Source organism: Wyeomyia smithii, chromosome 1 (assembly GCF_029784165.1).
Source record: "Wyeomyia smithii strain HCP4-BCI-WySm-NY-G18 chromosome 1, ASM2978416v1, whole genome shotgun sequence".
In the NCBI taxonomy this organism is placed as follows: Eukaryota; Metazoa; Arthropoda; class Insecta; order Diptera; family Culicidae; genus Wyeomyia; species Wyeomyia smithii.
The window spans coordinates 627,458-699,546 of NC_073694.1; the positions used below are offsets into that span (position 1 = coordinate 627,458).

Sequence of the window (72,089 nt, forward strand, 5' to 3'; positions counted from 1 at the left end):
TTTGCAACGTGTTAAGCGATTTACCTCCTAGTTTGGGCCTCATGTAAAGGACCAGTGGACCCGTTAATCCGTCTGGGTAAAGCCTGGGACGAGGATTGATTAAAGCAGGGACAGACGGAGACTGAACAGGAAGGACAGGGTCGGGTGGGTTCGGAGACGGGGGATCGGGGGCTAAGGGATCCACATCCATTGCGCTCAAACTAGCGCAACAGTACAGTGGCAAAGAAACACGTACCTCTTCTTCTTTGTTGTCTTCAATAGAACAATCACCGAGTCTTTCGGTGCTGGAACGGGCAGCTGCGCAGCGACACCACTAAAGCACAATAGCTGGATGACCTTCACTGCGGATTATCAACTTATCTTTACACCGCACTTCGCACTCTTTGAAACGCGACCGGGTAAGCAATGCCTTTTTCGATTTTTTCTACACAATATCGGTTTTATAGCGAGACAACCACTTAATGCGTCCGTTATTGCCGAGCGTTCGGGACGGAATGTGAAAGACTGCTTTATGAATTTGTTTAAATTTTATTAAAATCCCAGGGAACGGTCCCGGACGGTCAATTCTTTGTATTCAAAGGATATCGAACAGATGAAAGCACGTAAGTTCAACGGAGCGCGGAGAGGATTGTGATATGACCTGGACAAATGCTTCATTTTTAGTAACATTCTAATTTAGCTGTAATTCTCACTAGAAGATATATAATCTTAGCAATTGCCTATTGTTTATTCGCGGCTAATAAAACCTTCAGCACAGACATTCCCTTCCACACTGTCGTTCCTGAAGTACACTAGTCGAGAGAAAATTACAAAAAAAAAGTTTGCTGGAACTGTAACAATAGATAACACACACACGCGCGCGCGCTCACCGTTCTTATAATATACAAAATTTACCCTAAACTTCAATTCTCCTTAACAGTACAACCTCGCTCTGTCTCCCTTTCACCTTTCGAGTCGAGCAAGAAGCTGTGTTACGTATTTGGTTACGCTTGCGTTCTAATTATATGTAAAAAAATATACCTACCAAACTACGCTCGAACAATAGAGTAACAACTAATTCCTGCAACTGCTGCTACCTTGCGCGGCGATGCACCTTTTGTTTTTTTTGGTTTAAATTGTTTAGGTACTTTGAGCCTAAGATGGGAAGGGGGACAAATTCATTTAGCTATCACAACAAGCTTTCATCGCTTGATCGTCCTCTTTGACGCGCGTATTGGTTCCGAATTCATTTTGTGTGTGTGTGTTTATGAGTGTACGTGTGCATTACAACACTATTTGAGCATGTTTTTTCTTTCTAAACTTTGGCTTGGGGGCACTGAAGAGAATGCTATTCACCGTTCTTGCAGTGGAATGTCAGCCGGAGCAGCAGGTGGAGGAGCGTTTCCCATTGTTCGGCCCAAATGTCGCTGCAGTGGGGGAATGGAGAACAGAATGAAACCGCTGAGGGCGATCGTCACCCCGGCTAGGATGAAACCTGGATTGTAGGACAGCGTGATGTCGTAGAGCCATCCTGAAAAAAAGTCAAGGGTTGAAATGTGGTCCGAAGAGTGAGAATTCCTCCAGTGCGTACTTACCAGCAAGGGGTGGACCAAGGAAGGAAGCAATACCCTGGAACATGAGCAGCAAACCGAACGCATTTGTTAGCTTGTCCAGCCCCAGCAGATCGACCAGAATGACCGAAGTGAGACCCACGTAGGCACCGATTGTGAAACCGTAGATGGCCGAATAGGTCGCGAGGCTGTAGAAGTCAAGGCACAGCACGGAGAAGGCAGTTGCTGTAAAATGGTGGAAACAGTTAAAAAAAAATGATTCAGTTAATGTTCAGGATTACTCACCAAGACCGCAAATGGTTAGGGACATGTTGTACACCAGCAGTCGATTAACCCAGGGTTTATCGGATAGATACCCAAGTATGATACGTCCAACGGTGTTGGCGATTCCGATAATTCCCAACAGGTAACTCGCCTGTTTGGTGTCAATATTCAGTGAGTTGGCCTGAGCCGCTAGGTAAACGTACGGAACGTTAAAGCCAACGCTCGTAAGGAAGTTCGACACGGTGAATATAATGAAAATAGGATCCTTCAGGATGGAGAAGTTCATCATTTCCTGCAGCGTATCGGCGGTTTCCCGCGAACAGGGAATACATCCACAGCAGACGACGGATTCGTCTTCCTTAGCTCGATTGCCACCGGCGACTGAACCGTAAGTACCTCTAGGTAAGCTAGCTAGTGAAGCATGGCGCGAAGATGCGGCAAGATTGTGTACGGATCCAGTATAGAGGGCATCTTTTCGGTACATGGTACCACTTTCGGCTCGTTTCAACGCCACCTGGTCGTACGTCGCTGGTTGCGAGACCAAAGGTTGACTCAGTACTCCTTCGTCTTGGCTTAGTTTGCGGTTTAGGCTGTTGCCACTCTTCGAGTGACCATTCTGGATGAGGGTAAACGAAAGGTTTGAGGTTAAATTTACATATTAAGGGCGGGCGGACAACAATGCAATAATGATACCTGCTCAGGAGAAGAGGGGATGTGGATGATTCGCGGCTGGCGCGCTGCATCGGATGAAAGTTTAGGAGCAAATGTGATGAATACTGGCAGTTGTTGCTACTTACGGTGTTGGACGCAATTTTCGGCGAACTTCCGAAGCTCTGCGAGCGGACCATGGACTGTTCCTCCTCTTCGATGGTGTTGTTTAGTTTGGTAATAGATTCTAAAATCGATATGAGTTAAAATCCTGCTTATTGTGAAAAAATGCTTCATACCTGCTTTGGAATGTTGCAGTTCAGCCTTGTTGCCCGCTTCAACAGGTTGCTCGGTCGCTTTCAGTGGTCGGAACATGGCTCCGAAAATCGTAGTCCCTAGAACAATAACCGCCATCACCAGCAGAGCATTCTGCCAGCCCAGATTCGCCACCAGCATTTCGGTGACCGGTGCGAAGATAAACGTTCCGAGCCCGGAGCCACAAACCGCAATTCCTGTGGCCAGCGATCTCAGTCTTTCGAAGTACATCGTCACACTGACGATGGCCGGCAGGTAGATCAGACCGAGGCCCAGCCCGGTTCCGAGGCCGATCGTGATGAACAGTGTGAAGACGGATTTGGCGTAGACGCTAACGGCCAGACAGGCCGAAGCCAGCACCGAACCGGCAATCGTTACCGCCCGGCAGCCGTAACGGTTGACGAGGGCGGATGAAACCGGACCTGGAACGGGAACGAACTAATCAGACTCTCTAATGCGGATGGTTTTTCTATCTAACAAAAGAAAAATTCAAGCACTTGCTTGAGAAAAAGAGTGCAGAACAAGAGCACTTTTGCTCAGGTCTTTTCTGTGCTAAAATAAAAGTTTTATATTGTGTCAGTTTCACTGTAAACAATGCATTCCTCTCGTCACGGGTGGCCTTGATTTTTACTGGCAGCCTTTGGCTGCCAAGCTCCTGTCGATAACACCCGTAGCAGTAACAGTGGGGTAGGTAGGCGCACAGGTAGATAACAAAGTGTGCCTTGGCCTAGGTCGGAGCTGTTGCTGCTCTTGCTTGCTTTTTGTCTTGTATTATTTGTACACTTACCGGAGCACAGGGTGACGCCAACTAGAATCGAAGCAATCCATGCCGTGTATCCTTTGCCCTCCTTGAAGTAGTCCAGGAACTCGACGTAGAAAATGCCGAAGGAATAGGTCATACCGTCCGCTGTTGGTGTGAGGGAAGGTGGAAAGCGGAAGAAATAGAAAAATAGCGATTATTAATTATTGTTACCTTGCTGTTGGCGATGTTAGTCTCGTGTTTACTTTTGTAAGCGTTGAACAATTTGAGAGCCAAAAATAGTTTCTCAACCTTTTATCCATATTCAATCATTTTCGATTTGAATGAAACTTTGCAGACTGAGGTATTATATATACGCTTCCATTGGCAGCATTCAATAATTCGTCAATTGGGGAGTTGATCATTTTCTTTTTTTTTTGTTTTTTTTTTTTGCATCTAGAAGCATTTCCAGCAATTTTAAAATATGTCAATTTTTGTAAGATTTGGCCTGTCAGAGTATTCAAAGCTGTTACGAAGCTGAAGTACTCGGATCCGGTGAAGTATAAAACATCAGTGTTGAAAATAAAACACTGACATGGGCACCGGTGTTTCGAGAGTCGCCCTGCGTGCCGTCGATTCAACACTTACACTTAGTCGTAACGTTTACATTACAAAAAATGAACATTTTTCGGATGGTCATAAAAAACGTTTCTCTCAAATATCATGATAAAAAAGTGATATGGCTGATAAGATCCCGGCTCACACCAGTGTCTATGATGGGGAGTGCTACCATACGACTCCAAATCCTTTTACATTCTCGTTCTTGTCTGTCTGAATGTATATACGGATGCATTCTATCGCAGTTGGGTCTCTATTGCAATCCACTTGCGTTTCGGAGTTGTACGACCCATAGAGTAGTAAAGGGCAAAAGTACGCACCTTTTTGTTATTGCAACAAAACTATTTCAAAAAACTATCATGAAATTTGGTTTTGTTTCCAAATGGTACATGATCCTTTTGTCTTTAAAACGTAGTGCAAGAGTTTTTCGAATGTTGTTCGCAGCATGAGAATTTTACATTTTGAAAAATTCTGGGCAAAAGTACGCAGTTTAGGGGGCAAAAGTTAGCACTGTATAAACAATGTATTTTTCATTATCCTTAGGGTAGAAGCACCGGCTTTGACCATAGCACCAATTTTGGCCATGATAGAATAAAATTGATAAATGTGAAAAAGTATCTTAAATTACTCCTATTTCGAAATCTCCAATTGAAACTGCTGGTATTTTTCGACAAAATTATTACAAACTATCTACTATATAAAAATGGAATTCCGTAACGCTTGATCTTATTGATATTATTCCCTCCGTCTCTGAGGTGTACAGTAATTATTATCATTTCGAATCGTTCTAAATCACAAATATAAGCGGTGACATGTAGGTTTTTTACATGAAAATGTTTGCTAATGTTCAGGAAAGAGATTTGAGAAAAAATAATAGGTGTCTGATAACTAAAATTTGAGATATTATTCACAAAACTACGTAAAACATGAAAAATTATGACTTTCTCTGTTGAATTTGCCTCTAAATCAAAATTAAAGCGATGACATATGATTCTATTTTAATTAAAATGTTTGTCATGTTCATTAAAGACATTTGAGGAATAGCTATCAGAATCTGATTACTAAAACTTAAGATATTCTTCCACAAAACTACGTAAAACATGCAAAACTATGACTTTTTGTGCTAAATTTGCCTTTAAATCAAAATTCAAAGCGATTACTTATGATTCTTTTTATATTAAAATGTTTGTTAATGTTCAGGAAAGACATTTAAGGAAAAATATTTAGTATCCGATCACTAAACCTTGAGATATTATTCACAAAACTGCGTGAAACATGCAAAATTATGACTTTTTATACTTAATTCGTCTCCAATTCAAAATTCAAAGCGATGACATGTGATTCTTTTTTCACTAAAGTGTTCGTTGATGTATAAGAAAGACATTTGAGGAAAAATAACTGGTATCTGATTACTAAAACTCGAAATATTATTCATAAAACTGAATCATGCAAAATTATGACTTTTTAAGCTGAATTTGCCTCTAAATCAAAACCCGAAGCTGTGATCTGTGATTTTTTCTATAAAAAAATATTCGTTAATGTTAAAGAAAGATATTTGAGGGAAAATTAATAGGTATCTGATTATTTAAAATTTAAATATTTTTCACAAAACTACATGAAAAATGCAAAACCATGATATTTTAGGCTCAATTTGTCTCACAGCTATGATAGGATTTTTTAATTAAAATGTTTGTGTATATTCTGGAATGACTTTTGAGTAAAAATAACACTATGTAAAAAATGCAAAATCATGAATATTGGGCTCAATTTGCCTCTAAATCAAAATTCAAACCTTTGATATGTATTTTTTTTTTCTTTGAAATATTTGTTAATGTTCAGGAACAACATTTGGGAAATAATAATAGGTATCTTATTGCTAAAAGTTGAGATGTCACTTTCAAAACTACGTATGTTTGAAGTATGTTTGAAGATAATTTTGTGCTTACAGAACAACACATTAAAATACTCTTTTTGAATATTTGAATGTATATCATGCATATTGCATGCATGACTTTTTGAGCATAAGCTCAATTCGCCTCTAAATAAAAATTCTAAGCGATGACATGTGATTTTTTTTAAGAAAAATGTTGGTTGCTCCTTCAACATCTGCAAATATATTCTTGCCGAAGAATCCATGTTTTGATTATGTGCGAGTTGAGCAAAAAAAAAGTTACATTTCCGTTGTATTCGTAGTTTTGTGAATGGTAAACACATGACGGGATTCGATTTACCTTTTTACTTTTACCTAAACTAGATCTTGGGACATTTGGCTGGAGGAAAGGCCGCATTCCATTGGTTTATACATCGATGAGGAGGCGACTTATGCAATATTTTTTTTCATTTCTACGTAGTTTTGTGGATTAAAGCATTAACTTCTTCTAAGACGTGTTTCTTTGGACACAAACAAACATTTTCGTTATAAAAATTCACATGTCATCTTTTTAGAAATCATTATAGAGGAGAACTAAGCAAGAATGGTCATGCTCAATTCTTATTACTTCGATTTCTTTCTCTCAAAAGTTACATAAAAAGAGGTTTTACTGTAAACGATTATCGAATATCCGGACATCACTCGAATTTGGTATATTCGGAACTGGGATGACCCCACACAACATTTTACAAAATGGCGACTTCTAATTTCAGAAAAATATCCTGAAGTGGTATTTGGCCAACCATATCAATACTTCCGAAAGTGGAACATCATACGATATTTTGATATCCGAAAAGGCGACTTCCAGTTTCTGTAAAACAGCCCAAAATCACAAAATGCAATCCAATATGAGTATTTCCGTTCTGTGCGTTCTCAGAATATTAAAGTACTTAAAGTGATGATGGGCGTATAAGATGTGAAATATTTTTGAAGTGAGTTGTGCTAATATTGCAATGAATTATAAAAAATGATTCCTAATTTTGAAACCTTTGATCCCGAGCATCGCCGGGAACGTTCAACTAGTAGCAAATAAATACGCATATTTTACTTTTCTGCTGATAAACATATTTAAATGGTAAAGTCACATTATAAAATAAATTCGTGTGACAACTTTTTCACGAATTGGCCAAAATAGGAGCCCAAGAGGCCAATTCAGAAATGCTATGACCAAAATGAGAGCCTAGAGAAGAATTTTGGTTGGAAAATATGTAAACGAAATAACATTATTTAATTATTTAAACTCAATGTTTCGAAAGAAAAAGGACAAATATCTCTGTATTTTCGATGTTTGTGCAACGTAAGAACCGACGATCGCATTACGCGACGCGACGCGAGACCAGACAAACAACACATACAACATATGTATGTATGTTGTAAAAACAATAAGGCGTCATACACAAATTACGTCACGCTAAAAATCTAGATTTCAGACCCCCTCCCCCTATGTAACGATAGGTAACGTCAGATATAACTCCTCCCCCTAAAATTACGTAACGCTGAACATCCTGACCCCCATCCGAAATTTTCAATTTCAAGCAAACATCACAGTTACGTAACTGTCTCTACTACCCACCCCTCCCCCTACGTAACAATAAGTAACGCAGACGCAACTCCCCTTCCCCCCTTCATGCGTTACGTAATTTGTGTACGACGCCTAAGTGTTGTTTGTCTGGTCTCGCGTCGCGTCGCGTAATGTGACAAATACCTCTCATACAAAACATACTGTGGCCAAAACCGGTGCTTCTACCCTAACGAAGTTAATCATACCTTCGCAAATTTTGCACCGATTCTTTTTAGTTGCGTTCAAGCGGTTTCCCAAAACAGTCTTCTTATTCCTGGAAATCCGGTTTTCTGGGGATATGTTCCGAAACTGAGGAATTTTATGAATATTCGAACAGAATTTTACAATTATTTGAACTTCAGTTAGCACTCAACTTCCGAGCCGAACGGATGCGAGCATCAATATCGTTTACGGAATCCTATTGCCGACTATTTATTAATATTTTCAAAATCATTTCGTTTTGTGAGGGAGTGATTTGACGCTAGTTTAGTCTCTCCGCCGTCGCGTGACGATGTCCGCGAAAAAACGCCGCGAAAACACATTTCGCATCGACTATTCAAATGTGCCGAAAAAGCCGTCGTCCGAAGAAGTCCACCGGTTCGTAGGTGAGACACTAGCAATGAAGCGTGAAGAGGTAGTGCGGATCCAATACAGTCGTAACACTGGGATAGCTTTCGTTAAAGCCGCTAGTTTGGAGATAGCGCAGAGAGTTGTAGATGTAAACGACAACAAACACGAGTTGATCGTCGACGAAACTACGTACAAACTACGTCTGAGTATGGAAGATGGAGCAGTTGTAGTGAGACTATTTAACCTTTCCGAAGACGTTACAAATGAGAAAATTGAGGAATTTCTCAGTGAATACGGAGAGATACGCTCGATTCATGAGGAACTATCCGACGAAAATCATTATTTCGCAGGTCTCCCGACCGGTGTTCGTATGGTGCGGATGACCATACAAAAAGGCATCGCATTGTACGTAACCATCGACGGTGAAACGACACTGTTGTCCTACAATGGTCAGCAGCAAACCTGCCGCTACTGCACTGAATAAATGCACAACGGTATCTCGTGTGTACAAAATAAGAAACTCCTAGTACAAAAATTAGAGACCAATAGATCGTGGTATGCTGACGTCATTAAAAGACCCAACCCCCGTGGCTCAAACCCTCGCAATCTGAAGATGCCACCATCGAAGCCTCGGCGTCTGCAGCCTGGAAATAAACAGACACAATCACAATCTCAGGAAACTATCTCAACAAACACAGTGTCGGGCACAAATGACGAACATGCTGTTGTGTTGGACCCTGTAGTTCCCAAATCCGGTGACCTTGTCACTCCAGGGGACGTACAGAAGGAGGGCGATAGAGAATGGACCACAGTAACGGGACAGCGGAAACTGAGGTCGCACTCAAAAGGTGACGGCCACGAGACCGATTCCTCAACATCTAGCAAGCACTCGCGCAATGGCAGCAAAAAAAAGCGCCATGACGACATCCGTCCACACGATAGACCATCAAAACACTAATCTATCATCTTCACCAGTTATAATTTGGCAACAATAAACGTGAACACTATCACGAACACAACTAAACTAGACGCACTTAGAACGTTTATACGAATAATGGATCTTGATATTGTTTTTCTACAGGAGATAGAGAATGACGGCCTTGTGTTGCCTGGCTTCAACGTCATAGCCAACGTTGATCAAGCCAGAAGAGGAACCGCCATAGCACTGAGAGACCATATACAGTTTTCACATGTGGAGCGAAGTCTGGATGGTCGTCTTGTCGCTGTACGGGTGCAGGACACCACACTCTGCTGTATATACGCTCCTTCTGGTACGGCATTTCGTACTCAGAGAGAGCAATTTTTCAATAGTTCGATAGCCTATTATCTTCGTCACCGAACCGAACACGTAATTCTCGCCGGAGATTTCAACTGCGTGTTGCGACCTTGCGATGCAACTGGATACAATATGAGCCCGTCTCTCCAAACTTGGATTAAACTTCGGCCAAGGGACTCTGGCCATACATACATCACTGCACACTCCACATCGAGAATTGACCGAGTATATGTAAGTAATGGGCTAGATGAACAACTTCGAGCAGTGAACACCCACGTATGTTCATTTTCCGATCACATGGCAGTAACGGTGCGAATATGTTTACCTGATCTCGGCCAACCCCAAGGACGCGGGTTTTGGTCCCTCCACCCCCATCTCCTCACAGAAGAAAACCTGGCAGAACTACAGACACGTTGGCAATATTGGACTCGACAAAGAAGATCATATAGATGCTGGATGGACTGGTGGCTTGCAGTCGGTAAACCAAAAATTGCTAGTTTCTTTCGCTGGAAATCATAACAAGCCTACGATGAATTTCACTATGCACAACAATCCCTGTACGGGCAGTTAAGACGAGCGTACGATGCATACTACCAAAATCCTGCTATACTACCTACGATCAACCGATTGAAAGGAAAGATGCTTGCTCTGCAGAGACGGTCCACGCAAGCTTTCGTTAGAATCTACGAGCAAATCGTTGCGGGAGAACCTTTGTCGGTGTTCCAGCTTGGCGAAAGAAAACGGAAAAGAACAACTATAACACGACTGGACGGCGATAATGGTGAGTTCTACAACAACTCGCAAGCGGTTCAAGAGCATGCACATCGATACTTCTCTGAGCTATATTCAGAACAACACGGAGAAAATGCACAACCAGGAGAGTTCCAGTGTGACCAGATCATCCCAGATGGCGATCCATCGAATGAAGCATGTATGAGAGCGATTACAACGGCTGATATATGGGCGGCGGTTAAATCAAGTGCATCCGAAAAATCTCCAGGACCGGATGGAATTCCGAAAGAATTTTATCTCCGAACATTCAACATCATTCACCGAGAGCTCAATCTCATATTGAACGAGGCATTGGAATCTAATTTTCCAACAGAGTTTGTGGCTGGTGTCATCGTTTTAGTGGAGAAGAAGGGGACTGGTAGCACTATTGGTGCATACCGATCCATTTCGCTCCTCAACTATGACTACAAGTTGCTCTCCCGCATATTAAAGACGCGTTTGGAACACATCATGACATCACACCATATACTCTCTAACGCCCAAAAGTGTTCCAACGCACACAGAAACATCTTCCAGGCCACGCTTGCATTAAAGGATCGGATATCTCAACTAAAGACACGTAAACAGGCTGGGAAAGTCGTGTCTTTCGACCTAGACCATGCCTTCGACATTCCTCTTTGCGAATATGCGCTCTCTTGGTATCAACACGCAACTAGTGAACTTGCTTCAACGAGTCGCTGCTCTATCTTCCTCCCGCTTGCTGATAAACGGGCACCTTACACAGTCGATCCCTATACAGCGCTCGGTGCGGCAAGGGGATCCCATATCAATGCATTTATTTGTGTTGTACCTACATCCCCTAGTAGAGGCCCTCGAACGTGCGTGTGGTACAGACCTGATCGGGGCATATGCTGATGATATCAGCGTAATCACCACATCGGCACGCAAGCTGGAAACAATGCGTAACCTTTTTCATAGGTTCGGACGTGTTTCTGGAGCAATTCTTAATTTGCGCAAGACTACATCCATTGATGTAGGATCCTCAATGGAAATCCGATTCATGTAGATTGGATACAAACAGAAAACGAGATTAGAATCCTTGGTGTGATCTACGCCAATTCAATTCGGCTCATGGTAACTCTCAATTGGGACGAATTGATTCGCAAATTCGCGCAACAGGTTTGGCTGCATTCGCTGCGGACTCTTACTCTTCATCAAAAGGTGATTCTTCTCAACACTTTTATTACGGCCAAAATTTGGTACCTGTCATCCATTCTGCCGCTATACTGCGTCCACACTGCTAAAATCACAGCAACTATGGGGACGTTTTTGTGGAGGAGACATCCAGCACGTGTGCCAATACAACAACTGGCCAGGCCACGCGACCGAGGAGGACTGAAGCTACACTTGCCAGCGCTGAAAGCAAAGGCGCTACTGATCAACCGTCATCTCAAGGAGATCGAGTCCATGCCCCATTATAACTCTTTCCTCTCCCACGCAAATCCTAATCCTTGCCCAACTGATCTTCCCTGCCTAAAATTGATCCTGCAAACACACTACCGTTTGCCTCACCACATCCAACAAAATCCATCCTCCGATCAAATCCATCGCTTTTATATTGATCAAACCAACCAACCGAGAGTAGAATTACGTCATCCAACAGTCGATTGGAAAAGGGTTTGGCGCAACATTGGAAGCAAAATGCTGACATCGGTTCAACGTAGTGCTTGGTTTCTTTTAGTCAATGAAAAGCTTGAGCATAGACTGCTATGGCACACAATTCAGCGCGCTGATAATGATCAGTGCCTTCATTGTAATTCAGCATCAGAAACGCTGAAGCACAAATTAAGCGAGTGTCAACGAGTGACTGCAGCATGGTCGCACCTGCAGAATCTTCTGATGACGACTCTAAACAGTAGAAGAAGGCTATCTTTCGAGAACCTGATACATCCGGTATTAAACAACACACCGAGACGACAACAAAAAAAAAAATCATGAGACTCTTCATTGATTATGTCATCTTTGTCATGAGTTGTGACAGTGTAGTAGACGTGGAAGAACTAAGTTTTAACTTGCAAATTGACGCGTAATCGATTGCTTTGTAACTAGTTTTAGACAAAATCAAATCAGAATAAACTAAAATATGTGTTAAAAAAAAAAAAACTTTGAATTCATAAAATTACTTCCACAGGCTTTTTTGACGTTGACTAACGTCTATATCGAAGTTAGGCCCCTGAATTTGAAAATCTAGTAATTCAACCAGGGAAAACCAGAGAAAAGTGGTCAGGTTTTGAGCGCTTATTTTGCAGTCATCTATAATCAGGTTTTCGAGGTTTTGGCATCAATCGATCAGAAATTCTTTTACGGTTAAATTTATGTAACAAAAACAAACTTTTGTTTGAGATACACTATTGAAAAATTGGTAATTAATATCGATTGTCTAAATCATACCGCGCAGCCAATCACTACCTCTCTTCCCAAGCACAGTCGACACAAACGGAAACAATCGATCTGACTTTGATGTCATTGTTGTTGTCACTTTCTGTTTCCGATGTTTAGGCTGCTGCTAGCGGAAAAAACCTTGCAAATATGCATCTTTTTGTTGGTGTTAATTTTACGACAGCGGCCGGCGCCCAATCATTCTGATTCCAAAACCGCACCAGTGACATGCGGACGCTAGGTGATAGCGGCTGAAAGGAGGAAATACAAAATTGTACCGGTCATCTCGTGCCGGTTTCACCCGTAATGCTGGTGGCTTTAGTAGTAAATGGCTACTGCAAAACACTTAAATGGCTGGAATTCTGGACGGACTAACCAGGAAACTATAATCGGCAACTGGCACCTTTTGGTGCCTCGAAATTTTGGTACAGAAGCGGCTAGTTGGATTTTCTGTTTTACCAAATGCTGCTGCTAGCGGAAAAAACCTTGCAAAAATGCATGTTTGTGTTGGTGTTAATATTACGACAGCGGCCGGCGCAGCTTTCAAGAAACATTTGTCTTTACCATTCCATCATCTATGTAGCCCCTCCTTCTTTCTTATTATCTGACGAAGCCTTGGTATAAAACGTATCGTTCGAACATTTCACCCCATCAGTTTCATTATTAAACCGTACCGGATACATACGGACGCTCGGTGTTAGTAGCTAAAAGGAGGAAAAACAAAATATTACCGGTCATCTCGTGCCGGTTTCACCCGTTATGCTGGTGGCTGTTAGTAATAAATGGCTACTGCAAAATACTAAAATGGCTGGAATCCTGGACGGACTAACCAGTAAACGAGAATAATCGGCAACTGGTACCTTTTGGTGCCTCGAAATTTTGTTACAGAAGTTTTGTAAAAGAAGCGTTGCAATTCCCTCTACTATTTGCTTCAATGGAATATTTTTTTTTTTTATAAGAATACGGTAATCAACGTCGTGCGGTCGTGTCTTGAATACCACCCTCCTACTTTAATAGTTTGGGGTGTTTTGGTGATATGCCCCGAAAAAGAACCTTCCGGAATAGATTCTACTAGGGAGAGGCCATAGAAACAATTAAATTAATCAACATCAAATACCATCCGAAATGGGTGTATTTCCGGTTCGTGGAAAACAGTAAAAATCGACTAAATACCGTCCCATATGAGTACCTTTGGAATCGGAATGAGAGATCTGAAAACGACTCCAGACGAACCGGCGGTCACCATCTTGAATTTGAAAATGGCGTCTGAAGTCGTTCTCCGCTCTCAGGGCATCATTTTAATTCCAGAAATACACATATTGAGGGGTACTCGACCATTTTAGGTTGCATCCCAGAAACCGGATGTCGCCATCTTGAAATCAAAAATGGTATTTGGGGCCATTTTATGGTCTCAGGGCAACATCCTGATTCCGGAAATACTTATATTGTTTGATATTTGGCCATAATTTGTTGTTTTTCAGACACCGGAAGTCGCCTTTCTGAATCCAAAATGGTGTCTGGAGTCGATTTCGAGTCCTTGGGCATCATTTCGATTACGGAAATGCACATATTGGGGGGTATTCAACCATTTTGGGTTGTTTTCTGGAAACCGGAAGACGCAATCTTGGAATTCAAAATGGCGTCTAGGCCGTTTCCCGATCTCTGGGCATAATCTCGGTTACAAATATACCTATATTAGATGGTATTTGACCTTTTTTATTGTTTCTATAACCACCGGAAGCTCCAGGTAAATCTGTTCCTGAAGTAACATTTTGAAAGCATATACCCAAGACCATTGAAATGCTCTGTGGAAGTTATTTTATGAGCTTTGAAATAATAATTGTAAGATTCTGTTAAAAAAATCTTTAAACCATAAAATTTTTCAGTTTCGTAGCATGTCCGCGAAAAAGCGGATTTCCGGGAAAAAGAAAATTACCTTCGAAGAAGGTACTTTTCTTATTCGCGGAAATCCGCTTTCTCCTTTCTCTGTATCAAGAGTTATTCTCAGAATTTCGGTACAAAAACATTTCAAACGTTATGAAACACATTTTTTCCTTACGGTTATAGAAACTTTTGCCTCACAAGAAGTTTTCCAACTGGTTTATTTTTTATGCAAACACCGAAATATATTCGGCAAAACAAATACACCAAAAAAACTACAATTGTACAAGGGTTTTTTCAGGTTCTGTTGTTTTCGTGTTTCTGTAGTTTCCGAATAGGTGCATCGTAGTTCCCAAAACTAAGAAAATTGAATCAACAGCTAAATACACATCTTCTTTAATAACTTCACAACATTTAACCGGAACCTAATGTGTTTACATGTGTGATTAACTGACGTTATAATGCAGCAAATTCATATAATGTTGCCAGTTTATTTTGCTTGTATGTTTCATAAAAGCCAGTGCGTACTTTTGCCCTTCACTACTCTATGCCGGTAGACTATTCGAAGTGGACGGCTCCGATAGTGGTAATGCGGAAAGCGAACGGGAGTATAAGAATTTGTGGGGATTATTCTGAATGACCTCCTTCAGCCAATCCAGAAACCTTTGCTCTTCTCACGGGACATCTTTGTAAAGCTTGGTAATTGCAAGATTTTTGGCATAATTGGTATGTTCAAATTTGCCATTAACATTCCACGGGGCATTTATAGGGTCAATCGTTAGCACCCGGAGTGAAAGTTGCGTCAGGAGCATTCCAGCTAGTCCTCGATGCGATGCTGGCAGATTTGCAACACACGAGTGGAAACATCGATGTCATCGTCGACGACGGACGTACCGAGGAAGAACATTGGGAGAATCTGAAGGCACTTCGCTAACGTCTACGAGAGTTTGGATTTACCATTCGTCTGGAGAAGTTCTCACTCGGAGTTAACAATTAAATACCTGGGACATTTGCTGGATCAACATGGGGTTCGGTCGGACCCAGCAAAGGTTGAAGCGATCAGACAAATACCTGCACCTGTCGACGTGTCTGATGTCCGCGTATTTCTAGGAGCCGTCAACTATTACGGCAAATTCCTGCCAAATCTGCCCTACGATTTTTTTTTGACGAGTCGCTGCAGGCGGGCACGAAGTTCGAGTGTTCGACAACTTCAAAGATATCCTGTCGTCGGAGCTGCCCTTAACGCCCTACAACCCAGAGCTAGAAATAATTGTCGCTGCTCGATAAGAGAATTAAAAAATATAAATAAAAAATCGACTCGATTTTCCGGAGAATTCGGTTATTCGGAGTGAAATAAGAGGGCGGCAGCAGCACCTTCTTGGGGAACTTGGTAAGTGAAATGAACTTTACCTCGGAGCTCACTTCCTTCGTGGGGGAAGTAAGAAACGAAGTGTCCTGCCAGTCTTTGACATTCACGGTGAGAAAGCTCTCGTCGTCTAGTTATCACGACCGTCGGAAAAATCGACTTGACCATTTAATTCGACCGCTGCCGCTGTTTCATTGCCTGCAGCTCTGAGACCAGTGGACGGTCCTTCCTGACATCTATGACCATGTTCGCCAGCTACTTTTGCACGATTTCCGTTTCCGCCGCGGCGGCGTACCGTTCTTTGAACGCGCACACTTCTGAACGGAGTAGCTTAGCCATGACGGTAGAGTTCGACTGATAGAGCTGTCAACTGCTGACTCATGGGTTACTATGATTGATGATGTATGGGTAGTTTCTTCAGTGCATGTGAAGGTGAAGCCATAAAAATGCATAGGGTAGTTTGGGGTAGTTTGGACTCCCTAAGGAAAACTCCTGTATTTCGTAACTTGATTTTCCTATCCCATAAACGTAAAGTACTGTAGTAATATTGATCCGTTTTCTATGTTTCTGCACGAAAAAACCTTGATATTGAGGTCAACAGAACAAAAAAATAACGAAACTAAAAATTGTGATTTTCGGACATAAAAAAATCGTTTGGGGTGAATATGGACAGTGTTTGGGGTGGTGTGGGCAGGGTAAAAAATGTGAGTTTTGTAGTATCAATAGTTACTTTAGTAGTATTAGGCATACGGAATGATAACTGGAATTCTTATGCATTGCACAGTGGTTCCACAGTAGGCCAAAAAAAATTCCTTTTCCAAATATTCATACTAGAAACTGAGTATGCGATCGGGTGTCGCGCACGCGCGTTTGTGTGCGTACGTGTGTGTGCGTGCGTGTGTGTTCGTGTGCGTGTGTGTGTGACTGTATGTGTCTGTCTATGTGTGTGTATGTATGTGTATGTGTGATGTAAGTTTCATGAGAATCGGATGATATACCAATTTTTGGCAGCGCTTTGAATGTTGCTGTGTCAGGAAATTTCATTGATTTTTATGTTCGCAAATCACAACTTTAAGCTTAACTTCGATTACCTAATTCCCTCAATTTTGATCTGATTTTGGATCAACGAGTTTCGTTTTGAGGGGAAATTTATGTTATTTTTCAGCACTCATGTGTACCGTACAGTCTCGTGAAACAGTTCGGAATGATCGGATAATCAACATCAATTAACTGTACTTTTAGAATTTTTGGGTCAATAACAATATCGCACGCTTAGCTTGGGGGCTAATAGCGGTCTCGATCAACTATATTATTAAGTTGAGAGAATTCGTTATCGATATTGTTTTTGGCACATTTTGCATGTGTAGGATAAGTACAACGATACACCGTGCCCCAGTGCTGAGTCGAGAAAATTTCCAGCTCGAAAAGATCCTCGACTCGATCGGGAATCGAACCCGATATCACAACCGTGTGGGAGAGCTAATCGAGCGACATCGCTAACCACAGAGCCACGGGGACCACAGCTAGCCGAATTTTTGGGTCCCGGTTTGCATATCGTCGTTCCAAATCCGTTAATCCTAAATCCTCAAAACGGGAAAATATATTGAATGTACTTTGACGTACGATTTCTTATTTTTCCTTGAAAGGCCTATCAAATTAAATTTTCCATTAAATCTTTTGATCGGTCAAGTGGCTCAAAAGTTACAATTTTTTGAAAAATGATTGCCGATTTTTGGCAACTTTAATTCAAAAAGGATCACACTAAGGACCAAACAAAAAAATACGGGTATAAAGTTTTTCGATAAAGAACAAGTATACCAATGTTTAACATGATTTGAACAAAAAAAGAAATCTGCTAATAAGAAAGGTTTAACGGAATTTTTTGGGGAATAACATTTTCTGACATCAGAAATAAGTTCAGCACCCGAAAATTGGCATTATACGTCATTTTCATTCATTTTAGAAAAAAATTAGGTTTTTACAACTTTTGTTCAGAAACCCGCTACTGTGCAGGGTATTGAAAACACTTTTTGTACAGATAAATCATCCCGGATTGACTGTAACACTTTTTACAGTTCATTGTTTGTACACCGCCGTAAGAATTCACTTTGTTTGTAGCCCGACAGAAGAATTCACTCCAAACTCACCGGACCATATCACCCCAAAAAAAACTGTCCATTTTACCCCAAACAGGACGCCTTTCTAAAAACTCAATTCCTTCCACTATTTTCGATCAAACTTATCGCAATCTTTCATTAAAATGTAGTTACAGCAAAATTCACTTTTGATGTTTCCTTAGTTTACATTGGCACTGCGGTGCACCTGTCACAGCAAACCATGAAATTTTTATATTAGTTAGGGTTTAGTAGTTCAAGGGAGGGATGAAGTAGTACATGGAACCCAAAAATGTAATACTTTCCAATATAAAGCACTTGTCCATTTCACCCCAGAGGTCCAAATTACCCCAAACTACCCTACCTCATAGGTGTTTCTTAGGCGTCATTCACAAATTACGTGAGGACTTTTTTTAAATTTTCGACCCTCCCTCCATATTGGCTTTTTTGTATAATTTTTCATTATCCTCTACCTCTTTTGTAAAAGAAATATTTTTTTTGATATTTATCATATTCGTAGAGTATAAAACGAAACAAGTTAACCAATTCAGTTCATAGTAAATAAACTAGGTAAAGTATATAATCATTCAGCTAAGGTGAATTCACTGCTTACCCAAGGTTCAACGGTTAAAATCTCAGCTAGAAATATTTTAGCTGAATTTAATTTTGTTGTAGTTTTGTAGGTTCCGAGGAACATAAATGAAATTAGTCTTACGATTATAAGTAGCAAGAAAAAGAAAAGGTTTCTAACAAAAAAATGCGTTACTTTTCAACAAAGGGGAAGAGAGGGTGGTTGCATTTTTTCGTGTTCACTTTGTATGAAATGACCTGTACGTTTTTCACTTTATGTGCTAAAGACCGTAGTATGTTTTCATTTGTATTAGTTGTGCCCAATGTAATATCCCTATTACGTAATTTAAATCTTCCTTTCAGGGTTGATTAAGAGAATATAAAAACATGAGTATTGTTTACTCATTATCACGTAAACGGAATAAGCGTGCACTTTCTGAAGTGTCACTCTAATAAATAGGCTGTCGATCTGATAGAGTTTGTCAGTGTTGATACGCCAAGTGAACAAGCAACAACTTAGCATCTTTACATTTATCCATTGAAGACTTCCCGTTAGGATCTGCCTTTTACTTTGTCCGCTGCCAGTTTCCCCAGTTTGGAAGATATAATAAGTGGCGACGAGGATTAAAAGCGAACAAAAGGTTAGTAGTCACGGCCATAGAGGCTATTCTTTCTCGCTCTATTTTAGTGATACAATAAGCCGTGGTTAAGATTATATCGGACATTTTGGTTCGAATTGTGTAATCGGGTGAGTTACGCTATCTTGAACAATTGTTTTAACTAGTGAAAACGCCATTTTGAAATATCTTCAATGCGTTTGTCTTACAACAAAAAAAATTAAATAAGGCTTGGTAATAGCATGTTTTTGTTAAAATAATGTTATTTCCATTGTACTAATTCAGTTTATTGTAATCTTTTGTGTGTTCAACTGGATAATACGGATCTTTTAACGGTGGATAACAAAAGGCCATTGTCGGCATCAAACTTTGAATACCGAAAGGAAGGAAAGCTGGTGGACATACCGGCAGCTGCGGTTAGTAATTCGAAGGCAAAAGTAGTGACGACCCAAAACGGATCAAGAAATAATTTGCAAATAATAAATCCCTTTTGCCACGGATAAGCTGGTGAGTCATTTCATTTCTTTTTTTTATAAATTACATGAGCAAACGTTGACAGATATTATTTTGTTTCTTTCCCTTGCTCGTAATTATATTTGTACCGATTTTTGTCACGAATTAAAAAAAAAAAATTGTGATAAATTGTGTTGGTTAATTTTGGATAATTTTTTTTTTTGATATTTTTGAAAAAGTGAATGCAAAATAATTTGGTTCTTAATTGTTTTATCAAATTTAAATTTTGTTGAACTTCGTGGAACATTGTTTTTTAAATTTGCTGAATTTATCGAATTATTTTTTTTTTTTGCAATTTTTGAAATTGAATTGCAAAATGTCTTCAACCTTATCTACAATGATAGAGCCTTACCGGAAAGGCACTTCTTTCACGCATTGGGTAGAAAGATTGGATTTTTTCTTCATGGCTCACAAAACTCCAGAAGAAGATCGCAAAGCTCATTTCATCACATATATGCGGAACTGAAACTTTTATTTCCCACTGGAAATTTAGTAGATATCCCGCTAGCAACAATGGTGGAGAAACTTAAAATGCGAATAGATAAAACGGATTCTGGTATATGTCAGCGTATTTCTTTCAATCACCGGGTACAAAAAGCTGACGAATCAGCTGAAGATTTTTTATTAGCACTAAAGCTCCAGGCAGAGCTTTGCTCTTACGGTTTATTTAAAGATACAGCAATACGTGATAGATTGTTGGCAGGTTTGAGAGAAGTTCCTCTTAAACAGAAGATTCTCGGTGAAGCGGATCAGTCGCTTGAGTCGGCTGAGAGAATAATTCAAACTTGGGAAGCAGCAAAGAATAATGTACAAAGTTTGTCATCGGGAATTAGTTCTGCTATGTCTATAGAACAGGTAGCAGCCATGCATAGACCTGGTGATCCAGTCGGCCCAGCTATGAAAAGAATTTTAAACTTGAATAAACTGATAAAAGAGCAAGAAGAGAAGGATAAATTACCAGTCAAACAAAGATTAGGTTTCCATGGGCCAAATAGAAAATGGAGTAACAACAAAGCATATACCGATCAAAAACGTTTTCAGTCCGATAAGCGCTGGAATTCTACAAATTTTAAACCAGCTGGGTTTAGGGAAGTCTATAAAGATTTTCGGGTTTGTGATTTTTGCGGAATAAGAGGACATCTCAAGCGACGATGCTTTAAGCGTAAAGATTTAAAAAGGGAAGCTATCCACTTAGTAGATCAAATGAAACCAGGAACTTCAGGAACCCAAAGTCTGGCTGACTTCATAAACACCAGGCGATCGGAAGAGACCGACAGTGATTCGGACGAAGGTAATTTGGAGTGTATGAATATATCCTCAATTAACAAAATAAGTGAACCATGCCTTGTATCTGTTTTAGTTGAGAATAAATTATTAGAAATGGAGGTTGACTGTGGTTCCTCTGTTTCGGTTATAAATAAAACACAGTATTTCTCTCTTTTTACAAATTCTTTACAAAAATCGACTAAGCAATTGATTGTTGTCAATGGTGCTAAATTAATTATTGAGGGAGAAGCCAAGGTTTTGGTTACTTTTAAGGGAAAAACTGAATTATTAAAACTTCTAGTATTGAATTGTGAAAACAAATTTATCCCCCTATTAGGCAGACCATGGTTGGATGCTTTTATACCTAATTGGAGAATTTTTTCTCAGATTTTTTTCAAGTAAACAATGTGACTGATAGAAGCGCTTGTTTAATTATTCAAGAAATTAAACAAAATTATAGTCATTTGTTTAAGAAAGATTTTTCTAAACCGATCATCGGCTTTGAGGCGGATTTAGAATTGAAGACTGACAGACCAATTTTTAAAAAAGCTTATGACGTTCCCTATCGCTTGAGGGATAAAATTTTGTTGTATTTGGACAAACTGGAGCGGGAGAAAGTTATTACTCCTATACAAACCAGTGAATGGGCATCTCCAGTAATTGTAGTAGCAAAAAAAATAATGATATTAGACTTGTAATAGATTGCAAGGTTTCTATAAATAAATTAATGATTCCAAATACCTATCCATTACCTACAGCACAGGATCTTTTTGCTGGGTTAGCTGGGTGTAAGATTTTTTGTGCTTTAGACTTAGAGGGAGCATATACCCAGTTATCCCTTACACAATAAACTACAATAAATTCATTCCTCATTCATCTTCAAAATTGTATGATTTGTATAATCTTTTGAAGAATGACGTAAAATTTGTCTGGACTGATAACTGTAACAAAGCTTTTGAGGAAAGTAAAAAAGCTCTATTAAATGCAAATATTTTAGAGTTTTATGATCCAAATAAACCTATAGCAATTGTTTCGGATGCTTCAGGCTACGGTTTGGGAGGAGTAATAGGTCATATTATTGACGAGGTTGAAAAACCTATATGTTTTACTTCGTTTTCTCTCAATTCAGCGCAAAAGAACTACCCTATTCTTCATCTTGAAGCTTTGGCTTTAGTGTCAACTATTAAGAAGTTTCATAAATATTTATACGGGAAATTTTTTAATGTATATACAGACCATAAGCCTTTAGTAGGAATTTTTGGGAAGGCAGGTAATGTGACCAGATTGCAAAGATATATTTTGGAACTTTCAATTTATAATTTTGAAATAAGGTATAGGCCGTCTGCTCAGATGGGTAACGCGGACTTCTGTTCTAGGTTCCCATTAGAACAGACAGTTCCTAGTGAATACGATAAAGAATATATCAAAAGCATTAATTTTGGTGGTAGTTTGCCTATCGACTACAAGAAAATTGCTTCAGAGACAAGGAACGATAAATTTCTGCAGCAAATAGTTATTTATATGAAACGTGGTTGGCCTAAACGGCTTGACAAGCGCTATGCTAATATATTTTCACATCAGCAGGATTTGGAATTATTTGACGAATGCTTACTTTATAAAGACAGGGTAATCATACCAACAGCAATGCAGAGTGATGTTTTGAAACTTTTACACGACAATCACGAAGGGAAAGTAAAAATGAAGCAATTGGCAAGACGATACATATATTGGTGGGGTATAAATGGGGACATAGAAAAATTTGTCGCTAGTTGTGATGCATGCAACGGTATGGCGATAGTTCCCAAATCAAAAGTACAGTCTCAATGGATCCCTACTACAAGACCCTTTAGTCGAATACATATAGATTTCTTTTATTTCCAACACCACACTTTTTTAATTATCGTCGATAGTTTCTCAAAGTGGGTGGAAATAGAATGGATGAAGAAGGGAACAGACACAGGTAACACTTTGAGAAAACTAGTAGCATATTTTGCTCGATATGGTTTGCCTGATGTTCTGGTTTCAGACGGTGGACCTCCGTTCAACTCGTAGGCTTTTACAAATTTTCTTGAAAGACAAGGCATTCATGTTTTCAAGAGTCCTCCATATAATCCTGCCAGCAATGGTCAGGCGGAGCGACTTGTAAGGACGGTTAAAGAGGTATTAAAGAAGTTTTTGCTTGAGCCGGAAGTTGCCGAGTTGAATTTAGAGGACCAGATAAATTTATTTTTATTTAATTATCGTAATTGTTCGACGGTTGATGGACAATTTCCATCTAACTAACAAAGCATGAACCACTTGAACCACCAGATGATGAATTTAGCACTAAGAATAATAATGCTATAGATGTAGCGGATTCTTTAAATAATCTGATGGCTGGTGATGTGGTGTGGTATAAAAACCATAGCCCACAAAACCATGCCAGATGGATAAAAGCAACTTTTCTAAGACAACTTTCTAAAAACGTCTTCCAGGTGGAAATTGGAAGCGTTCCAATAAGCGCCCACAGGAATCAGCTTAGGATGGTGGAGTCGGACCGGTTAGTTCGTCCAAATGTAGCTTTTCCAGCCAGAATGACTGGGATCACGAAACAACCTGGAGAGAGCAATCGAAAGAGAAAGCTCATCGATATATTATCTCCCGTCAGGAGATCAGAAAGAAGAAAAATTCCGAAACGAGATCAAAACTTTGTATATGATATTGAGTAATGATTTGTACATTTTCGAATTTTGTTAGCTAGTTTGTAAAATTATAGATATCATTTGTACAATCAAACATTGTTATATTTTAAGGAGGAAGAGCTATAATATCCCTATTACGTAATTTAAATCTTCCTTTCAGGGTTGATTAAGAGAATATAAAAACATGAGTATTGTTTACTCATTATCACGTAAACGGAATAAGCGTGCACTTTCTGAAGTGTCACTCTAATAAATAGGCTGTCGATCTGATAGAGTTTGTCAGTGTTGATACGCCAAGTGAACGAGCAACAACTTAGCATCTTTACATTTATCCATTGAAGACATCCCGTTAGGATCTGCCTTTTACTTTGTCCGCTGCCAGTTTCCCCGGTCTGGAAGATATAATACCCAACACCAGTAGAAAAAATATTTTTTTTTCAAATACTCATTTGGTTGTCCTAATAAGAACAGTTTTTGAGCTCGATGTTTTCTGACTCTATCGTTTTGATGTCACTTGAGGTGAACAGAGAAAACTTTGCACTCAATTTGATCAGTCACAGTTTCTGTATCTCCTGTTGCAATAAACCGTGAACGTCTTTTAATTGTAATACAAAAGCTCTTGAGAAAATATTAAATCTTTAATCATTTATTTGGTTTGCTCTAGAAAGGACAGTTTGTTGTTCAATTTAATATCGGTTATGGTGCTGATCGCATTCCTCCTTTTTACTACGATAGCGAGGATGAAAGCACTTTGATAACACAGTGGAAAACTGTTTTCATACTAAAAACTAAACACCACCGGTAGATTAAAATTTTCATCTTACACCCCTATGTAGCGAAACTTCCTGAGAGACGCAGTTCTACGTCAAAAACCGCCCCCGCGCAGCACAGATCGGCGTTTTCACCATGGCTGACATGATTTGATTGATTTTTAACGCCTTTTTATCCTTGAAATAGGTGAAAAACTGTAAAGTACAGCATGATTACTATCAAATTACGTTCGATTTGGCTTCTGAATCGCACACAAATCCTAGAGCTTTATGATTCATCGCTCTGACACGGAACCGGTAGAAAAGCTCTGGCGAATAATTCACCTAGGGAATTGCCAAGCCAAAATGAAACTGACATTTGCATCAGTAACGAATCAATCATCGCTAGTCTAGCAGCAGACTACCTAAGCGGATTTCAGACAGATCAGATGACGCACCATAAATACCAAAAGAGAATCGAAATTCTTGACCAGCAACAGCTGGCAGTCGTGGTCAGCTAACCAATCTTATCTCTGGAAATGAATCAAACCCCGATTTTGTGCCACCCACTGTCAGCTTGTGATCGATTGCGGGAATGCAATCGTACTACAGACGTCTTTCAAATCTCGAAAGTATTGGCTTTTCTAAAAAAAAAGAATGATAAATAAGAAGAGCTTACGAAGGCTCATTGAATTCTGATTGAGACGAACAGGGCGAGGATTTAGAGGCGTGATTGATTTTCCCCGAAACAGATTGCTGTCAAGGCCAAGAATTGGAAGTCAGTTCAAGTTCGTTTTCGCTGATTTTTGTCAAAAAATCAATAGAATTGATTTTTCGCCTTATGCTATTTCAATCAGGTATTCATTTTCGTCAGCTCTCAAGGCAACAACAGCTACTTAGTAGCAGAAAACACATTTTCACACTCTTCTGATATTTCAGCTCGAGCGTCACAGCAAATGGCCGTTACCGAGCAACCATTCCTACAATAAACATATTTCACAATGATTTGGTGCGGCGAAATTCAGCGTTTCCGTAGCAGATAATGGCACAGAAGATTGACTGCAGATTTCAACCGCAAAAACGTAAACAATCTTGTCAGCGTAATTAAGCTGCTTCACGTGCTTCGGTTGTTTGCTTCGCGCTACTGTCAGTTTCCATTGCTATAGTCACCAATAATCTTGCACGAGGGCCAATCTAGTGACCTCTGAAGGATGAAGTGGGCTGTCAAAACAGAGACAGCTTTCGGTCGGCTGACCGACATTCATTATTCCACCCAAAGATCCGGTCCCGAATGGATTCGGAAAGACTTATCAATTGATTAGCCTTGTTTTTCGTGCAGTGTCTTTCGATGGTATTTTTAATCATTTCACTTCGAGACAGCGAGCATGAATGGGATTGACAAATTATTATCCCCCCAAGAGAGAGAGAGCGCAACCTCTCTGCGACTGCGAATCCCGTTTATTTCGGTTCGACAAATGCATGTTTACCCCCGGTGTTCGATTGACGAATTGACAGAATCCTGTTTCCTCGCGGATCACAGCAGGCCGTATCTATATTTATTAAACCTGTCAACACACGCTCACCGCCTGCTTGGCCTCAGTAAAGATGATATGGAATCGCAACGGAGAGCCCTTCGTAAATATTGGAGTAGCGATTGAAATGGCAAATAAACATCAAGAAACCGTCCGTCCGTTGTCGGGTTGCTTTATCTGGGCTAGCGATAATTGAGGGCTTTGTGGTGGAATGTTATTTGGATTCCGATACAACTGGCACGGCAAACCATTGTTGCAAACTGTTTACAACGGGCAGTAGTGCGGTCGCTATCAGCCGTTGACATCTAACACTCATTCCATTAAAATGTATAGTAAACACGTGCTCGAGGCAAGATTACTAGCTGTCGAGTGGCGATAATTACCTTAATCACTTTGCTAGAGTCTAACTAGGTTTCCCGTTTGCACATTTAATGATATAAACAAACACCACATTATTAACAATAATATGATTATGCATCGGTGATGACCCCCAGCTGAGAGCTGTGTGTGTATGCCATTCGAAGGCCCTTGACTCGGGTTTTTTTCCTCACATCGCTGCAAAGCAGCCCGTGAGGAAGTCGAATTGTAAACAAACTAGTCGCCGCCTGCACAGATGCAAACGATAAACAGTTCAAAGAACAGTGCGACGAGCGCGTCTTTGTTTTTGCTTTGTTTACTGTAGACGTTAAATTAGGGGAAAAATTGGGCGACTCGTAGTTAGTAACAACGTTATCAAGTGCACTAGCCCGTAGCGAAAGATTTTCTCATCAAAAGATAACAAGATTACAGCGGCAACAAATTCCCATTTCACGGTCAACTGTATCGCTCGTTGCATTCCGGTTGATGAACAGAGCGTGATATGATTTGTCTACCTTCCACACCTGTTGATGATCTAGGCTCTCTAGCTGTCGGATTAGTTAGAGACCGACACGAGAAACGTCGTCGGTCGGTGCGATAGTTTTGTGTTGATGGGAACGCGCAACATGCGGAAGCTTGCTTGTTGATTGGACTACTGCGAAGCGGCGCTAAACGGATTATTTCATTCATTAATGCATTTGGTTGCGATGGGAACAGGGAAGTTTATTTTGGTAGCCTCACTCTGGTATCGTTTGCAGTCACTTCAGTTGAGCACTATGGGAACAATTAACAGTTCAGACGACAAAATTCGTTTTTGTTGGTGTCTTCGTGCTTTACCACTGGCGATAACATCGTTTGGCGTCGGTTTGCAGATTCGTTGACATTTGGGGTTTTTGAAATTTTCTTTCATCGATGTTGTTTTAATATTTTTTCATGAGTTCCTGATGACGTTCAAATGATTTTACACTGCTTAAAAACTGTTCAGTAGGCTGTCGCAAAAAAAAATCGATGTTGAAAAAGTCAAGGTGCTCAGCCCTAAATTGAAAGATAATGTTATTTATAGCATCTTTGTAGAATGTTAGATTTTCTAAAAAATCGTTTTCGGGTTGCCCAAACATGATTTATTGAAAAATGACTTTTTCAAGCTACAAAACCACTCTTCTGCACTTTTTTTCAAATCTGTTCGATTCCTAAGTTTTCCATATATTGTTTTATTTTTGTGAGATTGTTTTTAAATGTTTTGCATGGTTTGGTACAGCATCACATTCAATTATTTGACTAACAGAGCCCATTGAACATCACAAAAAAGTGAATTTTTCTTATAATTTTCAGATAAAACCTTGAAGGGACACACATAAAAAAATTTTTTGATCAAGAACTGAAATTTTCGTTGCAAAGCGGGATTCAAGACGAAAATTTACATGAAAAAAGATCCTTGATATCTTTTCGGGGGCTGAGATATTGACGTTTTTACATGTGATGGAAAACTATGCATTTTCTCAGAAATGCCACTAACGCTCAATATCTCCAGTGCACAGTGTTTTATTTGATTCAAATGGTGATTATAGCCATAAGGTATGCTCGGAGAAGTTTCAGGGTATTCGAAAATGCATCTTTGAATGTAGAAAGATAGTTGATCAATCCACCAATGAGTGAGATAAAAATTTAAAGTTATCTGAATTTAAAGTTTAAAGTTATCTGAAAACAAGAAACTTTACCGAAGACATCATGTTTCTATCCCTTACATATTATGAGCAACATTGAGTTTTCTATTAGAAGGCACTCAAACTCACAATTTTCGTTCTAACTTTTTTCGTGGATTTTTCCGAATTTTCAAACTTTCTACTAATTTATCAGCCATCTAAAATTGCATTTGTTTTCTGAACATTGTTATTTTTTATCTCCCAAAATAAAACAGTTATTTAACATATTTGTTAAAATGCATAGTTTTCCATCACATAGAAAATTGCCAATATCTCAGTTCCCCGTAAGATATCAAGTATCTTTTTTCATGTAAATTTTCGTCGTAAATTCCGCTTTGCAATGAAAATTTCAGTTCTTGATCAAATTTTTTTTTATTTGTGTTTTGAAGTGTTTTATCTTAAAATTATTAGAAAAAATATTTTTTTTATGATGTTTAATGGGCTCTGGGAGTCAAGAAACTGAATGCAATGTTGAACTAAACCATGCAAAATATTCAAAAAGAACCCCACAAAAATAAAAAAATATAAGGAAAAATTTAAGAATCGAACAGAATTCAAAAAATGCTTTGTAGCTTAAAAAAGTCATTTTTTCATAAATCACGTTTGGGCAATTTTTCAGAAAGTCGAAATGTTCTACAAAAATGCTATAAATAATATTATCTTTCAATTTAGGGCTGAGCACCTCGACTTTTTCAACATCGATTTATTTTGGGTCACCCTACTGTTCAGACTTCTTAATAACTTTTTCGACTGTTTGATTTATTCTGTCTAACAAATATTTGACTGTCTGATGATTGGAAATACTTTTTTGGTATTGTTATTACCGATTCTTAATAGCAACGCCGTTGTTTGTGCGTGTAACTTTAAGCTATAATTTATTAAATGTACTGAATTAGCAAATTTGGTTTACATACCTTAAATTTACTTACAAATTCAGTAACCAATTGACTTTTGTGTAATTTCAGGGAATTTTGTTTAGCGATTTTCTCCACCACTATAATCAAGACTTCTTTTAAATTATTTTTACGCTATTAAGTTAAAAGGCTTACAATTAACCTTTACCGTTTGTATCAGCTAGCGAAACAAATTATGAAGCACTCCAATGGATCTAAATATAATTAATTGTTCATAACTGCATTAAATTTATAAAATTAACTTACGGCTCAACTAAACCTTCACCAAGCTAATAATTGGGTATGCAAATTTTATACTATCGTAATAATCTTTACAACAATCTTGAGCGACTTTAGAACTTGAATGCACTTGAAGAATGGTGTAGCTATTATATTCATAGCATGCCGGAAATTAAATGTTTACTATAATCTATATAAGGTAAACGTCAACGTTTCATTTACCCAATCGCAGGGTTGTACGGTTCGACGTTACAGGTATCAATAAATAAGTTTTGAACACTCTTAAAGCAATGTTTGAATGCGTTAAAAATTGTCGGATACCCGTTATGGCTTTCAACCCCCTAATATGTTTTGTGAGAAACTTTTAGACTTTTTTATCGTTTTTATGTGTTTGAAAATTTTTTGCTTAATTTTAAATCATTTGTGGAGTATTCTATAGTTGATTTTCTTGAACATTTTTCAGTATTTCGACGGTTGATTGTTTATCGCTACAGGGGTGTTTCGTTTTAAGCTACCACGATTCATCGCGTTGTCTCGGTTTTCCAAAAGCAATTGTAGCTGTTCCTCGGTAGCGCTTGCAACGGGTTGAATATCTATCAACCGGCGTCACTTCGGAATATTTCACTCACTGTTTTTTCCAAATCTTTCCTCCTTCAGTAACGATACCGGCTCATCTGAAAATGAGCTACTAGTCGACTCCTTTTCTGTTGCGTTTGGAATTTTCCAGAGAACTGAAAATTTATTCAGCGGACATATGCAACAAATCCTCAACACGGATAATAAGTTGTTAGCACTGTTTGCTTCGATTTTGTCCAAAACTTCTTGGGAGGTAGGAAAACAAACTTTATATTGTTGTCGTGGCAAGCCTTGATCACTGTATATATCCTGAACAAAAACAGTTTAAAGATCTAGGAATTGTCCATGTCGGATATAGATGAAGCACAGCATAAACCACGTAAGGTAGTAACATATTCCCGTAAGCGGATCCAGCGAACATGACCGAGTACGATGTCTTTGAATGATCTAGCACGTTCTCGACATGCTTTTGCCATCTTCTAACTATAACTCTTTTGGATTTCAGGTCGTCGGTGAAGTTAGTTTCATCGTCGTTAATGATAATATTTTCTGGCGGCACACCATCAAGCGTCTCCTCCAGGTTGTCAAAATATAAAGTGACGGTTTTCTGGTTCACTTTCGCTCTGGAACGCTTGATATTTTGAAACCAGTGGGTCGCTAGCGAAGATTTGTTTCGTTTTAAAAACGAATACATTTAGTTTTTTCCCGTAACGTTGCTGATGAATTTAGACTTAATAATATTATTATACTAAAGTTAGGGGATAACCCCATTCTCCAGCAATCCTGATGATTTCAGGGAGATGGTCAAGACTGTAGGTCCTCCGGATGCATTTAAGTGCAAGCTGTGTAATTTGTTATACAGCGTTCCGTATGGTATATTGCAGAACCGAGCTGCCTCGCGAAGCGAAAACTGTTTTTCTCTCACAGCAGCGATAGCTTTCGTCACAGTTTCCGATACTCTGCATACGTCCTTGCATCTATCTTTTTCTTATAATTTCGAGGCCTTTTTAGCATAATAAGAACGTTTAAAATGATGTTTGATTCACTCACGACAAACTGCTCGAAAAACAAACAAAGAAATCGTTGACTGACAGATGGGAAGGTAACTCATGGGTTGCTTTGTGGTGTAACGTTGCATAGTAAGTGACGTCGTGGGTTGTCATGTTGAGCTTATTGAGACTTATGTCGTTTTCGTTTTTGCGGTGTAGCTACCCCGCGGACTACACTTTGTCCTATCACTGTTTTTTTTTACATTTTCCGGACTATCCCGGACTACCCTTTTTCTGTCCCGGACAGTCCGCGCAAGAAACAGAGTGCAGTTTTGGAGACACCAACACATTCACACGTATGTGTCAAAATCAAAAAAAAATGTGTCAAAATCGGTTTGCTTTGATTATCGTTCTTCGCGTGTCTAACATCAGGTTGAATTTTATTTATTTTATTTTGTTATTTTGTCATTTTTCAGTAAATTGGCAAATTTTTCGTACAGCAGCACAAACGCGATAACAGACAATGGCGATAATGACCAAAACAAAAGTGACAGCTACCTCTGGTATTATACGCACACCATTGCAACTGCTTGGAAAGTGTTTTTTTTTTTAAGCTGCAAAGCGTAGTCCGGTACGGGATAGTCCTGCCGTAAAAACGACTTCGACATTAAATTGGCTTTTGAGGAAAAAATGCAGAAAATTTCAATAATTATTCATACCAAGAACTTACTTATATGGGAACATATTTCAAAAACTACGTATCGCAGCTTGTTTTTTTTTTTGTTTACACAACATTTATTTGACACGGCACAATACAAATTATGGTCTAGAATATCTTATAAGCTAAAGGCAAATTTTTTATCCTCGCTGCCGACTACGAGCTGAAACTAAATCTATTACTGAAACTAACATGTTTTTTTTTATCCGAGATTCGTTTCGCTGTTAAATGGGCACCTTGATGCTCTTCAAATAGCTATAAACAAGTAGCATATATGGCAAGTTTCGCTGAGCGAGGATATCACGAACTGGCACACAGGGCTGTATTCCTCGGGCCCCGAAGGGTATCCAAAAGTAGAGATATGACGCCGCGGAATTCAGCACACACCCAAACCAGTCTCGCAGCTTGTTGTTTTATATCTGGATGAACCGATTGTTTGCATACAATAAAAATCGCTGAAAATCTACTTTTTTTCAATTTATATTTTAGCGTAAAAATACTCAATTCTTAGCATGGAAAGCATCAATAATAGTAGAAGAGACATTTTTCAACATAATCAGAGGAGATCAAAACAAATCCCAAGTACCACGAGTGCTCCTTCTCAACAATTGAAAAAGGGGGTGAAGTGATCAAAGTCACCCCAGTTTATGGTATGGTGTTTTATCGCAACTGTTTTCCCTCCAAAAAATGCATATACAGGGGGTAGACAAAATGATTCAGACATCTTTAAATAGCTAGAACTTCGCGAAAAATGAATCAATTTTGATGAAACCGGTTTAATTTTACTGGAAAACTATTCAAGTTTCCAAAAATCACTAGTGAATTCGACGTTACCAACGGACACCGAGAAACATCCGGATTTTCGGAGTTTGTGTTAAAATGAGGATTCTTGCAACGCTCAGAATTATATGTTTATATGTTTTGAATGTTTTAAATAAACTAGAATTCATTCCGAGTTCAGTCATTGGTACCCAAAGTTTGAAAATCTGTCGAAGAACCATCGAGATATGAATTAATTAAGTATGGGTGTTGTTTTTGACAGTTTTTTCTCTTGTTGCGTACCATTTTCCTTGGGCACCCTGGCAGAAGTCAATGAAAATATGTGGGTATGTAGGCCTTAGTAAACGAAGCAACTTTGCAAAAAAATTTTTTTAAATTTTTCTGGACTAACATTTGAAATGGTTTAAAGTATTTAAACCTCTTTCTCATAAATGAACATATCTAAATAATGACGAGAGATAGAGAATGATTGTCAGTGGATAAATTATAGAAAATTATCTGAGCTATTATTTTAAAATATTTAGAAATTGAATTTCAGATCCCACACTGAAAAAATGTAATTTAAAAAAACAAAAAATGATTCTAAAAATATCGGTTATTTGAGATTTTTTAAAATGAAGGTTTTAGATAGACAATTTGGCTGCCTAAAACTTTTCAGAACCAACCACAGTGCAAACTCTTAAAGAAAAAAAGCTTTTCTAACAAAAAATTTTCCGTGTACTATGTACCCAACAGCAAAAAATTGCGAAAAACATACCTAATTAATTTATATCTCGATGGTTTCTCGACGGATTTTCAACTTTTGAGTACCAATGAACAAGGAATGACTTCTAGTTTACTGTAATATGTTTACAAACCCAAAAGAAACAAGATGTCAAAAAAGCTATAAGCGTTGCAAGAATGCACATTTTGACACACACTCCTAAAATCCGGAATATTTCCGGTGTCCGTTGGTTCCGTCGAATTACCTAGTGATTTTTGAAAACTAAAATAGTTTTACTGTAAAATGAAACCGATTTCATCAAAATTGATTTATTTTTCGTAAAGTTCTGACTATTTAAAGATTGACAAAATTTTGGTGGGTGGTGTTGTGATAGTACTGAGTTTGATCTGGCGTGATTTGGTCTCCCAACTGGTCTCGAGGTACGATGCGTGATGTGATACCTCGGTACCTCGAGGCAGTCTTGCTTCAACGATGGTCAGAATACGTAGTCTGGTGGCGCAATTTTTTAGTTAGTTTTTGTTAGTGTTTCTCCAGTTGTCGGCGAAAATTGGGATTACCGTATATAATGGTGGATTTGATCTTGGGTATTGCAAAAAACGATGCCTTTGCCCATTTGACGACCGCGTTGACTGCAGTTTGTAGTTTCCAATCCAGCTGTTGATTTTTAGAGCCAGTCACAACCAGCAAGATGTCATCGACGTAAAAAAAAATCTGGACTTCGCTAAGAAAAGCTTGAAAGACCGGTTGCATTGCCACGAAGAATAGATTGACTTGTGAGACTTCGTTCTCCAGTGTATGCAACAGTTCGATAGGAAGTTGGCCAGTATGTTGAATAGCCGTCAAGATACACACCATTTCTTGAACGTCCGTCGAATCCCATCCCTTCAGGTAGTTTCAATACGCTTTGGGAATATCCAGTGACGCGGTCAAACAGTGTTCGTCATTGTCTGGTAAACACATTTCTAACACCGCGAAATGCATGTCAGTCCCATGACCGGATCGGAAGGCATGTTGTCGTCTGTTGAGTCTTTCATTGGCTTCCAGTTCCGTAGTTAGTCTCCTATTAACCATCCTTTCGAAGACCTTGGATATGTAGCTCATGAGCGTAATTGGTCAAAAGGCCTTCGGTCCAGTTTCAGTTGAGTTTGGCTCTAGTATTGGAATGACGGTACCATTCCTCCAACTGTTCAGGGAGACACCGTTGTGCCAGATACGGTTGAATAGCTACAAAAGTGTAGTTATATCTGACAAAGGGAGCCGTCTCAGTATTGGACACTCGATTGAGTCGAGGCCTATGGAGAGACTACTTCCTTCATCGAGCGCTCAGCTAAGTTGTATTTCTTGTATACACCGGCCGCAGGATTAGAAAAACTGCGCTCAGATTTGCTGTTTGAAATGTTGCTGGGTAGCTGAAGGTTGCTGCCGTATGCTATGCTTTCTTTTGCTGCCGACAAAACGGTATTTTCATAATTCTTGACTCACTTCGGAGTAATTTCTGGCCTTCAAGTGTGTTTTCGCCATGCTAAAGCCATCGTGGGTCATTCTAAGTTCGATATAAAATCCATTCTAACTTTTTAGACCGCGTTTTCACGAATTTTGAGCTTAATTTGGGATCACTTTTTGTTTTTAATTTTAATTTTTACTTTTCCTCGTCATTCCGTCATTTTGCGGTTATTTTGGGATTATTTTCTTTATGGCCTTTGGAAACGTTTTCTAGCCATCAGAAGCTCTGGAATTGCTCTTGTTGGCTTCTAAAACGTTCTTTCGCTAAATCATAAAATTGGATTAATTTTGATGGATCATAGATGAATTTAGAAGCATTATTTCACCTTTTTCTTCGTGAGTTAGATGCAACTTGAACACGCATTACATAAATTTTCTTCACTTATCACTCAGTTGTAATCGTTGCTTATCTGAAAAATGTTACGTCGCTAACGTGGATTGGCGAAATCTTCGCAGGTCACTAATTTTAAATTTACTGTTCATAAATAATATTCTGCAATCGTAATGCGGAAGAATTTTTTGAGTAATCGTTATTCATTGCCTAACATGCGTTTTTATCGAGAATAATTTTAATGATTAAAAATTCATTTTTACCACAAAATCGTCCATTAATTCCATTGTGAAGCGAAAAAAACCGTTTGCTATGATCATTCACATTTCTGATCAATCATGTTTCCAAGCACCTGTCAAATCGTCGACTGCGATGCTCTGGTATACATAATTTACTGTCCAGATCAAAGTAAAAAACGATTTTCGATTGCACTAAATTTCCCCGAATCGAGCAGTCATTAAGATAAAACTCACAACAGTCAATCCACGTGCTACCGAAAGTCAATTTGACAATGTTCCCAGTCGAAACAGGGGGTGGTAATCTACGTATTTGAAAGCATGCGTTACTTACTGACGATGTGTATGCAGAACGAAGCCAGCACCACCATCCATCCCCAGCCACCGTCCGGTGGCGTCGGCAGGCCACTGTCGTGCTGTTCCCGGCTGTCATCGGCGCCCTCTGCCGTAGCCGTCGTTGAACCATTCTGCGGACGCTTTCGCGCCGGCGGACCGTGTGTCATTTTTAGTTTTGTTGTGCTCGCACTTTGGTTTCACTGTGTAAATTGTTTTTTCTTTGTTCGTTTAAAACGGATATATTAAACTTTACGCTAGATCACTTCTTTTTGGGGGGCGTTACATAATAATCGGAAGATGTTGGAAAACTTGTTTTTTTTGAGTTTTGCTAAAAACTATTCACAGTTGTTTTCAAGCTACTGGAAGTCACTTTAAGATGTTTCTGAAAAAAAAAAGATTGGTAATAATTTTATCTCTTATGTAACATTTTATCTATCAATCAATTAGTTATATAAAATAGTAATAATTATAATATTCACCACATTGTATTGGGAGCAACGCCACTCGACAACTATCAACCGGCTAATCAGCTTACTAATAGTTTATCTGAACTGAACTCCGTTTTTGATAAATAATCGCAACTATAAAACGGCACCGCCTCTTTGTAACGCTCGCAGCTGCCGCCTCAGCTACCGGTCCAAGCAAGCAGTGACTGAGCACTAACCGCACATTGCATTCGCGGCGAGCCCTAGTTCGAACTTGTACCGGACTACTGCGTTATCAGAAATCGTACTGGACTGACTGACGGAGTGACTGACTGCTGGTGGAGCGAAAAGCGTCTGTCAGTCATGCCGTTTCGGGTTCTTATCATGCTCCAGTACGCTCCCGGCTGGTGCTTATCAGCCCTGTAGCTGCGCTTTACCCCAACACTTTTTACCTCCACTGTAGAGAAGAAGCCTCCGGGGTGATGTGGATTGCAGTAGCACGTGACCCATCATTATGCTCGGAGTGTGGCACTTGTTGCACCTCGTGCAACATTTTGCTACCGTTCAAAACCCAACGGTTGCTGAATCCAGAAAGAATCCCAAACTACCATTGAATGAAATATTTTCCAGTGACATTTCAAACACCATATAAGGCAAGGTTCTGCTCGGAGTTAAATTTAGAAATTCGGCCGTACTTATCTCGACATGCACTTCGCACACTTTACCGGGATTGCGAAGATAAGGTATAAACTTGACCATGTCATGTGTGTCTGATATACCAATGCGCAGAAAGGCTTTATGTAACGCAATTTCCGTATCGACCTTCGGCCGAAAAGTTGATCCTAGCTTCAAATCTGTTGCGATGGAAGCAGGGAAAAAACGGACAAAGTTTCTGGCAACACTATCGATCACAAAACTGACATTGCGTGAATCCGACCGGTTGTGTGGCCGCCTGATTGTTTTCGAGTGTTTGGTTCACTCCAACCACTTCACCGTAGGTGTCGATGGCCAAATGGCCACTCGCTGCTCAAAATGTGAGAGTCAATCGTCTGATGAAATTTTTTTCACGGATTTGACACACATTCCACTGGAACATCGACAGCTGGAAATAGAACATTTTCCTACACCACAGTGGATGACGCGATTTTGAGTCGTGCCCCTTGCTCTGTCGAAGAACGGAGCAGCAAGTTGCCCGTTAGGTCGACCACCGGGTTGAAATGCAATGCAAATCCGCAACAAGTTTGCGTTAACTATGTTCACAAATTCAGCTGATTCAGTCGCGCAATCAATCGCAGTGTCACTAAACCGTTAAACTTCACCGTAATCCGAGCAGGCGTCGGCGGTTATTTTCACCGTCAGCTGATGCGCTGACAGCTTGACGGACGGGTGGAAAATGTCAACCTCATCTAGTTTTAAATTGTTTTGCTGTTGTTTTGGAAGCGTTGTTTACGTCTAGACGGAGTACAAAAGAATTGGTTTTGCATTATTTTAACCAAAAAAAACAGTCGGCAATTTACGAATACAAATGCTGACAAGATACGTGATGCATTTTTAGTTCTAAGAGACACATGCCCTGGCCTGAAGCAAGTAGTTCGCTGAATCTAATCGGTTGGAGGGGAAAAAATTTATGGCATTTACTTTCCAGAGCAAGATAAGGCCAAAATAAAAGTGACTGACGAAATTGCGCCCTGCCCTTGGTTGCATCCGAACGCTGATTACGGGTAATAAAAGCGCTGGATCACAAATTTCGATGGTGCAACTTTAAGCCTCTATTCAGGTGGCGAGATATTATGTAACGCGATATTCCATTATTAACTTGTCTTTTCCAGAATTACGAAAAATAGGCGGTAGTCTTTTGCTGGTCGAATGGTATGTTGACGTCAAAATATGTTGTTTCTTGCAATGTTTCTTACTGAGAACAGATAACTTGGCGAAGCAATTCGAAGATATTTTAAGTTACAGTAAGGTCGCTTTTTACGCGGTTTCTTTTACGCGGGTTGCTTTCCTCCATTACTCAAAAACGGTACGAGATATCGACCTCATTTCAATCACGTTTTCCGTTTTAGACCACGAGTGATCATATATCAGTTTTCAAAAAAAATCACAATTTTTAGTGTGAATACTCAAAATTTAAAATAATGCATTTTGGTCTCTAGATTGGCCACTATCATATTCAAACGAGGTTTGAACGTTTTAGGACGGTTTTCTTTGTTATATTTGCAATTCAAAAAAGTCGTTTTTTACGCGGGCCCATACAAAATTCGGAACGCATCCCCCGCGTAAAAAGCGACCTTAGTGTAATTTCAATTGAAACTTCGTACTACCATTAATTGTACTTAGTGTTGTATTGCCCTTTCAAGATGCGAAAAACACCCCAATGGCAGTAGGCATGTAGCTAATTCAACATAGAAAGTCACAGAGCCGAATAAAAACAAACACAAAAACCACTTAGAAATACTGTCAATAGCATTGAAACTTTTGGTTTTTCGTTCCTTCATAAACAGGTTTTCATTTACTTGCCAACCGCCTTGGCAACGACGCTACCTCAGCTTGAACTTGTTGCTTATCGCACGTCTTTAAACATCAAACAAATTCATAGAGCTAGAAAAGACTACGACAGAAAATTCAACTCAGAATAGTTAAAAGACGATTTCAAAATTTTTCAAAAGCAAAATAAAATTCTTGCCAAATTGAGCTCAGAAAGACAAAGGATTCAAACAAAGTGATCCAATATTATAGTGCGAATTTGATCATAGAAAAACGCTTTCAGAGGCCAGAATAAGCAAAACAAAAAAATATTTCCGAAATTCAGGAAAGACCAGAAAGGAAGAAAATTCAATATTATATTGAGAATCTAATAAAAAATCGCTTCTGGAGATCAGGAAAGTCCCATATAGGAATTTATATTGACCTAAGAATCACGAAAAAATGCTTCTAAAGGCCAGTAAAGCCGCAGCTCGTAATGGCGAGAAAAAAAGTTGTTTGAAGTTTGAAAAGATCAAAAAAGGAAATGGCTTCAAATTGAACGCGATGTTACAAAGTAAACGCTTCTAAAGATCAAAAGATCTCAAATTCGGTTCATAATGGCAAACAATATTTTTTAATGTCAAAAAGAAAATTTCTAGCGATTAACGATTTTGTATTCCCTCTATATCGTAATGTTCCAGTATAAGGTTTGTATCCGCAATAATCCGGACACCTTCAAATGAGTGTATCTCTGCAATATTCAAGCTATGAGCAACTCTCTTCACTCAAACATAGCTGGGGGTCTATACTTTGGCCTACTTTGATTTGTGCTGACATATCGTAAACAGTGCACGAACGGATCTTGTACAGCCGTACCGCAGATCCTCACCTCTCGATACGTGAATTAGCAAAACAGGTTAATTTGCCCAAAACCACAATCCTCGATGTGTGTGTGCGATCAGTAACTACTGAAAAAATATCATTAACTAACGGTAAAGTTTTTCTGTTACTGATATTGTCTGATTTTTTTTGTAGGACTTTACAATCATATAATTTTTACATAAGCGCAAATAGGAAAATTTTTTAGGGGAGGGCTATTTTTCCTAACTTTTCATTGAAAAAATATCGATGAATTATCGATTGAAAAAAATATCGATAAACGCTTTAATAATTTTATAATTAAATTCTGTGTAACAAAGTGTTGTAACAAAAAAAACAAATACAATAAAAAAGATCACTTCAATCGGGATTGAATCTTCGAACTAATAAATTAAAAATCTCAACCACAGCGTCAACGCCAATCTCTTCCAGCAAAGCTGATTTAGTATTGAGTACAGCTAGATATGAGAATCTATTTTGCGTGCTGACCTTACTAAGCCCCGTTTTTAATCGCCATATTACTGAAAAGCCACCCTCCACAGGTTGAAAAACAGTTCAAAATGGGCCTATGTTGAATACAATCCTTCTGTGAAAAATTCTGGGTGGGAGCTAGAAAATTTCTTGTGTGAGATGGGAGCGATCTTTACGGCATTCGAAAGCTCTTATGTCCGAAAGTGAAATAAACCAATTTTTGGCCAAATTTTGTTTAAATTAACAGTTAAGAAATGGACTAAAAAACATTTTCTTTTCCTAATTTCCCTAATGTAAACCTAAATCGCCAAACATATGCAATACCGTTAACGAAAAACCTGAAAGTACAGCTGAATAAAGCAACGCTGACAACAAACGTAGCGTTGATAATTTGCTTAAAACTCAAATGCAAATTACTGATATTTACTGATAGTAATCAGTAACGAATAAATCACTAACGGGGTGATTATTATTATTGATTTTATTGAGGTTTTAACATAGGAGTCATTCACCTCCTTACCCTAATTTACATTTTCAGTTTATAAGGTATTTTATTAAGTTTTTGCCTTTCTCCTAGAAAGGTATAGCAATCACTTGCAAAACCGAAAGTATAAAAGTGCTCCAAAGAGCCGAATGGCATATATCACTCGACTCAGCTCGACGAGCTGAGCATTTTCTGTATGTGTGTGTGTGTGTGTATGTGTGTGTGTGTATGTGCAGATTTTTATTCTCACTCACTTTGCTCAGAGATGGCTGGACCGATTTTCATGAAATTAATTGCAAATGAAAGGTCTTGTTGTCCCATAAGACCCAATTAAATTTTATTGTAATCGGATTTTTAGTTTAGAGGTTATGTATCAAAATGTGAAAATCACGGAACATCATTATCTCGAAAACTACACAACCGATTTAAACAAAATTGATTTCAAATGAACGGGCTATCTTAACTTTTGAATTTTATGAAGATTGAACTTGTGGTTCAAAAGTTATGAAAAGAAAGGTGTTCTGAAGACTGTTTAATCTCACTCATGTTTCTCAGAGATGGCTGGACCGATTTTCACAAAATCAGTGTCAAATGGAAGGTCTAGTTGCCCCATAAGACCCTATTGATTTGTTTTCCAATCGGACTATTACTTTGCCTGTTGTGTTTAAAAGTGTAAAATCAGGCTATGAAAAGGAACATATTCCGAAGACTACTTGGACTCACTCACTTTTCTCAAAGATGGCTGACCCGATTTCCACGAAATTAGTGTCAAATGAAATGTATATCTGCCTCATAACACTCTATTGAATTTTACTGTAGGCGGACTGTAACTTCGTCTGTAATGTATCGAAATGTGAAAATCACGAAACTTCATTATCTCAGAAACTACACAACCGATTTGAACAATATCGATATAAAATGAACGAGCTAGTTAAGGGGTAACTGATGAATTATGATTGAACACGTGGTTTTAAAGTTTGGCTGCCCTACACGTTCCCATTTCATTTAATTATAATCGAACTTAAGCAACCGTTATTTATTAAATTGTTAATAAAACAACGGAAGTCTTTTATCTCAAAGATTACATGACTTATTTGAACATAGCTAGTGTCATACGAACGAGTCATCTCTCGAACTTACAAATAACAAACTTCATAACAATTTGATATGCTCAAAAGTTATGGAAAGCGAAGAAATTCAAAGACTATGTATAACTATACCTGCTTTGATCGATATATGTGGCCTCAACATAATTTAAATGTGGTATCGTACTATTTGAACGTTCCAATTTAATTGATTCCTTGCGATGTGTTAAAAGACTGCAAATGCACGACGAACCGGCCATAGGATATGATCAAAGTCAATTAATAAATCGTTTGAAATGATTTTCTGACATCAATCTGACACCGGAAATACCCATATTGGGAGGTACTTAGTTATTTTGGTTGTTTTCCAGAAACTAAAAGTGGTCATCTTTAAATTCAAAATGGTATCCAGGGCCAATGTTTGGTTTCTATGCATCATCTCGATTACAGAAATATTCATATTGAGTATTATTCGGTCATTTTCGACTGTTTCCTAAAAGTTGCCATTTAGCAATTCAAAATGGTGCCTGAGGTCAATTGTTAGCTCATTGCATCATTCTAGTTCCAGATATACTCATATTGGATGGTATTTGGTTATTTTAGGCTGTTTTTCACAAACCGGAAGTCGCCATCTTGGATTTCAAAATGGTATTTGAGATAATTTCTAGCCTCTGAGCGTCATTCTGGTAGAAGAAACACCCATATTGGGTGTTATTCGATCATTTTCGGCTGTTTCCCAGGAACCGGAAATCGCCAACCTAGAATCCAAAATGGGATGTGTGGTCGATTTCAGCTGCTGTGTATCATTCTAGATCCGGAGATACTCATGTCAGATGGAAATCGGCCATTTTTGGCTGTTTTCCAGAAACCAGAAGTTACCATCCTACAATTCATAGTGGTGTTTGTGCAACATTCTGGCTCCGGAGATACTCATATTGGGTGGTATTTGGTTACTTTGGGCTGTTTTTCAGAAACCAAAAGTCGTCATTTTGAACATTAAAATTGCCTGTGAAATCAATTTCTGTCATCTGGGCGTAATTCTGGTTCCGAAAACATTCATATTGAATGGTATTTGGTCATTTCCGGCTGTTTGCCAGACACCGGAAGTCACCATCTTAAAATTCAAGATTGTGTCTGTGATCAATTTTTAGCTTCTGTGCATCTCTCTGGTTCCGGAGATACTCATATTTGATGGGAATCGTCCATTTTAGGCTGATTTCCAGAAACCGAAAGTTGCTATCTTACAATCCAAAATGTTGCCTAAGGTCGATTATGGAACATATTTTTTACCACTAAAACATTCACCTGCCAAATTTGGTTCCATTTAGTTGGTTAGCTCTCGAGATGTGCGGAAATTTGTGTTTCATTTGTATGGCATCCCTCCCTTCCAAAAGAAGGAGGGGTGTCAAAACATTATGGACATATTTTTTACCCCTTAAAACATCTACATGCCAAATTCGGTTTCATTTGCTTGGTTTGTTCTTGAGTTGTGCAGAAATTTATGTTTCATTTGTATGGGACCCCTCCCTTCCAGAAGAGGGAGGGGTCTCAAATTATCATGGGAACCTTTATCGGCACCAAAAACCCCTACATACAAATTTTCACGTCGATCGGTTCAGTAATTTTCGAGCCTATATGGATCAGACAGACAGGCAGACCGGATTGCATTTTTATATGTATAGATTACAACATCAATATTTTTTAAGAGTGAATATACATTTATTGGATGGAAGCGTTCATGTAAATCTATTTTTACAAATAAAAGTTTGAATGAGAAAGGCTGGGTCTGACCGCTAGGTGGATTAATTTAGGTTTTTCGTTAGGCAGTGACAAAGCTTCTTCCAAAGTATTGGGAATGTTGTTGTTAAATCGTTCGGTATCAAAAGCTCTACAGTCAGTTATGATATGGTGTATGGTAATGGGGGAGCCACAAGTAATACAATTAGGGGGATTAGTTTTGTCTAGTCTATAACTGTGGGTAAGGCGTGTGTGGCCAATACGTAAGCGGGTTAAAACACGGCAAACAACCGGGATTTTATTGTCGGGCCAACAAAGAGTTGACAGTTTGAACCTTCTTAGACTACATGAAGTGTTTTTAAACCATTCGATATCCCAAGAGTCCCTTATTCTGTTTCTAGCCCATCTTGAGACATCAATAGCGGGGAGAGGAAGTAAATCAACCGGTTTTTCTCGACCTGAACCGGCAAGCTTGTCAGCAACTTCATTGCCATTAATTCCAGAGTGTCCGGGGACCCAGCAGAGAGTGACTTTATTACTAATGGACGTTAGTTTAGTTTTAGTTAGCCAAGGATGGGAGGACGAATCAGAATTTGAAGTCTGCAGGCAACTGGCTGAATCGCTGAAGATGACAGTTTTTTTATTGGGGTCTAGGGATATTTCGGAGGCTTTCATTAGGGCGAAGGCCTCGGCACTGTAGATGCTAGAGATAGAGGGGAGAGAGGAACTTATATTCAAGTTTAAGGATTCAGAAAATATACCATAACCAACCTTGCCGTCGGCTACAGATCCGTCAGTATATATGTGGTGGTAGTTCTGATATTTATCGGAAACTAATTGTTGGAAGTGCTGTTGAACTATGGAAGGAGTAACCTGCTTTTAAAGTGTTGAGAAGAGTGAGGTCTATGGAAGGGGAGGGTTGGTTCCATGGTCGGTTTTTAGTTCTAGGTAATATAGCAATCGGTGGAAGATTAGAGCGGGTTGTAGATTGGAAAAGTTGTAAAGTTCTATTTACCAGGGGAACGTCGCTTTGACCGGTAATGCTCAACCATCGAATGGATTTCCTGACAAGGCAAAAAAGAAGATAGTATTTGAAAGGCAGTTGACCACATTCTGCCATGATAGCAGATGTAGGGCTAGTGACGAAAGCACCTGAAGTAGAACGAAAGGCGCGATTGTACAGCGGAAGGAGTCTTCCTAATACTGATTCACCTCCTCTACTGTAGAGTCCAACTCAATAGAAGATTTTAGGAAGCAGCCAAGCATTTACAAATTTAAGCATAGTGGACCTATGGGCATAGGATCGAGATCCAATGATCTTGATGACCCGCATTTTATTGATGGTTTTTTTTTCTAACAGCATTAGCATGCTCTTTAACATTGAGACGTCTATCAAGATATACACCAAGAATTTTGAGAGTTGGTTTACTGGGGATAATTACTTGATTAAGTTTAATATCTCGAAGCTTACTTATACCTTTTCTATTGGAACTAATGTGAAGCAGTTGGGATTTTTCGGGAGAGATGGTAAAACCTATCTCATCAGCCCAATGAGCTACAGTGTTAACCGCAGATTATAGTCTATTACGGGCTAAGGATTTGAAAGGGTTGAAGGAAAGTAACAAAATATCATCGGCAAAAACAAAGATATGGATGTTGTTAGGGATGATTTCAAAAAGAGACTGCATACAAAACAAACGGGGTGAAATGTTCGAATGTACCTTTTATATCAAGGTTTCGTCAGTTAGTTGAAAAGAGGGAGGAGTTAAGAAGAGCAGAGAATGGCAAGGGAAGTAAAAAACCATCGGAAACAGAAAGTGACAACAACAACAAATCGTTTACAAAGTCAAATAGGTTGTATCCATTAGTGTTGGCTGTGCTTGGGAAGAGAGGTAGTAATTGGCTGCTCGGTATGATTTAGACAACTGGTCGAATTACTAGATTTTCAAATTCAGGTATCTAGACCAGGTAACTCTAGATAGATGTAGTCCTACGTCAAAATACTTCCAAAGGCCCGAAAAGGCCTAAACATGATTCCAAACCGAGTTCAGAATGGCAAGAAAATTTTGGGTCAAAATCGTTTGAATATTATCTCAATGATTATTCACAAAATGGCATGAAAAGATAGTAAAAAAATCGAACAGGTTAATTGGACAGGTTATATGAGATACAACCGCAAGGTTAACGAAGATTAACGACAGGCTGTCAACGTCAAAACTAATTTATGTATTTATTATTATTTTAGTTCGACCACTGACCCGTTAAATAACGGACCGGTGCCAACGGCTTTACTTCCTGATGCAATGGAAGGCGTGATTTCAGAGATTTATTGCTTCAGAACATCTCCTGAGTCTTGATACGAAACTCTCCCAATCGCTTCTAGTGGCTAAAAAGAGGTAAGCAATGTTCAAAATAGAAAAGTACGCAGAGTTAGAGAAAAATTCTTCCAAAGCCAGGAAAGGCCGAAAACAATTCTAAATCGACCTTAAAATGCTTCTAAACAACAGAAAATTGAACAAAACATATCTGAAATGGCCAAAACCAACTAGAAAGGAAGAAAAAAAAAAAGATTATTACGGGAGTAACTTCACGGTAAAATCAGAGTGAAGTGAATAAAGTCCTATTACGGGACTAACTTGGGTGTGGAAAAAGTCGAAAAACGATGAAAATGACATTTGCCGTGAAGTTTCGCTTATTATGAGTGTCATATCACTGAAGTGAAAACGCCCATTTTGAACGGTGTAAAAAATTCACGAAGATGAGAAAGGTTTTAAAACCGATGGATTTGTGATCCAATGATAATATATATCGGATTCATTGCTCAGCAACAAGACGCATAATTTATTTTTTGAAAAAATCGACTCTTTTGGACTAACAAGCAGGGCCGGCGTAACACTATTTTTCCGAGTGGGTAATAAGGAATGGGGAAGGTACTTGGGTGACAAAGACATAGCCAAAAAGGTTGATGGGCAGGGAAGGTAAGTAAGCTTATATAATTACCCAATAAGCTCACTTGCAAAAAAAAATTCTACGCCCTAGCGAGCGGCCTTCTGGCAGTTAAGTGGAACGTTCGTCATGGTGGGCGAGCACATGTATGTTGGCATCTTTTAGGATTCTTTCTTCGTCTTGTTCATCAATTCCTCTCAGTTTTTCGCAACAAAACTGTTGGAATAGATCTTACGCTTCAGTTTTTTTTCCAGAAACTTTTGATGGGACGCAGCTAGGGGACGCTCCATCTTCTTCAACGATGGCTTCGAGTAGGAATCCAACGGCAGATCCAGCCAGAACACCGCGTCTTCGTTCTTATGGTATTTCTTGAAAATTACAATGAAAGCTCTTCTATACTAAAAGAGCGGCAACATCCACTGATTGTCAGCCACAGCAGCATATTTTTTGGGAGCTTGGTGTGTGAAATAAACTTCACCTCAGTACTCACTGCCTTCGTGGGGAAGTAAAATACGAAGTGCCCTGCCAGTCGTTACCATGCAGGGTGAGATAGGGCTCGACGTACATCACCACCGCCACGTCGCGATCACTGGGAAAATCGACATATTTTTTTTTCAGACAATACAATTCAGACTAAGACTTAAAAGTCATTCCATTACACAAACTTCAGCCCTTTTCAAATGTTAGTACAGATAACTCAAAAATATATGCAAAGTTGTTCAGGGTGGTGAGGCCTACATACTCACAAAATTCATCGGATTCTGAGAGGGTGCTACCAACATTCGGACAAGTTGAAGCGAAATCCTTCGGATACAAAAAATTAACGAGAATTTGGACTTAGAAATTTTTTCATCATCCAGATTGGCCGCTTTACTAACCTTAAAATGTCCGGGCATGTTTGTGGTTCTGTTCGAATCTGGAGTAGAACTAGAATCATTTCGTATTATTGACAAATGGTAATCCATTATAACGATAAATTTAGCCGGCACTTTTTAGCGCCTCAGAATAATTAAATTGAAGTTGTTAGTGGTTTTTTGCCCCTCGCCAAAGCGTTGCTTATAGTGATAGGAAAAGTTATTTTTGAAATAGTTTTCTTTTTCAAAGCAGGATTCCGTCCTCGCTGTTTTACAACTTCGAAATACAACTTCGGAGTAAGTGCCATTTCTGGCAGCATTACTTTCAACTATGAAACGATTTTCCTGAGTTGTGTTGCTGCGTGAAATAGGCTAATTGGCCCAATCACAGATTTCTAATTTACTAACTTGATAATCAAAATTTTATCGCAGCCCCTTTTTTACATTCCTCCATTTCATCACTTACGCGGCGGTATTCAGAGTAATCACACGAGCTTTTCATCATACAGGTAGCACGATTATTCGTCGTCGCAGAACTATTTTGTTTAATCGAGTTTACAAGTTAGAATGTCTGGTCAAGCCCAAATTGAAGGAAAGACAAAGTGCCGTTCATTTCGTGCTGAGCTTCAATTCCTGCTATGTATATTTCATCTTCATCGTCTCCTGCATAATGGAAATTATGCGCGTTGGTGTTGCAGTGTCTGGCGGCTGTAACACTGCTGAAATGGTAAATGCTGCTAGAGATAGAAAACGGGAATAATCCCGCATCATCTGCAGTAGGCAATCCGCAATGGCGGGGAATTGAGCATTTTTCCAATGTTACCAATCATTTAGTAAAGAAGAGAGTTGAAAGAAAATTATTACTGAAATTCACCGCTTTACAGCCTGCTGTGATTCTACGTTAACTTTATGGTCAACCATTTCAATTTTTCATATAACGACGCCCCACTTAGAAGCTTTTAAGTAGTTATTATATCTGATTTTCAAATAATTTCATTGTTACTTACAATAGTTCAACCTTTGAGCGTTCCATATTGAAAGACAGTCGCGACACTCATTTCCATCACCTGAATTTTACATCATTCACTTAAGTAGAGCAAACGACATGTAATGTCGAAACGAAACAATTATCAAAAACAAGCACACTTTGTTTATTTGTAAACAAAGGTCACACAACCGATCATCGGGTGAAGTGAAGATTTTAAAGTAACGTGGAAGCCACAACGTAAATAAGCTAATAAATCACAGCAAATTTTTGGCGGTTGCCAACGTAGATGGGGACAATTCTTTGTAATTACATAGTTGCCATCTTCACAGACAATCGAACCGAACCTTACCGGGTACAGCACGCGGTCCCGCTCCGATTAGATTACAACTTGGGACAATCGACAATCGGATCCGGCACCGTCTGCAACCGCCAACCGCGCGGGTTTCCGCCGATACCCGATGCACAGTTCAACAGGCCACGGATCGCTCGCAGCCGGATTCTATTTCGGGAACGTCACACAATCGCCGCGCGGCGCACATGGTCACTAACACCGTCGCGCGACGTGCAGCAGAAATCACTTTTTCCTACCCTTTTTTCTTTCTTCTTGTTTTTTTTTTGGTGATAACGCTTTCTTCACACCTGCCTTCGCCGCCGCCGCCGCCGTTTGTGTCGATGATAACGCGCCACCTTCCCGGATCGAATTCTACCGCACCGGGTGGAAAGGCGATTACTACTACTGCTGCTGCCGGATCGCCAGAAGATACTGGTTTTCGGTTAGTTCTCGCGTGAGCAGGATTGCCGTGAGTTTTTCACGGTTCTGAGCGCGCGCTGTGTGTGCGACTACGCGACTGACAGTGGCGCGATCGACGGATGGTTTGCAACGATCGTAGGAAGCCAGTGACTTCGCACACACCACTACAAACCACAAAAAAAAAAAAAACAAGCGTATGAAGTTGGAGCGAAAATTTCCGCGAGCGACAGACGCCGCCACATCATAGCCGTCGCGTTGTTTACTGGTTTACATACATTCTTTCTGTTTGCCGGTTTGTTTTTTTTTACACAGCGAAAAAAAAGCTGACTTTGTGCGCCACTGTTTGGTTGGTTTGTGAATTTGTTTAGTTGTTTATCAGTTCATCAGTATACGCAGTGCAAGAGGCCAATTGCTGCCGCGATGGCTCGCAACGTTCTGAATCGGTTGACGAAGTGGAAATATCCGAGTCAGTTTCTGCTTTGTTTATACACAATTCATAGGAAAACTAGGATTTGTCATGCCAGTGCCTTTGTGCGTCTTTATTCGCCCCGTGAATATGTCTCACTAACTATATTATTATGAGGTATTTTTTTTATTTTTTAACATAGTTCTATTAAAGACACTGAACTTGTCGAAACAACGATTTTTTTATTGGCTTTTTGATGAATTCTCATTGGTTTTTTGATACCTTTTATGACTTTTTTAAAATTATTTTTTCGACGATTTTCAAACTACTTTTTAATGAAGGAATGTTTTGAGAGGGAGAAAAAGAGTATGAAATTTTCCCTTAGAATAAAACACTGTTTTTTAATTATAGTGATTTTTTTTTTTCAAATAAAATATAACCCTAGTTTCCATCCACAAGCAATGACGCTGAGTTTGACAACCCTCGAATGCCGCACAGCAGCAAGCTTGCAAGCAGCGAAATTACTTCCCTCCCTTCTGCTAGTCAACCACCCATCCTAGTTGGCGTTGCGCCAAAACAGCACACAACAGTAAAGCGCTACTGTTTGCCGATCAAAAAAGCGGTACGGGTTATAAATAAAATAGCAATACACCGGCAGCGGAACGAGACAACAGTAGCAGTAGCAGAGCCAACTTGCGCCCTCTCTAGAACTGGGTCAAGGTAACCAAGGTTAAGCATTTTATCGATTAATCGGAGTCCGCAGCGGAACTGTCCTGCTGCAACAATTCAATTTGTTTTGGGGTTGTTTCCTGTGTGTGTGCGTCTGTATGTTGAGGTAGGACAGAGCCATGCTCTGGAGGATATCGAAATCATCAACTTGTACTGCTCACCCCTGCAGGTATGCTGCCCATGGTGGGTGAGCGATTGAGTTTCAACTCTGTCAAAAGTAACCGTGGCAACCGACGGTGAAACTAACTGCTGGTGTCCTTTGATGTTGGATTCGCACGCATGAGTCGTCATTTCCTATTGACATTGAACCGATTCTAACTATAAAAGATTACGTAAAGCCATGGGCGCAACTAAGGAAAATTTCTAGGGGGGGCTAGTTTTCATGTATGTAATTTGAAAAAACGGAAAAAGGAGTTTTAATATGCTTATTTAATAACGCTTATAATAGTGTCGTAACAGCAGAAAAAAATCACTTCGGGATAGAATCTCCGAAGATGTACTGAATATCTTGAACACAGCGTCAACGCCAACCTCTTTCAGCAACACTGACTTGATGTTGAGGAGAGACAGGTTTGGTAAATGGCTGAGCAGTGCTTTTTAACAGCACACCCATACTACCTGGAATAAAATAGACCCCAGTGTGGTTCAAGGCATAATACCCTATTCCTACCTCCACGTGTTACCGACTGTGATACGAAAAATCAAGGGAAAACCGGTGAACCGGTGGAAACTTGGTCGTATGCTGACAGGAAAGGGGTAGTTGTTCTCCTTAGAGAGCAGCTTGTCTGAACCCCACAGACTAGGGGCGGCTCAAACAGCGACTGATCTGGACCGAACGGCTGAACTATGAAATGCGGTGTCTCACCAGCTACACCTATGTCGGCAGCCCCGTCGCGAGACTAGGCATCGCAGCCCTAGTAAGGCAGCATACTAAAATAAACATACTACGAAGAATCAAGAATTCAAAACGAACCGGAACAATAGGCAATGACCCAGCCGACGAAATAAGGACGACGATTAAAAGCTCGGTGTAACAGTAGATCGCTCAACGCCCCGGATGTCGACTGGATTCCGCTGGATTAGCTAGAATCCCGCCATTTCGACATCGTTGCGCTCCAGGAGTTTTGCCTGATAAGAGAGAAGGTACGGTGGATTTGTGACCGGAAGGCACAGTACCACCAAAGCGGTGGCACAACCAATGAGATTGGTAGCGGTTTTATAGTGCTGTGCAGGATGCAGAGTCGTGTGATGAAGTGGCAGTCAATCAGAGACAGGTTGTGTTTGTTGAGAATAAAAGGCTGGTTCTACAACTACACTATTCCCAATGTGCACTGCCCTCACGAAGGAAGACCTGATGCAGAAAAAGAAACGTTCTACGCACAGCTGGAGAAACTTCACGATAGCTGCTCGCGTAGAGACATCAAGATCGTCATTGGGGACATGAACGGAAGGAAAGATTTATATAAGCCGGTGATCGGCCCGCACAGCCTGTACACCGTGACGAACGACAACGGCTAGCTATGCACCAACTTCGCAGCTTCCCACGGGCTGGCAGTCCAAAGTCCCTTGTTTCCTCGACCAACGTACAGCAAAACAATTGACCACGTTCTTCACAGACATTACATACGTACGCATCAATCACAGTGCTGATCGGACATGACTACTTCAATACAAAAAACTACAAAACCCTGATATAACCGTTAGTCCTCTGCGGAAGTCCTCTCGGTGTTTTCGAACGGAAGGCGCTGCGGACTATCTACGGTGGAGTACAAACGGATGACGGATAACGGCGACAGCGCATGAACCATTAGCTACAGGCGCTGCTTGGAGAGAACCCCATTGCGCACCTGGCGAAAGACTATATGTTGCGGTAGGCCGGTCACGTCGTAAGGATGCCGGACGACAACCCTGTGAAATCACTTCTCTTCAGCAAACCCCACCGGCACCAGAAAGTAAGGGGCGCAGGAGCTGGTGAAACACAACCCAAAACCGAGTAAAATGGCGACAACATCTTGATCACCGATGGAAAAAAATCGCTTCTAGCGACTAATGAATACGTATAAACCAAGCCTATGATGCGTTGACATCGTCGTCAGTGTGCGAGTTATTCTTATTCTTCGCACATTTTCAAACAGACCTCCATGGTAGGTGAATAACGAAGATCACAAAAGAGCACCATATAAAAAAAATCGTTACTGGTGCACTCTCTCCGCCTTCCTTCTTACGATGTACTTTTCATCGTGGGAGCACGCAATATATGTTATTCTCTATGTGCACAGCTGAGAATATAAAGTTAGTCGCGTTATGAACAAGTAATGAATAAGAGAAATTGGATCGTAAATATTTACTCAACGATGGGGATTTTTTTTCAAAAAAGAGAGTTCGTGTTTTCCTACTCTCACTCAACTCAACGGGGGTTTTTTTGGTGGTAGCTGGTAGGTGCAAGCGCAAGTGCAAATTGCTAGTTGGTTAGAAGCTTTTGACGGTATAAGGCGTCAAGATGGACAAAGGGCTAAGAAAAAATAATGTATCCGAAAAAGTTCGGCAAATGTTTGTGGCGGAGAATGGCAATTTCCGGTGCACGGCGGTGGAAAATTGTAGCTATCGGCCAAAAGTCATTAACGTTACGAACTGCCATCGTAACTTTTTCTCTCTCAGTTTGCCATGATCAGACAACAAATATTTAGCTAACCTTTTATAGTGTTTTCATAACAAAAAATGAGATTTCGGAAATATTAACTTAAACAACTTTTTTAACAATTTTAAATTTTGTGTATTGATAATGTAAAGCAATGCCTTGGTGCTACATTCCGTCTTGAAATTTGAACTTCTGTTTATTATACACAGACTTCGCAGCCAACTGTTGAGTGTACAGGACAATTGCGGGGCTAGAGCTACGATCCTTCTGACACTATTAGTTTTCCCCGAGCTGGAGAGAGAGAGAGACTTTTTTATTTCAAATAAAGTTGTTCCTTGATCATTGACAAAATTGATTTTTTTGACGTAGATTACGTCTTACGGCAACATATATAGGGGTTCAACTTCAATACAGGGATCCAATTTCGAAAACCGAAAACATGGAGAGCGTCACGAAAATTGTCCAATTTCAAACGTTCTAAACTCAGTCAGTTTTCAACCGATTTCCGTCATTTTTGCAGCAACCGATTGGAAAATCATTTAAGCAACCGTCCAAATGCAGAAAATTGTAATCTGACTGTTCGAACTATTGTACTATTGAAAATTGTTGAACCTTGTCGAAACGTAAATGTCGACCTTTGATTGGTTGCTTGCTGCCTTTCCCTAAAAAGGACGACAGAATGGAGTACCTAGTTAGCCAGGAATGCACTCGTTGGGCTATATAAGAGACTGCTTCTCCTTAAGCAATCTCAGTTTACTAGCAGCAGGCAGCAGCGGCGGACAGTAGCAGCGATGGCAGTGGGCAAAGGCGGCGTGGAGCAGCAGCGGGCAACAGCGGCGGCGGTAGTGGTTAGCTGCAGAACCTAACTTTTTCAGTTCGGCTCCCTTTTGATCTGAGTTGGACCCCACCAGTGGTAATTCAATTCAGATATCGTTGGGTGAATACAGCCAGAAATTAAATGAGACTCGCACCGCCAGGTGGTTTGAGAAGCCACCATCTTCCAGGGTGTATATATATAGGGTGTGTGCACATATATAACGTGTGTCATTATTTATAGCGTGTGTCGCTAGCGTGCGTGGCTAGCTATATACCGCGTGCATGTCTATAGCGTGCGTGGCTTGCGTGTGCATGGTTATATAGTTTCTGTGCTTGTCTATAGCGTGTCTGTGCATGTCTATAGCATGTCTGTGCATGTTTATAGCGTGCGTGGCTAGCTATATAGCGTGTGTGCATATCTACAGCGTGCGTGGCTAGCTATATAGCGTGCGTGACTAGCAGTATAGCGATAAAAATTATCATATATAGTTTCAAATAAATCATCTCATGTTGATTTTACACAGTAAATCATTCAGAACTAAATCAAAAATTTGCCATGTCAAAAAACAATATTCAGTTGTCAATAAATGGCATTGACAAACATTATTAACCTCTTGTGACTTCAGCTAAGCCTCAAAGTTTACTGAGTGTATTTTAACATTTATTTGAATAATGTTTGCGCCAGTGAACCTGAATCACACAATATTTGCAGCGATCAGTTTTAAAATTATCTACGCTACTGCAAACTGCAGAAAATTGTTCGTATTAAACCTAGGTTACCGGGAATGCACTATTGGCCCTCATCGTAGCCACTGCCTAAATTAGGCTTTCTCAGTGCAACTTGATACAAAAGACAGCCACAAAACAATACAATTTCATTCTTGTTTTGGATATGGCGTCAAGTGAAACTGCTCAGCTGCACATAGCTTCTGCTGTTGTTCTTTGTCGTTACCGGTGCCGTCTGTAGAGGTAAACGACATCTGGAACAGAGAGACCATTAAATTGATTAGCCCCATTGAGTGTATTCCCAAACCTATTGCAAGAAATATATTGACTTAAGACAGGCTGTCGTATTCTAGGTTAACTCTGCGGTCGTGTCTAATAAACAACCTCTTCAACTTTTTCACGATGGGTAATTCCTTACATATAATTAGTTGGTGTTAAGTCAGATCCTTTTTATATAAACAAATTCTAGATTTACTACTCTTTGAATTTCGGAGTTTTCAAGCTTTTGTGCAATTTTGATGTTACGGGCCCGTTTGATTTATCACTAACAGCATGTTTCTCCTACTTGACCCATTATGGCCAAACAACATCTGTCGTTACAAACCCAACCAACTTTTCAGAAACAAACCCCCTGTGGTCAATGAAAGCAAATAAATATGTTACCAAAATCGAACCATCGAACCGCACTGTGTCAACAGGGTGTGTTACAACTGATTCAATTGTGACGTACGGAGAACTTACAAAACAAATTTCTTCTAAATATGTATTAAGAATTTTTTCCTTACTGTTACAAGTGTATACAAATTTTAATAACAGTTCGAATATTTCCAAAACAAATAAAAACAAAGGTTCAAACTGTAACTGTTTTCAGTACAGAGCATATAGCTCTGAAACTAACCTTATTATCGTTGTGGCAATGCTTTTCGGTCGGAGGGCTGTGGAATGAGCGCGAAGCCTTTTGAGACCACTATTGTTGGCCCTAACTAGTGTTTCTTGAACTGGTATTCCGCGAACATTCGACTGATTGAAATCAGACCAATCAGGAAAAAAGCTTCGATGAGCTTTTTATCATACTAATTGTTTCTCTTCTATCAGGTATAAATCAGGCATTAGACGTAAAAAACACTTGCCATATTTTGTTTGGATTTAAGTTGCATAACATTTTTACTAGGGTAAATATGTTTGTTAAATTAGCCGTTACAAATTTGATCTGTAAATACTTTATGTCATTTGTACTCAGAAATATAGAAAATTGAAAAGGAAGGGAAAAAAGATCTGAGTTGTTATGCTTATATTCCAAGTTCCTTGTTGAATTTAGTATGAATAAACAAGTCCAGTGATAATAAAAATGTCGTTGCCAGCATATGTTTAATAAGAATGATAATTCTACAAACCTCTACAAATTTTTGCTAAAGATTTTGCTAAAGAAGCCTTATTTTACCTCTCGGTATTATTTCTGTACTTCTGTACAAATATATTCGGTTCAACACAATTGGCATACAGCACTAAAACCTGAAAATCGCAGCACTGAAACGTGAAAATGCAGTATCAAAATCTGCAATAATGCATCCAAAACCAGTTCAAAAGCAAGGCAAGCATTATTCAAAGATTTTCAAAACTCCATCCCCTCTCACTCTTCCATAACGTTACTACCCAAATTAGTATGAGGAAAATATTCCATTCACTAATCATAACAGAACTAGTGAGTAATGTCATTGACGAAATCGCAACGCAATACAACAAACGTATGATTTCTCGGTAACAAACATAGCACATTTTGGTATCTGTTTGGCTGCTATAGAAAACCTGCTGAAAAAAAAACCTTCCGAACTACTTACTCTCCCTCCCATCATCATCGCTGCTGCGTCACTGCGATGCGAGATGCAATCCAACCAACATTTATGGGACTCTCAATTATTCTTTTGCTTGTTGCTATCGTTTTTTTTTCCTACGATACGCCACGACGAAGAGAGAATTACAACGGAGCAACGCGCATCACTCTATTCTCAGAGTTGTATGTAGTCAACTGTTGTATTTGTCATCTCCGAGTGACCAAGGCACCAACATTTTATTACGTATTGAGAGGATACAATTTTAGTCATGAACTGTGCACTTCATGATGTGCACAACTCAAGATGAAAAAACAATCAGCTCAAAATCATTTCATTTCAATCATTTTTTCAAGATTCTTGATACAGCACGAGTTACTACAGCTCTTGTCTGACTGGTAAGATAAGTAAGAGAGCTAGGCTTGAGAAACGATCCTGGGTGCAGAACTAGTTCATAGCCAATGAATGACGACATCTCAATTTGTGTTGATTTTGATTCTCTGATAAGTAGTATGGAATGTATTTATATTGAATACAATCATTCTCTGGAAAATTCTAGAAGGGGCTAAACACTTTCTAGAGGGGGCTGAAGCCCCCCTAGCCCCCCCGTAGTTGCGCCCATGCGTAATGCGTAATATAACAAAAATCAATCCTTGAATGTCACCTACCGTTTATATTCCCGTGCTTGTTAAATATCACAGCTTGTGAATGTCCTTCAGGACAAAAAAACAACAACACTTCGAAGTTCACGGTCACTTTTGTTCCCTTACTGCATTCGCCACTTAATTTCAGATAGACACTCGGCTGAGCTTTTCTCTCAACCCTCTTGTCTTCCGGGTTGACAATTAAATTCTAATGAGCCGGAAATGGTTCCACTAAAAGTTAACAATCCGCTTCTTGACGACTGGTTGTTGTAAACGCCGGATTTAACTGTCTTCCGAAGGGACAGTTTCCTTGGGTGATGAAAATAAAAGCTACATAACAAGACAGAAACCTGCCGTGACCCCTCGCAGGGGGACACGATCCGTTGGACTGACTCCGTGCGGAATAATTCTTACTGTTTCGCGGTTGGATTCTAGCGGCGAGACGACTCTCTTCGGTTTGAGTTATAAGGATAGCACTGTTTTCCTCGAGAGAGTGGAATGAGAAGGAAAGAGTAAGAGAGTGGGAAACACAGTACAACAACTTGTTGCCCCAGAGTGTGCGGCTTCAGATGTTAGAAAGGGATGACTGACTAAGGTTGACACGTGCAGTGCGGCTAATTTTCCACCGTCTGGCGGAGGCAGAGTAGGCGCTTTGAGAATATGTACTGTTCTCACGCGTTCTGCGAGCTTTCGGGAGGTGAAGCTTTCGATGAGAATGATAGAGAGAATGGAGTTAAAAAAGCGTCGTTCAGTATATATGTAAATGCCGTTGGAAAAAATTCTTTTGCGTTCTATTTCTGATCGTCATAGGGTGGCTACACGTAATACAATATTCTCGTGAAAAAGTACATCTCTTTTACTTGAATGAATTTGGTGTGAATTACCTTCTAGTTTACGTCAACATTTCACGAAAAGTTAAAAAATATTTATTTAATTTTTTAAACTTGCTTTCGAAGTAGAATACTTCTCTCAGGAAGTTCGGCTACATAGGGATGTGAAATGTAAATCTAAAACCGAAAAAAGTGAAAAATATGTCCAATTTCAAATGCTAATAAATCGGTTAGTATTCGATGGATTTCCTTCGTTCTTGCAGCAATAGATTGAAAAATTTTCTAAGATTCTTCCCAAAATAAGATAATTGTAATTTTTTTATTCACACTATTGTACTATTGAAAATAGTCAAGCTTTGTCAAAATGAAAAATTCGACCTCTGATTGGTCGTTATATGCTTGCTTCCCAAGCACGGTCGACAGGATCATATACCTTGCAATTGAAAACATGCTATTTGGCCTATATAAGAGCCTGTTTCAGCCGGAGCCGCTCATGATGACATTCGCTCTCAGACTGTTGAGAAGTACAGTTCTATTTCTGAAAAGCCGGGTTAGTTAAAAATTTTATTCCGTTTTGTGCGACAGTTCGTCGCTTGTATCGCTGTGTGATGTCAAAGAAAAAGAGAAGAGCAGGCTCGAGCCCTGCGAAACAAAACTCTGCTGCTGAAGTAGGCAGTAAAAAGAAGAAACCAGGCGGAAGCAGTTGCACTTCGAAAAGTGTGGCTGACTGCGACACGGTGACAAACGTTAGCGACGTTGGAGATTTTAGCGGGCCGACCGATGTTCCGGATTCTGCCAGCCCCAATACGGTGAAAGTGAAGCTTCCCCCGCTGGTAGTGAAAAACGTTCCTCTCAACAAGCTCATTAGCGACTTTGCATCGCTGGGCGTAGCAGCTGAATATAAGTTATGCGGCATCGGTACGAAGGTTATGCTCCACACGAAGGTGGATTTTGAGAAGGCCACGAAGTTTTTGAAAAATTCTAAATCTGAGTTCTTCACCCACGACATTCCTGGGGAAAAGCCTTTCAAGGTGGTCATCAGAGGCTTGCCAGGTTTCGACCCCAAGCTGATCGGTGCCGAAATCAAGGATCGGTACAAATTGGCCCCAATTGCTGTCTATCCGATCAAACGCAGGAATGAAAATGAAAGGAAATACCCGGACTGCCTCTTTCTGGTTCATTTCCCAAAAAGGACAGTTACACTGAGCGCTTTGCGAGCCATCCGCTCTTTGTTCTCCATTATCATCCGTTGGGAGCCCTATCGAGGAGGCCGTCGAGACGTTACGCAGTGTCAGAGGTGCCTCAACTTCGGTCACGGTACCCGGAACTGCAACATCAAACCGCGTTGCAACATCTGCGCCAAGGACCACTCTACGTCGGATTGCCTTGTGGACGATGCTGGTGCGGTACAGTTTAAGTGTGCTAACTGTGGCGGTGATCACCAGAGCTCTGATCGACAGTTCCCGAAAAGAGAGAGCTTCAAACATATCCGCAAGCAGGCGTCGTCAACCAACCAGCCGAGCAGGAAGAAAGACAAACCACCGGTCTTCAGGGCGGAAGATTTTCCTCCTCTGCGTTCATCCCAGCAAGCAGGGCAACCAAGTACGCGTACGCAACTTGACCTTCCACACTCACCAACCGGCGGGTCAGCCGGTCAACGGTCGCCTCCCCCCCCCTGGCTACTGGCGTCCACCCACAACAACACCACCGAGCGCTGAGTCCGAGAAGTACTCTGCGGATGAGCTGCTAGAAATTTTTAGCAGCATGACCAATGCCCTTCGTGCGTGTCGCAACAAGCCCGAGCAAATCCTTGTGCTCGGTAAATTTATTATCCAATATGGATCCTAAACCCATCTCCATCGTCACCTGGAACGCTTGCTCTGTTAGAGCAAAAAACATTGAGCTTGCTGACTTTCTCCGCAATTACAACATCGACGTGGGTCTACTCACAGAGACCCACCTGAAGTCCGGCGACAGTTTTTGGCTGCCGGATCACAACATCATCCGTCTCGATCGCACCAACTCCAGGGGGGGGGTGGTATAGCGATCATCGTTAGAAAAGGGATGAAATACAACATCTTGCCGCACATCCACACCGCCACCATCGAAGCCCTTAGTGTGGAAGTCAAATCAGCTACCGGGTTCATCCGGTTCATCGTCGTCTACTGTCCTCGCCAGTGTAGTATCAGCAACGGTACAGCAATGCAGTTCAAGAACGACCTGGCAACCATCACCAGGACCAACTCCCGCTTCGTCGTTGGGGGAGACCTAAATGCTCGGCACGAGGCTTGGCGAAATTATCGGCAGAATCAGAACGGTCGTCAACTCTTCGAACACTCGCAGCATGGGTTTTATACGGTGCAGTTTCCGGATGAGCCGACTTTCATCTCCCCAGCGGGGAACCCTTCAACCCTGGACTTCTTCCTGGCCAACATCGAGCTCTCCAAACCAGTGGCCCACAACGATCTGAGCTCATACCACCAACCTGTCGTTGCTGAGGTGGGGATCGGTGTTGCTCCTGCCAGCTGTCTGCGGAAAGATTACCATCATGTCGACTGGGAGCGCTTTGCTCGAATGGTGGACAACAACATCGACGAGGCGCCGCCGCTCGACAGCGTGGAAAACATCGACCAGGCGTTGGAGGGTCTCCAACGAGCCATAAACGTGGCCGACGAGGCGTGTGTGCGACGTGTTCCTGTGAGGGGTAAGTTCCTTGCTATTGATTCCCATACCCGGCTGCTAATTAGACTGCGGAATGTGCGTAGACGCCAGTTCCAGAGGACCAGGGATCTGGACATTGGGCTCGAGGTGACCGATCTGAATAGGCAAATTGCTTCCAGGATGGTCTCACTCCGGAATGAAAATTTCGGACGCTTAGTCCAAAGTTTGGACGACCGCTCCAGGCCATTCTGGAAAGTAGCCAAAGTGCTGAAATCGCACCCCAAACCAGTTCCTCCCCTCAGGGTCGGAGAGAGGCTTCTTGTTGCACCGGTCGAGAGAGCAAATGCGGTAGGCGATCACATTGCCTCATCGCATTTGCTTGGCTCGACCATGGCTAGTCCAATGGAAGACCAGGTCGAGCAGTGCGTCCGCGACCTCGAAAACTCCCCCTGTACCGTTCCTCAAGAACATAAAATCACAGCAGAACAGGTTTGCTCAGCGCTGATGAGTACTAAGAACATGAAGGCTCCTGGGTTTGACGGGGTCTTCAATATGGTCTTAAAAAAGCTCAGCAACAGGGTTCACCTGTTGTTGAGCTCTATCTTCAACAGATGCTTGGAATTGCACTACTATCCAAGCATTTGGAAGATAGCCAAGATCATACCGATCCGCAAACCCGGGAAAGATCCGACGTTAGCATCAAGCTACCGTCCGATCAGCCTACTCTCATCGCTGGGCAAACTGTTTGAAAAACTGATCCTCAACCGCATGATGAAGGTGGCTGAGGAAAACAACATCTTACTCCCGGAACAGTTTGGGTTTAGGAAGGGTCACTCCACCACGCACCAGCTGGTGCGGGTGATGAACAACATCAGAAGGGACAGGGCTGTATCCAAGTCCACAGCCATGGCATTGTTGGACGTCGAAAAGGCGTTTGACAATGTCTGGCATGACGGTCTGGTATACAAGCTCTGTGCCTTCAACTTTCCATCATATTTGACGAAAATCATCTGCAGCTACCTTCGGCAGAGGTCGTTCAGGGTATCGCTGAATGGTTGTTTATCAAATACTTTTTCCATCCCAGCAGGGGTCCCGCAGGGCAGTCTGCTGGGCCCTTTGCTATACAACATTTACACCTCCGACATTCCTTCCCTGGGAGATGGCTGCGTGCTCTTTCTGTTCGCAGATGACACTGCAATTGCCGTCAAGGGAAGAATGCCTCGTGAGATCACCAACAAACTCCAGCGATGCTTAGACGCCTTTGTCGAGTATGCTAACACCTGGAAAATCAAGATCAACGCTTCCAAAACCCAGACAATAATGTTCCTTCATCGACAATCCCCCAAACTGAAGCCCCCTCCATCATGCGTTGTGGTTATGAACGGTACAGGGGTTGAGTGGTCTTCCGAAGTTACCTATCTTGGACTGCTATTCGACGAGAAACTTCTTTTCCGATCGCATGTGGAGAGGACACTGGTTAAGTGCTCAGCTTTGGTTCGGTCACTATACCCGCTCATTTGTCGCAGATCTCGCCTCTCAAGAACAAACAAACTGGCAGTCTACAAGCAAATAATTGCCCCCGCAGTCTTTTACGCAGCTCCGGTGTGGGAGTCATGTGCACAAACTCACAGGAACAAAATCCAGGTGGCACAAAACAGAATATTGCGGATGATTCTCGATTGTCCCTATGATACCAGGATCACAGACCTCCACCAAAGCGCAGTTACTCCAAGAGTAGATGCCAAAATTACAGAAACCAAAACTAAATTTGTACATAAATGTCAGCACTCAGAATACGCTCTAAAAAGCGGCTTGTATATAGTAGGTTAAGTTAGATTTAAGCTGTAAATAGTAGTCTTAAGTAGTTTCCTTTTCAAACAAACGCCACCAAAGTGGTCAACTTTGGACTAAAATTCTCTGTAATTAAAAAAGGATAGCAAAACAGTAACCAAAACTCACGCACCAAAGATGTAAACAGTAATGTAAATCACTTGAACTTTGTAACAACATGTAAGATACCCAACAAATACATAAAAATACAGATAAACTTAAACGAAGCCGCTCATTAAAATTCTAGACTGCAACAACAGCAGGCCTCCCTTAGCAGCAGCAGTGGATACAGCAGCAGTAGTAGTGCAGCGGACAACGGCCACAGCTGTGGTATAGCAACGAATAGCGGAGCGTGTCTCAGCATCGATAGCAGGACCAGGTGATGCAGAGCAGCGGATACCAATGGCAACGGAAGCGTCCACTACTGTGGCAACGGGGATAGCGCAGCGGTTGACGTTGGTCTCAGCATCAATATAAGCAGGTCCAGCTGATGCAGTGAGGCATTTTAGTGAAATGTTGTCTCCGAGCGATAGCAGGCACACTAGCAAATGCATACAATGAAAAGAACGTTCTGGAAAGCTTTTCAGTGTTATTTTCCCCCAAGGAATACTTTATTCGCACTGCCAGTGATAACGCAAAGATGTGATCGGCATCTTATCGAACATTGAATTAAACAACAAATTGTCCTTTTCAGGATGAAATAAAAACCTAATTGAAGAGTTAATATTTTCTTTTAAATCAATTTACACTTTCAAGAAATTTGGAACAGATATATATTTGGCTTCATCTCCGAACGTACTGAATTATCTTTTCCTTCAGTTAAGAGCACAACTTCCGAAATGCTTTCATTATCAGCATAAAAAATAATTTTTCGCATAATTAAAATTCAAAAATTATCAAGTCCAAATCATGACAAGCAACTATATTATTGAGAATGGTCAATCCTTGTTGGAGCGCATAATTCGACTGATCTGATAAGTCGTTAATATGATTGCTTCCCAAGCACGGTCGACAGAATCATAGACCTTGTCATTTTAAATTTGATATTTGTCTGTATAAGAGTAAGGATGGGAAATATCGACTGAAATGGCTATCGATAGTTATCGATGATTTCCTACTACTATCGATAGGTTTTTCATCCCTATATAAGAGCCTGTTTCAGCCGAAGCGGCTCATAATAGTTCTAGACAGCGACAACAGCAGTCGTCCTCCCTTAGCAGCAGCACTAGCAGTGCAGTGGATACCAGCGATGGCGGAAAGCGGCCACAGCTGTGGCGTAGCAATGGATAGCGCACTAGTTGCAGCGGATCCCAGCAACGATAGCAGCTGGGCCAGCTGATGCAGGGACTGTGGATACCAATGGCAGCGTATAGCGGCCACAACTGTGGTATGGCTATGGATAGCGCACTAATTGCAGCGGATCTTAGCATCGATAGCGGCTGATGCAATGAGGCACTTTAGTGAAATGCAGTCTCTGTGCGATAGCGGGCACTAGTGAATGCATTCAATGAAAAGTTGACTCATTTTGACAACACATGAGCCGTCTAGTTTTGAGTGTTAAATCAGCTTTTCACTGTTTATTTTATCACAAGCAATACTTTATTCGCACTGCCAGTGATAACGCCAAGATGTGATCGGTATCTTATTCGATATTGAATTGAACAACAATTTCAAAAATGACTGACACGCAAGCAGCCGGGTTTTCTTGTAAAAGTATTCTACTTCATCCTTGCGGTCGTAGCTTTGCACACAACCCTCCTGTGATTTTTTTTTATAAAACTGTATATTTCAAACTTTATTTACAAATACATAACACGGTTATGGTTTTTATCCTAACTTAAAGCTAAATGTTACAGGAGATGCCGTTTACCCGCGGCGTTCTCGGGATTACTTTATTATTCGTTAGTGTTCGGAAGGGTGTCTTAGCCTATCTTATTTTATGTTAATCTAACCGATTACCCGCGGTAGCCCGGGGTTAGTACCTATATTGCATCACTCACACGTTCTCACAATTTAATCATATAAACATAGGCTGGTTATAGCACATTCACCCACCTTCCAAACTCTTTTTTATAAAATTTCTGTGAATTCCATCTTTTGTCATACAAATATTGTTGAAAACTTGTTACATTTCCATTGGCATATTGTTTAAGATTGTACTCAATACAAATTGTAACTAACCACAAACATGTTTTACTCTGGAAACTTCTATAATGTATATCTTTCCCTAGAATTTCTTCAGGATCTTTCAGTTGTAATTTTAAACCGTTTTTAATTTTAAGAGCCACCCATTTCCACACACTCTCACTTCCTTTGCACAATTTGATTCGATGTTTGACTGAATCGACTCGATCACATACTGTGCACATGTTATCACTTATTCCTCTGATCTTGTGTTTGAACATTTTTTCTTTTGTTGGAACAATGTCATTGAGCATCAAAAATAAGGCTTCTTTGGTTTTAGAATCAATATAGCATTTGTTTAAGTTCTCCCAGAGTGCTCCCCATGGGTTATTCGGAAACTTCAGCTGAATTTTTGGAATAATATTCTTCTTACTAAGAAGGTATGAGTAAATAAGTTTACTCGATTTCAGATCTTTTTGCCTAGCCACTTCCAGAGCATCGGATATCCATTCATGTGCATTTCTTGTCAAAATACGACTCTTCTGTGCTATCATGAATTCATCTTTCCCATCATTTTGATGGAAAAGTAAATTTTTTATATATGAAGCTTTCATTTTACTTTCTACATCAACCAGTGATAGACCACCTCTACAGACATCTAAGTACAATTGATTCATTTCGACCTTATATAACCCGAGATTTTTGAAGGCAAAATTCCGGCAAATTGTTCTAATTTCTGCAATATGACAGTTATTTGGCGGGAAGATTTAGGCCAAATACCATAGTTTCGAGAGAATCAAGGTGTTTAAAATCCATGTTTTCTGGTAGACATTTAGAAACCGCTTTTGATGTAATGTTATCAAATACTTTATTGTTTTAATAATTAATAAATAGTTTTTATCGACTGTGTCTTTGAATTTGTAATGTATATCTATTCCCAAAATTTTCAAAGATCTAACCTCTTGGAGGATGTGTGGACCTGATATACAGTCATTAAACCTCATAAATGCAGATTTGTTAGTATTCAATTTAATTTTGGCGTAAATGCTAAAATAATTGATCAACTCCAGAACCTTATCGAATTCGTGATTGTTCCGAATAAGGATGCTGATATCATCTGCATAAACAATAACTTTGATAAAGTTATCGTCTATGAGAATTCCTTGAACATTGTCATAAAGCATTCGAAGGGGGCAGCCGTCATATCGGACCCCTACCGCATCCCTCCCGGAAACGGCAACTGGGTTGCGGATAAGTCCAGATTGGCGGCCATATGTACGACGAGCAAGTTCCCGGTTCAGGAGGTTGTCTCAACCTCAGAAGAAGGGTACGTAGCTGCTAAGGTGAACGGAGTGTTCTACTGCAGTTGCTATGCTCCGCCACGTTGGTCTACCGAAAGGTTCATCCAGATGGTCGACCTCCTATCCATGGAACTAACGGGCCTAACGCCGTTGGTGGTGGCGGGCGACTTCAACGCTTGGGCTGTTGAGTGGGGAAGTTGCTTCACGAACCAGAGGGGCCAGATCCTGTTGGGGGCTTTTGCAAAGCTCAACCTAGATCTGGCCAACGTTGGGAACAAAAGTACATTTAGCAGAAATGGTGCGGAGTCGATCATCGACGTGACGTTCTCCAGCCCAGGACTGATCAGGAACTGGAGGGTAGACGATGGCTACACTAATAGCGACCACCAGGCGGTCTGTTATAGTGTAGACAACAACGAGAGGCGGCAAGCGACGGGTAGAGCCAACACTCCGACCGTTCGCGGGTGGAAGACATCGCACTTTGATGCCGAGGTATTCGAAGAGGCAATGAGAAGGGAGCGCGAGGGGGGCAGTTGGCTCCGCCCGACTGCTGACCAACTAGTTGCTATGCTATCGCGAGCGTGCGACGCCACCATGCCTAGGACTCGCCAACCTAGGAATGGAAAGCCACCGGTTTACTGGTGGACGGACGCGATAGCCGACCTTCGCAGTGCGTGCCTCCGTGCAAGACGGAGGATGCAGCGTGCGCGAAACGAAGAAGAGAGGACAGAGCGCCGCCAGCAAGAGGGCCTGTTTCGATAGGCTATGTGCGAGTGCCAATACAAATCCGTGGGGTGACGCCTACAGGATCGTAATGGCCAAGACTAAAGGCGCGCTGGCGCCTGCAGAGCGATCACCAGCGATGCTGGAGCGTATCATCGAGGGACTCTTTCCACGCCACGAGCCAAGTCCTTGGCCTCCGGCGGTCGAGTCTCACGTCCGACGTTCCAGTATCTCAGACATAGACCAGAGATGGTCGGCCAACCTGCCGAGCATCCAATCCGTGAGCGACGACAGCCGTGTCGAGGCAGGGGAGGAGGCAAGGGTTACGAATGAGGAACTCATCGTGATCGCCAAATCCCTAAAGGTGAGCAAGGCACCGGGACCGGATGGTATCCCTAACCTGGCGATCAGGCTGGCGATAAAAACGGCCCCCGGGCTGTTCAGGGCAGTCATGCAGAGGTGCCTGGATGACTGTCTCTTTCCGGACAGGTGGAAGCGGCAGAGACTGGTCTTATTGCCGAAGGCTGGGAAACCGCCAGGGGACCCATCGGCATATAGGCCTATCTGCCTGCTGGACACCGCGGGCAAGGTGCTTGAGAGGATCATCCTCAACAGACTGGTGAGGTACACGGAGGGTGTACACGGTCTGGCAAGTAACCAGTTCGGCTTCCGGAAGGGCAGGTCCACGCTGGACGCAATCTCTTCCGTCATCAAGACGGCGGAGGTAGCAATCCAGCGCAAGAGAAGGGGAATACGCTACTGCGCAATCGTCACGCTCGACGTGAAGAATGCGTTCAATAGTGCCAGTTGGGACTCCATAGCGCTCGCGCTCAGGAGCATCCATGTACCGGTGTCGCTGTACAAGATTCTGGAAAATTATTTCCAGAATCGAGTACTTGTTTACGACACAGAGGAGGGTCAGAAGTGCGTCCGAATTACCGCAGGAGCTCCGCAAGGTTCTATCCTGGGCCCGGTGTTCTGGAATGTCATGTATGACGGAGTGTTAAAACTCAAGTTCCCTGTAGGGGTTGTGATCGTCGGCTTTGCAGACGACATAACGCTGGAGGTTTACGGCGAGTCTATCGAGGAGGTCGAGTTGACGGCCGCGCACTGTATACGCAAGGTCGAGGACTGGATGCGCTCCAGGAAACTGGAGCTCGCGCATCATAAGATGGAGGTCACGGTTGTGAATAACCGTAAATCGGAGCAACAGGCGGTGGTCAGAGTCGGAGACTGCACCATCACCTCGAAGCGATCCCTGAAGCTCTTGAGGGTTATGGTGGACGACAAGCTCACGTTCGGGAGTCACGTCGACTATGCCTGTAAGAGGGCCTCATCGGCTATTGCAGCACTATCTCGTATGATGTCCAATAGCTCAGCGGTTTATGGCAGCAAGCGAAGACTTCTTGCCAGCGTGGTTTCGTCCATACTTAGGTATGGTGGGCCAGTGTGGTCCAGAGCGCTAGGTACTAACAGTTACCGTGGTAAACTGGAAAGTACCTACAGGCTCATGTGCCTGAGAGTTGCGAGTGCGTATCGTACGGTGTCATACGATGCAATCTGTGTCTTGTCCGGCATGATGCCTATCAGCATCGCCATCAAGGAGGACAGAGAGTGTTTCGACCAACGTGACACAAGGGGCATACGAGGTACCAGAAGGTCATTCTCAATGCTCCGCTGGCAGCGGGAATGGTCCAACTCCACAAAGGGCAGATGGACGCACCGACTCATACCGGAGATATCCGGCTGGGTCGGGAGACGACATGGTGAAGTGAATTTCCACCTGACACAAATCCTGTCAGGCCATGGTTGTTTCAGGCAATATCTGCACAGGTTCGGACACGCGGTGTCCCCCATGTGTCCCGAGTGCGTGGAGGAGGAGGAGACTGCTGAGCATGTCTTCTTCGTATGCCCCCGTTTCGCAAGAGCGAGGAGCAACATGATGGCTGTGAGCGGGCCTGGCACTACTCCGGACAATCTAGTCCGGAGGATGTACGACGACCCGGACATCTGGAACGCGGTCTGTGCGGCCGCCTCTCAGATTGTTCTGGAGCTGCAACGTGTGTGGCGGGTCAACCACCAACACGCCAGTGGTAGCTAATTACCAGTCTCCAGGTAGTTAGCTAGGAGGTTATAAGAGTAAAGAGGGTGCATCACGCACAAAAGCCACTCCCCGACGTAATACTTAACCGTCGTTCCGGGAAGACCAGGGCTGGAGACTGGAGGGGTTTTAGTGGGTCGGGACAGGGATAAGTAGGTGTCTGGGGGAGTGTAACTACCCCAGCATCTCTCCCCTAGTCTCATCCCCACACCCTGAGTTCTCTTCTCAGGTGTCTGTTTGCAGATTTCCCCGCCACCTTTAAAAAAAAAAAAAAAAAAAAAAAGGGGACAGCCTTGTCGAACTGATGACCGAACTGGGATATTTCTAGTTAAGTATCCATTGAACAAGATTTTGGATGATGAATTTTTGTACAACTTGCGAATACAGTCAACGAAAACCCGAGGGAAACCAAATTTTTCTAGTATCGACCATAAAATGTTGTGATCAACTCGGTCAAAAGCTTTCTCTAGATCTAAACTAACTAGAAGCATTTTGATTCTTCTCGACTGATTGGCCTTAACTGTAAGATTTCTAAGTGTTTTTATGTTGGAAATACATGATTTTCCAGTTATGCAAGCAGCTTGACCTGGCCCTATTATTTCAGGCAACAGAGGCTGTAGTCGATTCATCAGAATTTTAACGAGAAGTTTGTAATCACAATTCAACATACTAATTGGTCTTCTATCGGATAATTCGAAGGATTTTTCCTTCTTTGATACTGATACCTTCTTTGATACTAGCTACGATTCCTTCGACAAAACTAGAAGGTGGAAAAGAAGTTAGAAAATAAGTATTTAACAACTCGAGCAAGTCATTCTTAATTTCTGCAAAAAAGACGGAATAAAATTCGTATGTAAGCCCATCTGGACCTGGGCTTTTCTTCTTGTTACTTTGCTGTAGAGCATTAACTAATTCTCCTAATTCAATCGGCCTGCTTAGTGCAAGATTATGCTCTGTGGAAAGACTGGTTTTAATGAAGCTCAAAATTTTATTTGCTTCTGGTCCTGAGTGAGACGTTGTCATTATCGAAAAGTTTAGTAAAGTGTTGTTCTAGAAAGTGTTTGATGTCTTTGGGTTTTGATGTAATCTCACCACCAACGTTAATTTTCGTTATGTTTCTGCTGTAATTATTAACAATTTTCTTTAAAATTTGATACAGACTGATTTTTTCATCCTCAAGTATTGAGTCACAAGATATTTTCATATTCAAATTTTTGATACGATTCTGTTCTATATTCATTACCTTTGATTTGACAAACGAAAGCTCTTTAGATACATCATCTTCGTTTTTCTGCTTTATTGATATTTCTTTCAGACAGCCATATAGAAAATTTTTCGATGATTCGACTTGTCGTCTTATTTCGAAGGACCTTGTCTTAAAAAACGATTTAACTTTTGGTTTAAAGTGTTCATTCCACCACTTAGATAAGTCATTTGAATAAGATGTTCTGTTACGTAAATCACGAATAACTGATACAAATTCATTATAAACAGTCTCGTCACGCAGAATTATGGGATTTATTTTCCAGTAACCCCTTCCCGTAGGTGTAACATTGGAGTTAGAATTCACTTTATACTTTAACAATATCGCATGGTGATCTGTAAAACACGTGGCATACGATTCAAAGGTACCAGTAATTTAAAGAAAATCTTCTGGGGCGTATATTCTATCCAACCTGGACATCGAATCTCCTCTATAAAAGGTATAAATTGTTTTCCCCATTTTAGTTCTTCCAATATCGACTAGTTTAAGATTGCTTATCAATGTTTTTAAACCATAGCAAATATTTTTGACTACACCGTTAGAGTCACTATTCAAAAGAATGCAATTGAAATCGCCTAGGATTATGTTCGGTTGGTCAATTGATAGATGTGGAACTATTTCTTCTGTGAACAAAGTATCACGTTCTTTGCGATATTTCGACCCAGAATGAGCATAGATATTGATGAAGTTGAACCCCTCAATGGAGATAGATAAAATTCTCCCATTGGGATGCATTAAAACATTCGAGAAGTCAAAACTTTTTCGCATCAAAACAGCCGTTCCATTACACTCGCCACTAGTATTGACAATGGAGAGGTGACTAGGCAAAAAATTGAAATTATCAAAGGCAGCTTCTTGCAAAAAAACAAAATCAATGTCATTGTTCCATATAAAGTCTTTCAATAGTCCGCGCTTTACAGCAGAAGTAATTGAGTTAATATTTATACTTGCTATTTTCCTCGAAAACATGGTTATCAAGTTATTTACTTTGTCTTCTTTGTTTCTTAGCGTTACCTTTTTTCTCGACCATGTGCCAGCCTTGCTGACCTATCGTGACCAGTGAATTGCTGCCCTTCTTATTTTTCAATACACATGGTTCGTCGTCGCTGCTTGATTCTAGTTTCGCACGCTTCAACAAAATCTGACGATCTACCTCGGCAATGTCGTCGTCCATGTGTTCATTTGTTTCATCTTGGTCACAAACAGTTTCCTTCATGCAGCTCTCGTCGCTGATGTTTCTAACTGCTGCTTGCTTCACTGCGTTGGGTTGATCAAGGCTGGTTAGTGGGGTGAACGAGATGGAAGACGAAGACGGTTGAGATAAAGGTCGTGAGGCGAAGCTTGATGAACTCGTCGCTGCTGAATTGTTTCGGGAGAGGTTCACTACGATCGATGATCGGTCTATCCGGTCTGCCACGTGGGATATTGGATGTCCTTCTTCTTTACAGAAAAAGCATCTATTCTTCAACCCGTCGTAGAATATTCGGACACGGATGTGCCCAATGTACATGTGCGCTGGAATCTCCTTTAACACCTCCATATGGACTCCTCTGATGCCGGTGTAGATGTTAACGTTTGGAAACTTCTCTCGGACATGTTGACGGATTGTTCCGTACTGTCCCAGTACGTATTGGATCTCACGATCGTCGATCTCCGGTGGGAGATTGAATATCCTCACGTACCTGAAGATCCGAGAAGCCTGATCAATTGTCACTTTTGCCGTGGTCTTGTCTTCGTAATGGAAAATGTAGTATTCCTCCGTTTCTGCCATGAACTTTGTAAATGTGGTTTCATCAGCGAACTTGATGTAAAACTGGCTACCGTTCTCATCCTTGTAGATGCTGTGAATTTCAGCTGCAGGGACTTTTTGGTTTTCTATGGAAAACTTCAGAACTTCCAAATACGAAGGCGTCTTGCTTCCAGGTGCAAAGGTTAGCTTAACAGTATTCTTTCGCAAGCTGTTGGCCATTTTAACTCTTCCCTATAAGAAAGATTCCGCTTAACAAAGGAAAAATGAATATCACTATCTAAAACAATAGCCCAGAGGACTATTGTTTTAATCTCAAAATCGCACTTGGTTGGATCACTCTATAGATACGTCCGTATCACACGAGCTCACGTGCCGAACTTGCAGGGTTCTAGCTGCTCAAGCAGCACCTTGTTTCACCCTAGGTCCATGCCGAATGTTCGAGTTGAATTTTCTTGATTGTTTGTAGTGTAATTGTTTAGGTAGGTTGCTTTACTAGGGCCACGCTACCGAGTCTCTTGATGAGGCTGCCGCTCCGGGTCAGACGCTATTATAAGCCGACCCTAACCTGGAAATAGACGCTCAGAAAGGCTGGGCTTTGCCTCCGAAGATGTCAACCCACCTTCCCCTTCCCTGTCAGCATACGACCGAGGTCCCACCACGGGTTAGTTCCCATGATCTTCGCTTGGTTACTCGTATTCTGGCTGTTACCACGGGGAGGTAGGGATAGAAGTTGCTGGGCAGAACTCCAACTAATGTAAGTCACCATGGGGGCTTTAAACATTGGAGCCGAACATGAATATTTGGATTCTGGACGTCATTTTGATACCAAAAATATACATATTGCAGAGCATATTTTGGTTATTCGCAAAATTCTGAAGCTCGAAAACGCCACCTTGAATCTTAAAAAATGTCGTTGAACTTTTATTTCTGGTGCCTAAGGGTCATCCTGGTTCCGAAAATACCAATGTTGGAAGATTTGTTAACATTTTCAACAGTTTTATACAGGTTCCCAGAAACCAAAAGTCACCATTTTGTCTTAGAAAAACATCGGACATTATGTTCCGGTCCCCGGACATTTACTTATCCCATAATGCACTAAAAGACCTGACTTGCTTATCAATTGAGACCCCGCTCTCTTTGATAGTTGCCCCATCATGACATCATGTTCCGGTCTCTGAAGATTATTTTCCGGCTTCCAAACATGCCTAAAGGCCTGAAAATCCGGTATTCGAGAGTTACAGTGGGTCCAAATAGTATTCGTCTAAACTAAGTAACGGTTAGTTTGGGTAGCAGACCAGTGGGTTAATATTTACT

The 72,089-nt window shown here is 40.8% G+C and overlaps 1 protein-coding gene across 5 annotated transcripts; it reads right to left on the bottom strand.

Moving 5' to 3' along the window:
* Positions 1-654: 654 nt before the first annotated feature.
* Positions 655-56,601, bottom strand: LOC129731953 (monocarboxylate transporter 12). 5 transcript variants are annotated; one of them, XM_055692360.1, is made up of 8 exons: positions 56,216-56,600; positions 35,316-35,699; positions 3,565-3,684; positions 2,762-3,199; positions 2,612-2,709; positions 1,836-2,430; positions 1,575-1,775; positions 655-1,510 (listed from the first exon to the last, which is right to left on the bottom strand). In XM_055692360.1, exons 2-8 carry the CDS (start codon positions 35,482-35,484, stop codon positions 1,332-1,334), a joined length of 1,800 nt encoding a protein of 599 aa, XP_055548335.1. In that variant the 5' UTR covers positions 35,485-35,699; positions 56,216-56,600; the 3' UTR covers positions 655-1,331. The 5 variants fall into 5 exon arrangements, with proteins under 5 accessions (XP_055548335.1, XP_055548345.1, XP_055548365.1 ...); XM_055692370.1 differs by lacking the exon at positions 56,216-56,600 and adding an exon at positions 48,002-48,503; XM_055692390.1 differs by lacking the exon at positions 56,216-56,600 and adding an exon at positions 47,672-47,954.
* Between the last annotated feature and the right edge of the window lie 15,488 nt (positions 56,602-72,089).

Bases quoted from the DNA above. Each gene is read 5' to 3' on its own strand.
- LOC129731953 (XM_055692360.1), bottom strand. From the start codon at position 35,484: ATGACACACGGTCCGCCGGCGCGAAAGCGTCCGCAGAATGGTTCAACG. The intron at 3,200-3,564 runs GTAAGTGTACAA...TTCCCGTTCCAG, and splicing joins TGGCGTCACCCTGTGCTCCG to GTCCGGTTTCATCCGCCCTC. The intron at 2,710-2,761 runs GTATGAAGCATT...TATCGATTTTAG, and splicing joins ACTGCAACATTCCAAAGCAG to AATCTATTACCAAACTAAAC.